The sequence below is a fragment of the Acomys russatus genome, chromosome 16 (genome assembly GCF_903995435.1).
Source record: "Acomys russatus chromosome 16, mAcoRus1.1, whole genome shotgun sequence".
NCBI lineage: Eukaryota > Metazoa > Chordata > Mammalia > Rodentia > Muridae > Acomys > Acomys russatus.
This window is the reverse complement of record NC_067152.1, coordinates 27,374,263-27,429,129: the sequence shown is the minus strand read 5'-3', so window position 1 is coordinate 27,429,129 and position 54,867 is coordinate 27,374,263. Positions and strand designations below refer to the sequence as shown.

General features: G+C 47.2%; 1 protein-coding gene across 5 annotated transcripts; it reads right to left on the bottom strand.

The window, feature by feature from the left end:
• Positions 1-1,276: 1,276 nt before the first annotated feature.
• On the bottom strand, positions 1,277-54,275 carry Atp6v0a1 (ATPase H+ transporting V0 subunit a1). 5 transcript variants are annotated; one of them, XM_051158649.1, is made up of 23 exons: positions 54,135-54,275; positions 51,428-51,587; positions 45,303-45,381; positions 43,047-43,144; positions 42,038-42,166; positions 35,871-35,974; positions 35,215-35,341; positions 33,309-33,391; positions 31,916-32,009; positions 28,190-28,402; positions 24,904-25,054; positions 23,417-23,556; positions 22,906-23,063; positions 22,068-22,158; positions 21,151-21,269; positions 19,783-19,999; positions 19,127-19,234; positions 18,247-18,321; positions 14,921-15,028; positions 14,003-14,020; positions 8,865-8,982; positions 8,413-8,584; positions 1,277-1,592 (listed from the first exon to the last, which is right to left on the bottom strand). In XM_051158649.1, exons 2-23 carry the CDS (start codon positions 51,542-51,544, stop codon positions 1,499-1,501), a joined length of 2,613 nt encoding a protein of 870 aa, XP_051014606.1. In that variant the 5' UTR covers positions 51,545-51,587; positions 54,135-54,275; the 3' UTR covers positions 1,277-1,498. The 5 variants fall into 5 exon arrangements, with proteins under 5 accessions (XP_051014606.1, XP_051014601.1, XP_051014603.1 ...); XM_051158644.1 differs by lacking the exon at positions 18,247-18,321; XM_051158646.1 differs by lacking the exon at positions 18,247-18,321 and having other exon boundaries at positions 35,871-35,953.
• Between the last annotated feature and the right edge of the window lie 592 nt (positions 54,276-54,867).

The window sequence follows — 54,867 nt, the reverse complement described above, 5'->3', positions numbered from 1 at the left end:
TTCACAGACTGCCCAGCCAGGGCCATGGCAACTGTGGCCATGGCAACTGTGGCCTCAGATCAGGAAGAAAAGCAGAAATGCTGGCAGGAGGAAGAGGGTGTGGGTACCAGATGGGCTCAAGAGGGCTGAGCTAGAGTGACAGGGGCTGTGCACTCAGGGACAGGCAGCTTTTGTGAGAGTCAAACACGCTTTATTCAGCACAAGAATGTCTGGACAGAAGGCCTTGAGTAGCGCCTCACTGTAAACACAGCGAAATCATCACGTAACGTGGGCACAAGGGGGGGGGGGTTGGAACAGGGGCACAGTGGGCTAGCTCTGCCTGGGCGATGGTGTGAGCAGCTTTCATGGGTGCCAGGGTGGGGCGTGGGGTGGGTCTTGCTGATTTAGTGTTACTTCCCCAGGGAAGGCAGTGAGTGAATTGAGTGGGAGCAGCTGGGGCTGCTGGTCAGCACATGATTAGAAGGGTCTGGGATCCATAGCCAGGAGCACACGAAATGGCTGACAAGGGCTTGGCAGGCCTGTGCAGCGCTCACCACACCTGCATTGGCAGCCTACCAGTCACCTCCAATTAGCCAACTGTCAATGCCACTGGTCTTCCCTGCCCAGGACACCACTCCTGAGGCCTGGGGTGAGTGTGGGAGTTGGGGGAGGGCACATCAGATGGGCAGATCAGGGCAGGCCTGCCAGCAGAACCAACCGTACTGACCTCAGCCTAGGACATCATGATCAGGATGTGGGCGGGCTTAGGGATGCACCAGGAAGGTGGCAATTTTAACTTCTGCTTTGGGGTGTAGTGTTGGGCAAGGCCCATTCGTGCACAGAAGATAACCTAAGGTCGGGAAGCCTTTGCTGGACGTCAGTTAGACCCTCCCATTCCTAGGGATGCTATGCTGTGCCAACAGGGCTGGGGGAGAACGGTGTTTGGGAGGGCGGTGCTGGTTATCCTGAGACCTTTGGGACAACAAGGAGAAGCCACTTGTCACGGCCCAGATGAAGCCAGCTGAATTCCCTATTAATACTACTGGAGAGGGTGGGCAGAGGATGACAACAACGTCCTCCTGACTGTCCTTGCTAGCTGGAGTGGGATATGCTCCATAAACAATGTCCTCTGCTAGCAGAGAACCTATTGGGATCCTCCTCCTTCCATTCTGGGGACTCTGAGCTGCCATATGGCTGTGCAGGTTGGCTTACCAGCAGGGGGCGCAATAGGGCTGTCTGTCTGGAGGCCCCGAGGCCAAGGCTGGTGCCCTGGGAATGGATGGGTATTAGACACAGCCATGCAACTCTAACTAGGAAGTCTGTATGTGGACGAGGCTTGGGGTGGACAGACCCAGGGAAGGCCAGCATTACCTAAATGACTCACAGCTGGAGCAGGGGTGGCAGGGGTGACACAAACGCCCTGGTATCTAGGGACCACAACCAACAGGCAGGAGGGGCACTGGGAATCACCATGGAGGCAAGCAGGGAAGCTGCTCTGGGCATGCGCCCTGCTGAGGACTCACTCCTCAAACTTCCCCTCTCGAATATGCTCGAAGGAGAAGGGGAGGAACTTGAAACCGGCCCCGGCGTAGAATTTATTCTGGAATTCCACCCTGGAAAGAAGAGGAGAAAAGCTGTCATTTCACAGGGAAAATAAGATAGGGTTGAGTGTGGTGGGCCACACTTCAACTCTGGGACACAGAGACAGGAGGAGCTATGGTCATCCAGGGACATAGAGAAGCTGTCAAAAAAAAAAAAAAAAAAAAAAAAAAAGTTAAGAGGCTCAGTGGTTAAGTCTTTGCTGCTCCTCGTGCAGAGGGCCTGAATTTGGTTCCCAGCACCCACACGGCTGCTCACGACTGCCTGCGACTCCAGCTCCCGCAGATCTGACACCCTGCTCTAGCCTCCACCATCCCTGCTGGCCTCCCGGGCAGCCCAGGAGCTGCTTTTACTTAATGCATTTTAATTTATGGTGTATGTGCATGCTATGCACACTATGTATGTGGGCATGTATGTGCCGCAGCATGTGTGTGGGCATTAGCAGACAACTCCGTGGAGACAGTTGTCACTTCTACCTTGTTCTGGATAGTTTGTCAACCTGAGCCAGGCTAGAGTCACTTGAGAGATGAGAATCTTGGCGGGAAGATGCCTCCATGAGACCTGGCTATAGGCAAGGCCGGAAGGGCATTCTCTTAATTAGTGATTGATGGGAGGGCCCAGCCCACGGTGGGCAGTGCCACCCCTGGGCTGGTGGTCCTGGGTTCTATAAGAAAGCAGGCTGAGCAAGGCATGAGGAGAAAGCCAATGAGCAGCACCCCTCATGGCCTCTCATCGTCGCCATTCTCCACCCTGTTTGTGTTCCTGTCCTGACGTCCTTCAGGGATGGACAGTGCTGTGAGGTGTGAGCTAAGTGACCCTCCTCTCCTCAGGCTGTTGTGGTCACAGGGTTCATCACGGCAGGACCAACCCTAGGACACACCTTTGCAAGGGGTCTGGGAACTGAACTCAGGTCACTGGACTTTCGAGGTAAGCACTGTCATCCACTGAGCCATCTCACTGACCTGGTCTATTTTTTTTTTTTTTTTTTTTTTTTTTTTTTGGTTTTTCAAGACAGGGCCTCTCTGTGTAGCCTTGGCCATCCTAGACTCACTTTGTAGACCAGGCTGGCCTCGAACTCACAGAGATCTGCCTGCCTCTGCCTCCCGAGTGCTGGGATTAAAGGCGTGCGCCACCACGCCTGGCTCACTGACCTGTTTTTATTTACCTTTTAAACTAAAAATACCATTTAAAGTTTATTATGGGGGAGGTCAGAGGTCAACTTTGTGGAGTCTGTTCCCCGTTTCCACCTTTCCATGTGTTCCAGGGGCCAAACTCAGGTCACCAGGCTTGAGTGGGAAGACCTTTACCACAGGACCACTTTGCCATCTCCTCAGGAGCTGCTGTCAGAGTCCAGGCCCACCCTCAGCGAGACTGCGTAAAGGAGACCAGGCTAGCTCGGCCAGCCCTCAGTTGGTTCTCACTTTCTCCTACTGTGTTTGTGCTCAATGCTGTGGCAGCACAGAAAACACGGCAGGCCAGCAGAAAGGTAAGGAGGAAAAATCCTCCACACCCCTCGCTGGGCCACCCCTAAGGGAAGCCTCCTGGAGAAACTCTGGTTCTGGGTAAACATGACAACCCCTCCCCCCAAAACCACCAAGAAGGGGAGACTTGGGAGCAACTGCTAAAGGCATTCAGTTCAGATAAAGCTCTGAGGAAGGAGGGGGCCTGGGGCGGGGTATTCTTCTCAAAGCAAAAATATTCTCCAGCCACAGAAACATCTGAGAAAGAATTCTTCTCTAGAGACTAAAAGGAAAAGCAAGGAAGGCCTTCACTCCCTTCCCAGGCATCGGCAGCCATCCCTACTAGTCTCCTGGGAGCTTTTTCTACTCAGAGGGGCAGGAAAAATCAGGAGCAAGGCTGCCTGTTTCCTCCCGCACACTCCCCTGGCTGGCAGCCCGGCAGCCAGGCCACCACCAAATATGGACAGAAACACACATGATTCAGAGAAAAAAAGCCAAGCTGTGCAGCAGCATAGTTTCCACTGGGCATCCTGCAACTCTAGCAAGGACAGACAGGGACGGGGCTATGGTGGGCTCTAGGGACAGGTGACTAAGGCTTTAAGAAGCTTCAAGGCAGCACTTGGGAGGCAGAGGCAGGGGCCAATCTGGTCTACAGAGTGAGTTCCAGTGTAGCCACAGGCAAGGCTACACAGAGAAACCCTGTCTGGAAAAGCTACACACACACACACACACACACACACACACACACACACACACGCGCGCGCGCGCGCGCGCGCGCTTCAAGGCCTGGAAACTAATCTAGCTCTATTGTTCACTCGTCAGCTTTAGTCATTTAGCTAAAGAAGAGTGGCTAGGAGGCGGCCAGTGGTATATCGGAGTCCCAGAGGCCCCTTCAGTTCTGGGGTGCCTGCTTGAGGACACAGTGGGAGAGCTATGGGATGTACCTGTTGGGAGAAGTGAGGAGAATGTTCTGTGCAGACTGGTTGTATGGCGCTTTCTCCTTCCACCCTCGAGGTGTGCAACAGGGACAGAGAGAGCCCAGGCCCCATGGCCTCCCAGGGAAAATGGGACCCAGCAATGGCACTCTGAGCTAACATCAGCTGCAGGATTCCAAGGCCAAGATTAACCCTACACCGCAGTGCTGGCTTCTAAGAAGCTCTTCTGTAAGTCCCAGCCCCGGGGCTGGTTGTGGAGAGGTGTGGCTAGGCCCCTGCTTCTTTCTTACCTTCCCTGTGCTTGGAGGCTTCATGTCAGGTAGGCCGCACTCCTGTCTATCATGGGTATTTCCAACAACTGAGCAAAAGATGCGCGCCACTCCTCTTTATAGCACAAGAGCGCCGCCACAGGGTCCCAATCACGCCTCCAGTTCTAGGGACACATTCAGAACTCTGCCTCCCTGGCTGGCCAATCACACAGACAGACAGACAATTCTAATTTCCAAGCAAGGCAAATGGAGTCTAAGTTTTGTTATAGGGTCGCCAGGCTGCTTAGCAAGCCCCTGCTTGCCTTACATGTCTGGGTTGAGAGCAGGGTGTGGTGGCGACGCCTTTAATCCCAGTACTCAGGAGGCAGAGGCAGGCGGAGCGCTGTGAGTTCGAGGCCAGCCTGGTCTACAGAGTGAGATCCTGTCTCCAAAAACTAAACCAAACCAAAACCCATGTCTGGGTTGAGGCACAAAAGTTCTGGGCTGATAGACAAGGTGCTCTGATGCTAGTCTCCCCATCAAAAAGAGCTCAGGGCGGTCCTAACCAAGGACATCTTGGTCTTTTAAAATATTTGTTGTTTCCACAGTGTTTACCATTATAAGCAAGCCAGGGGCACAAAGACACACACCTTCACGTACAAATGCCCAGCATCTTGGGGTTATCTAGAGGTCAACCTGACTTTACTTCCCACCCGGAGAGTCCTCATCTCAAGCTCTACATACGGAGATGGAAAACAACTTCTCTCTGGCTGCCCCAACCAGGGAAGCGTGTGCTTCCGGAGAAAGTACAGACCAAAAGTTGCCTTGTGAGGTGAGAGGTGCCCACTTCTGTAAGTTCTCCTGTGGTTCAGCTCAGCTCAGGGGGACTGGCATGCCCAGCCACTGACTGACATGTTCCTAGAACACAGAGTCTCAGGAGGGCAGGTGGGCTTCTCTGTCACCCGTTCCAGCTTCAGCACTTGGCAAAGGCCACCCTATAAGCCAGGGATGCTGAGAGAGCAAACATGAGTGCTCCCGCCATGGTCCCAGGGAGCTCTTTGCAGGGCCAGGTGAAGGAGGAAGGGGTTGTGGGGCCTCTTCCCTGCCTGGGAGGGTGGGGGTGGGGGTGATGGAGGGAGGCAGTCTTGGAAGAGGGCCAGAGCAGCTGCCTCTCTTGCTCTGCCTCCATTCTTTACGTCTCTGTCTGATGGCTCAGATGTCAGGCAACGCTGTCAACCTAGGACTATTTTCCTGGTTTTTTTTCACAGCGTTACACCACTTCTCACGCCTGCTCCCAGCTCTGTTTCATCAACCACCAATCCAACTGGGAGCACACAGACATGAGCGTGGACACAGAAGGCCCTGTCTCACGGCAACAGTCCCTACGCATCCTCTGATGGCTTGTTACAGTCAGGTCCCTGCTTCCGGTCTATTTATGGTAGGCACGAGTACCAAGAACACTTTACATGGTAGGTGAGAAGAGACACAACCCAGGAGAAAGAAACTACATTCTCAAATGTCACCCGCCTTCTGACCTACACATATCTCAGACTAGTGGCTTATGCTATCAAATCAAATCAAAATCAAATTAAATGTTTTTCTTCTCAATTCCATCCAAGACACTCTGAGCATGTGTGTCAGGAAAATACCAAGGAGGAAGTGAGAGGCATGAAGATGGCTGGGTCTGGTGCCAGAAGTCAGCAGCACTATCCCAGGGCCTTTTGGCAAGGATCACCCACCCCTTACCAAAGGGCCACAGAGCTCAGCTCCCTGCAGCCCTTCATAGACTTCTGCACTTGGCCAGTAGAGGGCACCCACGCACCAATTAAACTTTTAAGTGGTGGTGCCTTGCTCAAGGGCCACCCATCCCTCCAAAGCCAGGGTTCTCAAAGTTGCAGGAGGAAGTTTCCTCTTTCTCCTCTTCTATTCAATACTTACACTACCATACAGACAAATAGACAAAGCAACACATGGCATTTCCAGCCTGTCCTTGCAGACTATGCATAACGGGCACTGAGATGGCAGCACATGCCCCCTGTAGGGTCTCCCCATTCTCTAACCAGCCTAAAAAGTTTGTGTATGGGGCATGCCAGCCAAGTCTCTCCGTATAGGACAACTTACTTCTCAGCCATTGTCTATTATGGTATGTCAGGGCACTTGGTGTGTACATTATTTTCCATTTTCTCTCTTTGCCACGTGGCTGCTGTCTTCTCTCTCCACACAAGACAAAGCCATGTTCAGAGAGCTCAGGAGCAGCTCCCAGTGAGGTCAGTTTGTCTCAGAAGCCTGCCTTCCATCACCCACCACTTCTCTATACGCCTTAGGAGAACGGACGACACCAAGACACTGTCACTTAAAGGCCATAGATGAGCCTGAAATCATAGGTGATCTGGCAATAAAACATGGCATCCCAGGCTGCCTTAGCTCCTGAGGGAGGTGAGACCCAAGTCCAGTCAACCTTGCTGATCTGCTGCTGACTGCTCCTCACCCTCCCCAGTGTGGGTGGCAACCGGACTTTACCACAGGCTGGAATCAAGGAGGGGCAGCCATCTTCCTGCAAATTCAGAGCGCAGGAGACACAGATGTGAACAGGAAAGCAAGGAGGTTAAGAGGGCAAGAAAAAGTGAGTCACCAGTTGGGTGGTTACACAGACATTCCCTCGGTGGAGTGGCTGAGGAAATGTGCTGGGGAGAGCTGGCTGATAAACTGGAGGGAGGGTGCCAAGCCAGCGGCTGAAAGCACGCAGCACTCCCCACCTCCCAGGCTGACAGTAAACAAGCCACTGGGTGCAGAGAGGAGGAGCCAGGAGGGAGAGGGAGAGGGCTGCTCAGAGATAGGCCAGGCCTTCTAGAGCAGCTTTGGAGGGAGGCCTATTTCAGCCACTGCCCACCCCCAACGGTCTCAATCCTCCCCAGAGCTTGGCACAGCCGGCTGCAGAATGTTAAAGAAGCTTGTGAGGCAGCCAGGAGAGAAAGGTGAGGGCCATGGACGAGAGGCTTCCCCTCCAGTTAGGGCTGGGCAAGCTCTCCTGGAGCTCCCAGACCACCCAGACCACCCATCACCTCAGCCAGGGGTTTCTGAGTTTGTGACCCCCTCATAGTGTGGGATCCACTAGCTTCTCAGGATGCTGAGATTAACCCTTCCCTGAAAGGGAGAATCCTAACAAAAAGGAGTAAATGGAGCCCCAAAGAGGTGGAGCCTGAGGCAGGGCTGCCAGTGAAACCCAGGCTGCCTGGCGTTCAACATAATTACATTTCAGGCATATTTGAGAAATATTCATTTAAAAAGTTATTCACTGTTTATCTGAAACTCAACCAAACTGAGCACCTTGGGCAACTTGCAAAAGTTGGCTCTCTCTTCCACCATGTGGTTCCCAGGGACTGAACACAAGTCGCCAGGTTTGGTGGCCATGTCACTAGACTTCTCTGTATTCTTATTTGCTAAACCTGGCAACCCTCATTTGAGGTCATAGTCCCAGCCCAGCCTCTACCTTACCTATCCTGAGCCATTTCTTCATATAGAGTCACTAAGGGTCACACAGTGAATTAAGGAGAACACACATCATGCCCCTCCCGACCTCTCGCCACCTTTGGAAAAGCTGCTCGGTGTACCTAGCATCCTACCAAATGCAGCACTGGCACCATGGGAAGGGGACAAACTCAGGACTGAGTGCTCTAGAGTTCCTGGATGGGGTCCAGGCCAGCGCTTAAAAGACAGGAGCCAAACAAAACAAAACAAATAGGCCAGAACAAAACAAAAACACCCTCACACAAATCAAACCCCTGCCTGTGCATGACAGTTCATGCCTGTAACCCTGACACTTGACAAGTTGAAGAAGAATTCTGAGTTCAAGGCGAGCCTAGCTACCTAGTGAGAGGAAACAGACAAACACACAACAACAACAACAACACAAGGCCTACAATTCCCACAGCCCCCCTCAACTCTATAAGCACAACCAAAGCACTGCGGAATACTAAAGCAAGGACGCAGGAGAAGATGAGCTGGGCTTTCCTGTGGCCTTTCCTCAAGGTTCTGTGCCAGGGAAGGTGTGTGTGTGGTCCTGCAGTAAGAGCTGGGCAAGGGACAGCTCCTATTCCCTATAGGACAGACTTCTGGTGCCAAGCGAGGGGACTGTCCAATCCCTGTGACCAAGGGAGTGACCTGCTCAACCCATTGCCCCAGGCCACTCACCAGTGTAACCGCAGGGCATGGAGGAAGGCTGAGAGGCCCTCCATGATCAGCAAGATGGCCACAGTCAGCGTGGCAAAGGCGGTGAAGATGAAAAACAGCGCAAACCCTCCGGCCAGACTCCGGACGTGCAGGCCGATGTGGATCACCATGGTCCAAAGGACTTCTGAGAGCTCTGGGGGCGAGGGGGAGACACAAGGTGCAGTTGAGTTTAGCAGAGAGGGCCGTGTGAGTCTTGCCGCTTGCTCTGCTGCCATTTACCCAGAGTTCCTTGAGCCCTCTCCCTGAAGTTTGGGCAGGATCGCCACTAGCAGCTAACTCGAGTAGAGGCTCGTGTACCTTATCTGCACTCATTCTTGGATTCCAGAACCTTCCTGCATTAGCCATGCTGGGGAAGCCCCCACCTCTCTAAGGGAGTTCCCAGAGAAGTTGAGGGCCTGAGAGAGCACACTCACGTGCATGAGCCAGGCTGAGGGCCCAGAGCCGCAGGTAGGACGCGGTGTTGGAGATGCAGCCCAGGCAGTACTCAATGGTGTGGATGGCCTGGTGGACCATGGTATCGGCAAAGTCAAACTGGCATGGGAGGAAACCACAGAGGGGATATCAGGCTAGGAAGGGGAGTATGCAGAGTTGAGGCCCCTGGAGCCCATGCCAGGCCAGGGCATTACATTTCTCATAGCTGACGTCTCACCTGTGGAGGGGCTGGGGATACCAGTGTTGACGTTGAGTGATGATTTCAGGAATGACCTCCCCTGGCCTGACTTCCAGCTGGAGCATCCTAATAGCCATCAGCACATTACACTCTATCTTTTTTCCCCCCCCGAGACAGGGTTTCTCTGTGTAGCCTTGGCTGTCCTGGACTAACTTAGTTTCAGGCTGATCTTGAAGCTGGAACCCTACCTCCTTGGCCTCCCTTATGCTGGCTTTGCCACCATGTCAAGAAATCCCTATTTTTTAAAAAAACACATGTTTATTTTATGTGTAAGACTGTTCACCTGCATGGGGTCTAGAAGAGGGCACTGCATTTCCTAGAACTGGACTTATAGGTGGGTGTGGACCACCATGTAGGTGTTGGAAATGAACCAGATCGCCTGTAAGAGGGCAGCCACCTCTCTAGCCCCAGTGTGTATCTTTTTTGTCAGACAGGGTCTGACTATATAATTCTGGCTGGACTGGAACTCACCATGTGGGTCTGGCTGGCTTCAAGCTGCCTCAGACTGCTGAGTGCTGTCTTTTTTTTTTTTTTTTTTTTTTTTTAAGATTTATTTATTATGTATACAGTATGCATCAGATCACATTATAGATGGTTGTGAGCCCCCATGTGGTTACTGGGAATTGAACTCAGGACCTCTGGAAGAGCAGTCAGTGCTCTTAACCGCTGAGCCATCTCTCCAGCCCCCTGAGTGTTGTCTTTACAGGTGCCTGCCACCATGCCTTTCACATGGTGTATCTTTTTTAAAAAAAAGACTGAAGTTTATTTTATGTGTATTGGTCTCTTCCCTGCACACATGTCTGCGCACCATGTGCATGCAGTACCTACAGAGACCAGCAGAATAGAAGAGACTGTGCACCTTCATGTGGGTGCTGGGAATTGAACCAAGGGCCTCTGGAAGAGCAGTCAGTGCTCTTGGCTCTTGAGCATTGAACTCTCTCTCTCCAGCTCCACATTGTGGGTTTTTTGTTTTGTTTTGTTTTTATGTTTGCTTTTTGAGGCAAGGTTTCTGTGTAGCCCTGGCTGTCCAGGAACTCACTCTGTAGACCAGGCTGGCCTCGAACTCACAGAGATTTGCTGTCCTCTAAAGGTGTGAGCCACCATCTCAAGCCACACTGTGTATTCTTTCTTTCTTTCTTTCTTTTTCGAGACAGGGTCTCTCTGTGTAGCCTTGGCTATCCTGGACTCGCTTCGTAGACCAGGCTGGCCTCAAACTCACAGCGATCCACCTGCCTCTGCCTCTGGAGTGCTAGGATTAAAGGCATGCACTACCACGCCTGGCTCACACTGTGTATTTTAATGAGACTTCTTTCTTTTTAAAGATTTATTTATTTATTTTATGTACATGAGTGCCCACCAGAAGAGGGCATTAGATCACATTACAGATGGTTGTGAGCAACCATGTGGTTGCTGGGAATTGAACTCAGGACCTCTGGAAGACCAGTCAGTGCTCTTAGCCTCTGAGCCATGTCTCCAGCTCAATGAGACTCTGTTTACCAACCCTTTGTCTCCCTGATGGGCTCTGATTTCCTCAGTAGGGTACAGGGAGTCGAGAACACTGTCTTACTACTGCTCTCTCCTGTTGCTGTGATTAAGGACCCTGACAAGAGCAACTGAGGGGAGAAAGGTTTATTGGGCTCACATTTTCAGGTGCGCTGGTCATGGTGGGCAAGTCGAGGCAGCAGGCACTTGAAGCCACTGGTCACATCACAGCCACAGGCAAGGAGCAGAGAGTGATGTGTGCCTGTGCTGCTTGCTCTCAGCCTTTTATTCAGTGCAGGGCTCCAAGCCCAGGGAGCGGCAGCACCTACTCCTAAGCTGGGTCTTCCCCCCTCAGTTGACAGAACAGTCCTAACCCACTCACAGGCATGGCCAGAGGCCTGCCTCACAGGTGACTCCAGGTTCTGTCAGGTTGATGGTTAATGCATTAACATACAGACTGAGAGAGAGAGCTGCTCTGCCCGCACCGGAGACCATAAGGACCTGCCAGTGGGCCTGGCCCAGCTGATCCCTGCCTTACATTGGAGGGCCTCTGCTCAGAGCATGGCAGAGACAGGCAGGGAGCTCCTTGTACACTGAGCTCCACAGCGTCCTTCCTTACTCCTCCCAGCCTTCGGAGATCTAGATAACTTACTTTAGAAATTTAGCTAAAAGTCCACAAATTACCACATGAGAGCTAACTGGGAAATACTGTCGGTGTGGCTGGCATGGTGGCTCGCTCCTGTGGTGACTCACGCTGTAATCCTAGCACTGAGGAGGCTCAGGTGGGAGGACCATGAGCTTGAAGACAGCCTGGACAACACAGTGGGACCCTGGCTCCAAAAACCTGAAACAAGTGTGCCAGGGAGCTGGGGGTAGAGCAGCACAGCTGGAACACCTGGCTAGCGTGCCCTGAGTTCAGTCTTTCTGTGCTGCATAAAAGGGGAGGGGGCGGGTAGAGCTCATGTCTGGAAGAAGTTCTTTAGAGTCCACTTTTAGGAGCAGTTCTCTGGACTTCTAGAAGGCTCAGGAGAAACCAAGAAGTCCACCCTAGACCAGGTCATGGTTTTCTTTCTGATATTGTTTCTCAGAGCCCAGCCTGGGACTGCGATGAGCTTTTAGGCTCCCGAGGCTCTGTCAGCCTCCCCTTGTCCTTGTGCCCTGGCCTGTCTTAGGCTAGAGTTTCTATACTGTATTAAGAGGTTGCTAATCCTGTGGATTTCTGGGCTTTTCACTCTTCAAGCCTCTTACTCTGAAAATAAGGAGCCCTTGTTACCCTGAGCTACCTCAGTCCAGCAACACCGGAAGAGCTCTTCCCAAGCTCGGCTGAGTGGGCTGACATGGAAGAAGCCGACCTGGTCTTTAGTCCTGAGCTCCTTGAAAGTATGGCCCAGCACACTACAGTGCCCTTGTCTCCTGCCTCTCTCTCATCCAATGTGCTCTACAAGACTACCCCTTGGGGTTTCAGCAGCTCATCCACCTCAGCTTTCCTGCACTCTTTCCAACATCACCCCAGTGCCTGTCAGGTGCCCTTCGGGGCTCCCACAGTGTCCTGAACACATGCCCATCACAGTGTCTGTCACCAGACCATCTCCCTACCTTGTTTGGAGGATCCTTTTTTTTTTTTTTGGTTTTTTTTTTGAGACAGGGTTTCTCTGTGTAGCCTTGGCCATCCTGGACTCACTTTGTAGACCAGGCTGGCCTCGAACTCACAGCGATCCGCCTGCCTCTGCCTCCCGAGTGCTGGGATTAAAGGCGTGCGCCACCACGCCCGGCATTTGGAGGATCCTTAAAGGCAAGAACTATTTTTCTTCTCTCCGTTTCTATAGCACTGAACACAGTGCTTGCCACTGAGGGTGCGTGACTGGGCAGCTGGTGAGAAGACACAGCGAGAGAGGGGCCACTGACTCTTGCTGAATGCTTACAGCTTTCAAGGATTTCCCAGCATTCAAGGAGCCTGGGTCTAGTCTGGACCTGGACTGAATGCCTCCTAGAGCGGGGGCATAGCTGCCCTGCCTGGGATAAGCATGTGATTACATCCCAGCAATGTATGGAATTGCAGAAGTAAGCTGCACTGCTTTTTAAGAATCTGCTTTGTTTGAAATCATTATGTACTATCAGTTATCTAAATTTGGCTGTGGAGAATCAATGCCGGACAAAGATGAAGTTATAACTATGGCAGAAGCCAGGGAGAGCTAATTCCCTGAGTATGCTTGTGGACGGGGACTGCGCCACAGCCCACCTTCTTGACTGTCCTCTCCCAGGGACATGGCTACAAAGGAGGACACTGGCACTAGAACACCTGCTGCTGCTGCAGGTACTGGTACGTAATGAGGTAGACATTTGGAAAGCAGTTTTGCTGGAGGTGGGGATTCTGGGAGAGGGACGGGCTCCTCGGCAACATGGAATCTCATCCACTCCCCGTCAACCACGCCAGGCCGCTCAGCCAGCAGCTACGCACAGACAGCTGGTGCAGGAGGCAAGGTTGTTGCTGACACAGGCAAGGGAGTCTGTCCAGCCCTCAGGGAGACCAGAGCTGACTGTTTGGACACAGACCAGCAAAGGTTTTCCCACAGCCATGCAGGGTCCCTTGGAGAGACCAGGAGAGGGAAGGGAACGGTTCATAGGTACAGGTATGTTAGAGAGAAGTTTGGGAGAAAGGTGCAAACAGTGCAGCAAGGCCCTCTTAAAAACCTTTCTCAGAACTTGAGTGTTGGTAACTGAGTTACGGCCGAGCTATAGGGCCAGGGACTCTAAACATGGCCTGAGCATTTAGCTTTCCTTCCCCTCTATTCTTGATGTACTTTCATGCAGATGGACTTCCTTTCCCTGGGTTTTCCTGAGAGGCCAAGCTTGTTTTTTGAAAGCCAGTTACTTCTCAACCAGGTCATGCAGAGCTAGGACCGTGTCCAAGCAAGGGTCTTGTGGCCCTACTGGAGCACCATCAAGCTGATGGGGGCAGCGGGAGAGGCTGCATCTCAGACAGGAGGAAGGGTGAGCTTAGCTTGCAAACACTCAGAGGGGCAAGGTGGGGACCACTACCCCCGGTGGCAGAGCAACCAACACATCACAGGAGAGGAAGGTGGAGGCCCGTGGGACTTAATCCTGGGGGCAATGACTTCAAGAATGCCAGTACAGACATTGCTTGCAGCTTCTTCAAAGCCAGTTTCAGACATATTAGATCAGCAGTCAACAACACAAGGACAGAGGTGACCGACAGGAGATGCAGTGAATGGAGGTGAGCTGTTTCAGAATGCAGGCTCACAAATCGGTTAGAGATGGCCAGTGAGATGCAGGATGCACGGCGTTATGTGATGGCCCCAGGGTGCAGTAGGGTTGGCAGAGTGAGCACAAGGATGGGAAAAGAGAAGCCCCAGATAGACACGAAGGCTCTGGTCTTACCACTTCGTCCTCGGTAGGCTTGAAAACACAAATTCACACTTAGTGGGAAGCTGTGCCACACACCAGGTCACAAGCTATGAACACGCATTACTGACTGTTTGTGGGGGGAGGCTGGTTCATGGGGAGGCACTCTTCGTTAGCATAGACATAAAAGGAAATTTAAGATACGTATTTTTAAAGGCACCCCAACACTTGCAACTAAAAAACAAAAAACAAAATCAAAAAGCATAGTCAAAGTGGCCAGACTGAAAAACCCAACCTAGGTCCTTGTTGCTATTTTATTTGCTTAAAAAAAAAAAAAAAATCAGGTGAGAGTTAGTAGCTCAGCTTGGAGGCACTGTGCCATGAATGCTCGGGCAAGGAGAATATATTTTAAATAGCTGACATTGGGAGTAGAGTCAAAAGCAAAGGCCTGATTCCTTCCCACTCTCACTCGAAAACAAAGACAGATAAGCAATTTTTAAAAAGCTCTTTAAAAACAAACACAACCCCTGGGACGAAGAACACATCGATGGGGTTGGCCTTAAAAAGAAGCACTGGTATAGCGGGGAAGCAGTGTGCGGAAGGACTCTTAGGAGGAAGAAGAAGCTAGCCTGAAGGCTCTCAGGGTTCTGGTTAACAAGAGGTGAGATGCTGGGTGCCGCCTGTGTGGAGGAGAAGTTAGTAGCTAAGGCCACATGCAGTGCGCCTCAGACCTGAGGAGTTCAAGAAGAGCAGAGCAAAGCTGCGTGGGCTCTGTGGCCGCACCTGGAGATTAGAGCAGGCCACCACAGGGCAAGCTGTGGTGTCCTAAGCAGGCCTGACAGTGGCCCATCATTAGTAGTTTGATTTTTCAAAGAGTTGATTGAGTAAGCCTCTTAGGAAACAAGAGTGGAGCTGCCCGAGGTAGGAGAGGGAGTCCACAGCGCTGGCTCTTACCTCTTCTGCGTCCTCTGAATGGGTGGAGAGCTGGTCATGCTGAATAATCTCAGCATCCTCCTCTGTCGGTCCGTTGCCCACCCTGATCCCACCAAAGTTGAGAGTTCCCTACACAGATGAACAGAAAGAGCAGTATTTGCCTGGGCTTTAATGTGGCACTCTGTGAGGTGGGGAAGGGTGATGGTTAGTACACACAATCCTCAAAAAGGCATACATCCTATCAACAAAAGCAACAGCCACTGATGGGACAGGCTAGGTAAAAACAAGGCACTGTCCCACCCCAGCTACCACCGTTCTGGACCCCAAGAGTGGCAGCCTGCTTTAGCACCTCATCCAGCGACACCAAGATGAAGCAACCTTGCCTTGGTCAATGCTAACAGAGCTCTCTGTGAGTGAGAAGCTGAGCATGGACACCAACAGGCTCAAGCTGTGAGGGCCTGAGTGTGGCTGGAACTGAAGATGAGGTGGGGTGTGAGGGGACAGATGGCAGCGGATGACATGATGGCTATACCCTGGTCTGATGTGTTCATAATAGGAGCCCAAGAGAGAGTTCCAGCAACCTCTACCAGCAATGCACAGGGCTGTCTAGGAAGAAAGGACTCCCTAGGTCTGGGAAGACAAAATAAAACAACATCCTAACAGATGCTCATTTGTGGCTAAAGAATGCTGAGTTTTAACAATGGAAAGTAGAGCAGAGACCCCTTTCCATCAGAGTGAAAGGGGCTTAGGAAGTGGCCCTGGGCCATTTACTGTGGGTTTTAGCAACCCAAAGCTGAAGGACTACCTGCCTGCAACCTGGGCCTCTCCAGGAAGCTTGACCAATGTGTAAACAGAGCTGGGAACTTCCCTGTGGTCCCCCTCCTCAGCTTCACTTTTTGGGGTACCTCTTTTCTACAGCTCACTGGCCAGTGCAGACCCCAGTGTTTTTATAGGTAGACTGCCTTTTTCTTATAGCAGTTTTCCTACAAGGCTGGTCACAGAAGCTGCCACAGGAGATCACTTTGGATGCTACCCTTCCCCCTATGTAGCCCTGGCTGTCCTGAAACTCACTTTGTAGACCAGTCTATCCTCAAACTCAGAGATCTGCCTGCCTCTGCCTCCTGAGTACTGGGACTAAAGGCACGAGCTACTATGCCCAGGTGAAAGCTATGTTTTCAGTAGATTCTCAAATGCTATCCCCAGAAATACATACTTATTAGGTCTGGGGTAGGGTACAGGAAAGCATTGTTCAAAAATGGTATAATCGTTGTGAAGGGTACATCAAAATAAAAAACCACATTGTACCCTTGAAGATTTAACAGTCACATTGCTAGGACACCTATGCCTACAAAATCCAGGAAGACACATATATGCATCAGGGTATTCTATGCAACACTGTTTAAAACAGCAAACAACTGGAGCAATCACCACAATTACTGACAACACATCATCGACAGTGATTATGTAATTTGAGCAGATCCAATGGCTTCTAGGCAATGCTAGGTACCATAAAAAGACTGGCACCTACTATGGAAACAACCTCTAGAAACCACTGAGAGGCAAGAGGGATTCAGTTTAAAGCAGTTCCGGATACATCACTCTCCTTCTAGGTATACATACATGTCTGCATGTGTATCAGCAGATGACTGACATGAGCTGAAGCAAAGCCTCTACCTGGCAGCTACGCCCTGCAGGAGGAGCATGGTGGGGACTGAGGCGTCTTGGTTAGAAGCCCATGGTTTCTCAAAAAAGTGTGCCCACTGTTGTCTGCTTGCTCTTCTTCCTCTCCCTTCCCTTCTTTAGCTCAGTGGGGGTCACTGAATTCTGGGCCACCTTACTTTTTCTTCTGCTCTTCTGGTTTAATGCCCAGATAGTTTACCAGGTGATTCTGATATGCAGTTTGATTTGGGAACCCCTGCCACCTAAGCTCTTCCAGGTTGGGCACAGATGACAGTGAGCTATCAAAAGGAGGACAAAGGGCTCACGGGAGACCCCACTGTTTCTTGGCCTGGGTCATACAGGGCAGAGGAAGAAAGGTTCAGAACTCAAAATGCCCCAGAGGCCATGCCTGAAGGTTTTCCTAGTCAGCAGAAGAAATGAGAGCAGACAAGTCAGACTCTAATGACACCCTGCAGCGCACAGGGAACAAGTTACAGGATGGAGAAGAGACACACATTGGCAAAGACAAGAAAGGGGAGGCTGAGTGTTGACAACTGAGAAGACAGCCAAGGCAGAAGCAGACCTGTGCTCACAGCCTCAGCTCTGTGTCAAAGGCTCCTTCCTGGAAGGTGGGCATTCTGACATTGTTGGGGTGCCCTTCAGAAAGAGATGCAGCTACAGAACCAGTGGCTAAGCAGAGCCTGAGAATGGGAACGCTTCCAGACAAGGAGGGGTTCACTGGAGCTTATTATAGAAGATGGCGCCATGCTTATAGGCCTTGAGAACTCAGATGACCCTTATAATGCCGAGACAGCAGCAAGAAAACTATGTGGAAAGAAAATTAATGCTGAGCAGTGTGTGCCCTTACTTGAAAACTAAAGTTTTATCTGGCATAAATATGCATTTTCCTTAAAGCAGTATGTGCTAGTAGCGCAATCGTAACCACAAAGACTGAAAATCTGGAATCGTGGACTGGATAGACACTGGTGCATTCTAAGATTCTGGTAGGAAGATGGTTTTTTGAGGACAAATGCTCAAATGCCTGACATTCAAAGTACTGTCACTGAATGACAAGTTAGTATCAGAAGAGGGGTGGTCCAGACCGATGGCTCTGATTGCTATGACAGATGTGCAGCATGCAGAAGACACATGAGAAGGGAGGGCTCAGGAAAGCAGTGACTCCTGCATCCCAATAAGGGAAAGAGATACAGGCTTTCTCTAAAGAGGGCAAGTCAAGCTGAAGACTCGCCAATCACAGGGCAAAGGAGCCTTTGAAGAAGGGCTTGCGAGGACAAAGACATTCATGGAGGCTCTGAGCCCCTCTTGCCTCTGAGCCAAAAACTCACTTCAGATACGGCCACAAAATACAGACGCAAAAGGGATGAGTCCAAAAGTCACTGTCTTGGAGTAAGACAATGGGGCTTGATACAGAGAAACAGCAGCCACTTGGCTCCCAAGGGTAGGATTGTACTTACACATCTGGACAGAAACTTAGTATGCCAGTAAAGATGACACTTGAATCTATTCCTAAGAGGTGGACGGCTCCTCAGTCATCGTCTCAGTGAGCAACAAGGGTACCCTTCTTGAGAGCACACGTCCCACGCTCTTGACAGTGTTAAAAAAGAATTCAGCTGCACTGTTTGTCACCTCTTTAGACATTTGTGCTTTGCTGGGGTTAAGTGACTCACTGTTGCAGCCGACGCTGCCTCTAGTCCCTGCTGGCTCGGGGTTGGGCTGACTGGGGCCTCCACGGGTTGCCCTTCCTGATAGTGAACGGGAGAAAAGAAGAAGGGGGAGAGAACGAAAGAGGGAGGGGAGAGAGGGGGAGGGGGACGAATGGGGGGCACATGAAAGGATGAAGATGGTCAGAGAAGGGAGAAGGAGGGTCTTGTAACTCGGCTGCTCCCCCACGGGAGGGATCGGCTCGCAGCCGCGGGAATCATGCAGCCACATCTCTTGGGTTTCCCAGGCAGTGCAGTAAGTAAGCGTTATCGGACAGCCAGAAATCACACGCGGCATCGAACATTTGGCAAGCTTAGCTTTGTGTGTACGTGTAGAGCTGGGACACACACAGACGTTAGGTAAACACCTGTGTGTGCATACACTGCTCTTTAAAAGAAGAAGACGGAAGAGTCGGTGTGCTGTCAATCAGACCCTTTCCCAGGTGCTCTGGTCAGTCATAGTCTCATTTTAAAAGAACAATGACTTCGTGCCAGTCCTGTGGCTGCCCAGGCAAACCCCGTGAGTGGCTTCTCCGTCTGCAGCTCCTCTAACCTTGTTCTGGCTGCATCTAGACAGGCCCAGGCCTGGCCTGAGCCGAGGGGAGCACGAGCAGGAAATCCCGACCAGGAAAGGTAAGAACACGACTCGTTCTCTCCAATGCAGGGGTCTGAGCAGTAAGTACGGAGTTCTCTGACACTGGCAGGCCTGGGGTTCATGCTCATATCTAACACAGATGCATTCTAAGAACACATGCATGTGTGCACAATTAATTACATCCTCTGAGGAACTGGCTCAGTCTTAGACAACCAAAACTCTGGTAGCCTTCAGCCATGGAAGCATACTCACCAAATGCTTCTTCCTCAGATACTGATGGCGGAGGATCAGTGGCTTAAACAGCAGCATCCAAGGGACACAGAGCATCGCGACTACTATGAGGAAGCACTGGATGCCTTTCTGCCGAGGGAGAGATAATGGACAACACAAAGTCTATTAGTCAAACGACAGCACAAATTTCATCCCCAAACAATACTTTCTTATTGGTCTATGAACAGTATCTAGTTTCTCTAAATAATGATCAGGTGCTATGAAACAGCCAGCAATTGTCCCATAAAATGGTAGTTTTAAATTCTGTCCCCTCTCACTCATCTAATTGTTGGAGACAGGGTCTCACTATGTAGCTCGCCCTGGCTTGGAATTCACTAGGTAGCACAGGCTTGCCTGGATCCCTGGCCCCTCCCACCTCAGCCTTCTGAGTCCTAGGATTACAGGCCTGTGGCACTCAGCCCTACAAATTCCATCTTTTATAGAATCATAAGAGCTAAGAGGGATGGGGGGTGGGGGAGTTGACTATCTGGTGCTATAATATGGTTCATACTTATGACAGTGCTAATGAGAGCCATGAATTACAGATCAGTGTTTTCAGGCTTTCTTCAGGTCAGAGTTACCCAGGGCTTTGTGGACTGGGTAGCCACCTACAACACCCCTGCTGTGGGCTGACATACCTGTCCAGAGTACAGCATTGCATTACCAGACTCTGGGTAGGAGAAGAGGAACATGTTGATGAAATGGATCAGGAGGCTTGGCGCATCCTTAGAGGAGTGGGCGTTGTAGGCTGTCCACTTGTAAAAGATAAGAATGACCAGGTAGCCAAACAAAGAGGACAGGAAGATTATCTCAGGAATAAAGCCAAAGTAAATGTTCAAAGGCTTCTTGAAATAGCTAGGAAGGAAAAGAGAAAAAGGATATTAAGAGTGAACAGCCTGGGGCTGGAGAGATGGCTCAGTGGTTAAGAGCACTGCCTGCTCTTCCAAAGGACCACGTTCAATTCCCAGCACCCACATGGCAGCTCACAACTGTCTGTAACTCCAAGATCTGACACTTTCACACTAATGCACATAGATTAAAATTAAAAAAAAAAAAAAGAGTGAACAGGCTGCCAGGCGGTGGTGGCGCACGCCTTTAATCCCAGCACTCGGGAGGCAGAGGCAGGCAGATCGCTGTGAGTTCGAGGCCAGCCTGGTCTACAAAGTGAGTCCAGGACAGCCAAGGCTACACAGAGAAACCCTGTCTCGGGGGAAAAAAAAAAAAAGGAGTGAACAGGCCTATGGCACCCCTTCACTGGTGGGAATGCTCACCAGATTTTTCTACACTGCTCATCTGTCCTTACCATATGAAGCGGCAGCCAGAAGCACTGGGGACAACAGAGACTACACTTCCAAACTTCTGGGGCATGAATGGCTCTAGAACCACCACTGTCTGAGAAAGTGCTGGGAAATCTAATACATGGACACAGTTTATAACTTTGTATGAATTACACATCAAGGGAGGAGAAATGGGGATGGAGAGAGGGCTTATCAGTTACGAGCACTTCCTACTCTTGCAGAAGACCCAAGTACAAATTCCCAGCACCCATGCCAGGCAGCTCACAACTATAACAGCAGCTCCAGAAGACCTGATGCCTCTGGCCACTGTGGGCACCTACACATCTATACATATCCCTCATATACACACACAACATTCAAGATAAGAAATATTTATATTTTAAAAATAGAATCCACTTAGGCTTGGGGCCTAGGTCCATGGTAGTGTCTGCCTGGCTGGTACAGGGCCTAAGTCAGTCATCAGAAACAACAACAAATCTCTAAATCGCAAGAAAAAAAGATATTTTACCAAAGACCTTTTTTGTACCTATAAACGGATATGGGACTATGATGAGGCCTCATTTAAGATTGAGAGGTTTGTGTAATATAGATCACTTCTACAACATGTACTGGGGTCCTGGTTACTGATTCCTCCCCAAAGGTGTGATGGTTTCTTTAGGAGCGTGTTTCTGCCTCTGGTGGTTGTCTGATGTGGGCAGAGGAACTCACATGTGGTTGAAAAGGCTCAGGCTGACTCCAAACAGCATGTGGATGATCCCAAGGATAACAGACATCTTCATCTTGAAGGAGTTGAGGAAGGTCAGCTTGTTGGTTGCAATGTTCCAAATCTGTTACAACAAAAGAAAAGTAGATACCACACAAAGAATTCTCAAGTGGGAAAGCATGGTCCATCTGCCTAAAACAATTTCGAGGGACAGGGTTTCTCTGTGTAACAGCCCTGGCTGTCCTGGAACTCACAGAGATTTGCCTGTGTCTGCCTCCTGAGTGCTGGGATTAAAGGCATGCATCACCACTGCCCGGCTCATATAAGAATTCTTGCCAGGCGTGGTGGTGCACACCTTTAATCCCAGCACTCGGGAGGCAGAGGCAGGCAGATCGCTGTGAGTTCAAGGCTAGCCTGGTCTACAAAGTGAGTCCAGGACAGCCAAGGCTACACAGAGAAACCCTGTCTCAAAAAAACAAACAAAAAAAACAAACAAACAAAAAAAAACAAAAAAAAAACAACAACACACACACACACAAAAAAAGAATTCTTGCTACACTGTTGAGTTCTTTTTTTCTGCCCTTATGGAGCCATCAGGACACACTGTCTAAATGAAGGTTCTGAGGCACCATGTGGTTGCTAGGAATTGAACTCAGGCCCTTTGGAAGAAAAGCCAGTGCTCTTAACCTCTGAGCTATCTTTCTATCCCCCCTTTGGTTCAATTCTTAGTACTTTTGTCTTATTTTGATGAGACAGGGTTTCTCTGTGTGGCCTTGGCTGTCCTGGACTCGCTTTGTAGACCAGGCTGGCCTCCAACTCACCAGTGATCCACCTGCCTTTGCCTCTTGAGTGCCTTAGTATTTATAAGAAACAAGCATCAATTTTGGGGGAAAAGCTGCATGTAGGAAAGAGGCACACTTACCGGATCAATGCCAAATGGGTACGGGCCCCCAAAAACTCCAGGGATAGCTGGGTTCAGCTGGAGAACAGAGCTCCCCAGAAGCGTCTCCTCCCTAGTGGGTTAGGGAAAGTCGCATTTATTTTTGATTGAGAAAAGGAAGCTACTAGGTCTAAAAACTAAGCACAAAAGGAACTACTATGCTCATCTTGATTCCTCAATAGAAACGAAGAAACTAGGGGCTGGGGAGGATGGCTCAGTGGGGAGTGCCCTTGCCTAACAAGTGTGAAGACTGGAGCTCAGATTCCCAGAAGCTGCATAAAAGCCAGGCAGGTGTAGTAGTCCTGACGGGAGGTGGAGACAAACAAAGCCAGCCGACCAGCCTCGCTGATTGGCAAGCTCTGGGTTCAGGAGGAGACCCTGAAGCCTCGATGTGTAAGGAGATCAGTGTCAACTGTGGGCCTCCGCAAACACACACATGCATCTTCACACAAGTGAACACACGCACACGCATATGCAAAAAGAAGAAAGCAGGGACTAGTAGCCAAGAACAAGAGGGAATCAAACACAAAGAAAAATTAAGTATTGATACATAACTAAGTAGGGAATTTAGGTAACTTGTTTTCAACTTACAAACCAATAAGTAGATATATTACATTAATTTTTGGCTCAGATCCCTGTTATCTGCTGAACAAATCATACAGCCCTTCACAGACTGGGGCTTAAATGAGAGGAGCTGACACATCCTTCTGAGAGAGACATTTTCAACTACTTCCTGAGGGGTATTAGTTTACTGTGTGCCCGAGAAGTCAGAGCTGAATGTACAAGGAATTAGCTTTGGCTTTTGGCTTCTGCAACTTACGTCCAGTTCCCTATAGTGAACATCGGCCGTACACTCCATGATGAGCCAAAGATATTGAGAGACTTGGAAAAGCAGTCATTGTAGATGAGTCCAGTGTAGATGGAGAACAGTCCCATCAGAAGTATAATGTATCGCCCACTGAACACAGTGCTAAACATCTGGGAGCCAGAGGAGAGGAGTTACAAGAATGAAGCGTGGCAGCTTCTGTTTGGGCAAGGTTAGTTATAACAACCACACAGCCACCCTCGACCCTGGCTCTGAAAGCTTGAACTAACCATCAAAATATAAGGCTAAGACGGCTGGGGAGTCTGAGTCCCAAGGGTCAGCCCCAGAACCACAAATGAAATATGAAGAATGTTATAATAAATTCATTTGTACAGCACATGGCTGCTTCAATATTCAAACAACTTTCTATTCCCTCTTTCTAAATTCATGGACTTTTAGATCATCACTTTGATCACAGGTGCCTGAGAGATCACGGCACCCGGTACAGGTGCCATGGAAACCGTACCTCATTCTCGTTCTTCTGGGAGAGGATCCGGCTCTCCCTCAACACCATCCACACAGCAAAAAGGGTCATCAAAATGCCGTGCCCAAAATCTCCAAACATTACGGCAAACAGAAAAGGGAACGTGATGATGGTGTACGGAGCTGGAAAAAGGCCAGGGAGAAAAGCACGGAGTAAGAGAAGCACGAATCCCCACACACCTCTCTCCTGGCTGGACTCTGACGTCAGCACCGAAGGCTTAGTCCTCTGTTCTGCGTGAGTAGATCCTCACTCAGGGAAATATGCTACAGCGAGATCCATGGCCTCACAGAGCTGCTGCCGGGCTGCATGCTACAGCTAACATTTTACACGAAGAGGATGACAGGGACAACACTAGCTTGCTCTTCTCCTGCCTAGGGACTCTGCTGTCTGTCTGGGCTGCAGCCACTGGCTCTGAGCCGATAAGGCCCTCGGGCAGTAGGGTAAAGCCTGAAACCAGAGCAAAGCAGGTCCTACCAAAGGCTGCCAGCTACAAAAGAATGCTTGGACTCTTCAACTAATAATTAACCGAAAGCCGGAAATGGTTGCGCAGGCCTTTAATCCCAGCACTCGGGAGGCAGAGGCAGGTGGATCACTGTGAGTTTGAGGCCAGCCTGGTCTACAAAGTTAGTCCAGGACAGCCAAGCTTCACAGGGAAACCAAAAAATATTAAGCTGAGCGTGGTGGTGCATGCCTTTAATCCCAGCACTCAGGGGAGGCAGGTGGATTGCTATGAGTTTGAGGCCACCCTGGTCTACAAAGAAAGTTCCAGGACAGCCAGCCCTATTACACAGAGAAACCCTATCTCGAAAAACAAACAAACAAACAAATAAAAAAGCACAAAATAGACAAGAGTGAGATATTAGCCAAGTGTGGTCATACACGCCTTTAATCCCAGCACTGGGAAGCAGAGGCAGGTGGGTCTCTGTGAGTGGAAGCCAACCAGGTCTACAGAACAAGTACCAGGTCAGCCAGGAATAAATGATGAAACCTTGCCTAAAAACAAAATAGAACAACAACAAAAAAGGAGTTTAAAATATTAAAAGAATCAAAGAAAGTGATAGACATGTTTACTCTTTTGACCCTGTCATTTACAGAGTTTGCACTAGAGAACGGCACAATTAAGTTAAAAAACAAAAACAAAAACAGACAAAACCCCTCAGAGCCAGATGGTGGTAGCACATAGGTATCTTTAATCACAGCACTAGGGAGGCGGAGGCAGGTAAATCTCTGAGTTCAAAGCCAGTCTGGTCTTCAGATTGAGTTCCAGGACAGCCAAGGCTACACAGGGAGATCCTATCTCAAACAAAACAAAAGCAACAAACAAACGACATTCCCCCAAAAGAAACAATGACAACACAACAACAAACAAACAAAAAGAACCTACCCTCAAACCTAAGTGAACCTGTGGTTTTGTGCTGGGCTGCACTCACAGCTAGCCTAGGGCCTGTAGGCTGGGGGGAGAGGCTCACCTGGGTTTATCTCTCGGTAGGTTCCGATCCCATAGGCATCCACTATGTTCTGGAAGCCATGTGTGAACTTGTTGGTTTTGTTATATGTCGGGGGAGTCTGGTTTGTCTGCATCCTGTTCAGAATGGAGGGGACAGTGGAACCGCTGTGTTCCTAGGACACATCAGCAACACGTCAAAATAGGGTTATCTTTCTGGCTATGCAGACGCACATGTATGTGTCACAATTCAAACTGCGCACCTAGAACATGTTATCTTCTTTTATACAGTTACACTTCAACTAAACTAACAAAACCAAGACTATGCTGTATCTTTCTCGGGCTCTGGGAAAACCCAGGCTAGATCTAAAATTGACAACAGGCAATTTCTTTTCTTTTCTTTCTTTCTTTCTCTCTCTCTTTTTTTTTTTTTTTCTTTGTCTTGTCTTCTGAGACAAACAAAAAGTGAGCTTTAGCTGGGTGTGGTGGCCCATGCCTTTAATCCCAGCACTCAGGAGGCAGAGGCAGGCGGATCGCTGTGAGTTTGAGGCCAGCCTGGTCTACAAAGTGAGTCCAGGACAGCCAAGGCTACACAGAGAGACCCTGTCTTGAAAAAACAAAACAAAACAAAAAAACCAGTGAGCTTTAATTATTTCTTAGGAAGAACACCATTATGGTGGTAAAGTGTTAAGCCAGGCACACTCAGGAGGCCAAGGAGGAAGGAAGCAACACTTGAATTCAAGAGGTCAAGAGGAGAGAAAGCCAAACACACTCTCTGCTCGTCCCCACCCACTCTCCCTTTCCTAAGGCCTGAGGTTCAGGCCTTAGGAAGTGACTGGCCAGGCACCAGCTCTCCTTTTGAGGAGATTGCAGTGGTAGCAAGAGCGGAGGCACGGCCGGGCGTGGTGGCGCACGCCTTTAATCCCAGCACTCGGGAGGCAGAGGCAGGCGGATCACTGTGAGTTTGAGGCCAGCCTGGTCTACAAAGTGAGTCCAGGACAGCCAAGACTACACAGAGAAACCCTGTCTCAAAAAACCAAAAAAAAAAAAAAAAAAGAGTGGAGGCACGGAGACCTCAGCGACGAACCTAGAGAGAGAGAGAGAGAGAGAGAGAGAGAGAGAGAGAGAGAGAGAGATAAAAGAATCCCTCGTAGCCCTGCGGTGTCTCTGGGCGGGCAGAGGAAGAGCTGGTGTGACTGCAGATCAGCCTGCCACACTTCCTCCAGCTGGGCTCAGACTTCCATGAACTTTAATCCTCTGGGACACACAGCTTTGGTGCCTCAGGACCATTTTTTAATTCTTGTTCCTGGACTTTACTAAAAAATGAGGGTATCTACTCATTTCCCTTCAGAATGTCTCACAAATCCATCATGTTTGTCAAGTGCCACCTGTAGGCCTCGTCAATGACAAGTCTACGTTCACAGTGGCCGCATGACTAGGCACCTACCCTCAGGATCTCTCCATTCCTCACGATCTGCTGATCATGCTTTCAAATCTGCTTTGATCACAGCTGCTTAACCCACTGCCCCTCTAACCTCCCAGAGTGAGTTTTAACCCCTGTAACCTTGGGAAAGTCCCTCCTAACCGGGCTTCCTTCCATCTGTGACTTTTGGCTGCTACTCTCTCAGCTAAACCGGTACAAACCCTCACCATGCACTACTACACTGTGCTTCCAGGCTTTCTCTGTACTAATTTTCTTTTTGTTTTGTGAGGTTTTGTTCGTTGGGACAAGGTCTTGTGTAGCCCAAGCTAGCCTCAAACTTACTAGATAGTCAAGAATGGCCTTGAACTCCTGATGCTCTTGCTGTTACTTCCCAAGTGCTGGATTTACCAGGCTATGGCATCATAGCTGCTTATGCAGCTCTGGAGCTTAAACTATGGCTTCATATAGCAAGGACTAGCGCACGCCTTAATTCCCAGCACTCAAGAGGCAGAGGCAGGTGGATCTCTGAGTTCAAGGCCAGCCTGGTCTACAGTTTTAAGACAGCAAGGGCTATACAAGGAAACCCTGTCTGAAAAAAATAAAACAAATAAAACCACCAGGGCTTTGTATACACAAGATGTGTAATCTCCCAGCTCAGTTGCCTCCCCAGGCCTGTCCATATGGTTTTCTGCTTACGTAACCACTGGGCCCATTCAAGCTCCGGATCATATGTCACTTTTTCATTATTTGCTTATTTGTTTTCAGCTCTGGGGACTGAACCTAGGGTCTTACATAACGCTCTGCTGTTGAGTAATACACTTTATTCCTCCAAAGTCCACCTTTTCTTTGAAGCTTTTTCTAGTCACACTAGTTACAAAAGCTCTACCCTTCCTCTATACCAGTAGTTCTCAACCTATGGGCTGAAGCGCCTTCTGGGGGTCAAACAACGCATATCAGATACACCGCATCTCAGATATTTATTTATTTATTTTGGTTTTTCGAGACAGGATTTCTCTGTGTAGCCTTGGCTGTCCTGGACCCACTTTGTAGACCAGGCTGGCCTCGAACTCACAACGATCCACCTGCCTCTGCCTCCCGAGTGCTGGGATTATAGGCGTGCGCCACCACGCCCGGCTATCTCAGATATTTATATTGGGACTCATAACACTAGCAGGATTAGAGTTATGAAGTAGCAATGAAACTAGTTGTATGCTTGAGGGTCATCACAACATAAGAAACTGTATGAAAGGGCTGCAGCATTAGGAAGGTTGAGAATTGCTATTCTACACTGACTGTATCTCCCAGTCAGATCAGACTGTCTTGTATGCCTGCTTATCCTAATGAACTCCAAATACTTCAGGCGTAGCTTGTATACCTCTGCATATATGTATATATGTATGTATCCTCCCTGGTCTAGGTCAGTCTCTTAGAAAAAGGCTGTTCTGCTGCTGGGTGGTGGTAGCGCATGCCTCTAATCCTAGCACTCAGGAGGCAGAACAGGAGGATCACTGTGAGTTTGAGGCCAGCCTGGTCTACAAAATGAGTCTAGGATAGCCAAGGCTACACAGAAAAGCCCTGTCTCTAACAAAACAAAACAACAACAGAAAGCAGCTGTTCTAACTACCAAGCAAAAGTGGTCACTCAGAGAGCCAGGGAACTGATACTCCTGCACTATCTGCCCTGAAGAATCTCGGCCATGGCTAAATCCCTTCACACTACTGAGCTGCAGTTTCCATTGGGTAAAACAAGGCCAGTCCTCCAGGCAACAGACAGCGCGCCCTCCCAGAATAAAGAACTCTGAAAGCCAACATGTGACAGATACGAACTTGACCAACAGGAGGCTCTCCTCCTGCCCACCAGACTCCCTGCTGGCCGGAAGGAGACTCACCGTGCCTCTTCGAAGTGCAAACTGGATGGAGTCCAGGTCAGTGACAGGGCACCAGACTTCTGCAATCAGACACTTCTGAGTGACGTCGATGTTGCACAGGTTCAGGGTATGGTAGATTGCCTTCATCTTCCGCACCTTGATGAACCACACCCGGATGTTCTTAGCAGCTGCCTGCAGAACCCTCTGGCGGTGGTCCTCCGTTTGATTCAGAACCTGTTGGGGGAGGAAGGAGTAAGGGAAGGGAGCGTTCCAACAGAAGTCTTCCATCACAGGACAGGATGGCAAAGCTGCACTGCTTGCTAACAAGGGTTGCCAGGGAATAGTCTTATTTGCCCCCTAGCAAGATGTATTATTCGGGTTCTGTGGGTTTGGGGTGATGTGGGTTGTGCAGTGCTAGGGATGACAGTGGGGCCCCGTACATGCTATACAAGCATGCTACCTCTGAATTATGTCTCTAGCTCAAGAAATGTGTTCTGGGGTGAGAACATAGCTCAATAGTAAAGGAACTTGTCTAGTATGCATGAGACCCTAGGTTCAATTCTTAGCACTATCACCACAAAAAAAAAAAAAAAAAGGTTAGGAAGGAAAATGAGCTCTGATTATAAATATCTTCATTTACCTTCAGGCTGACAACAAACTGAAAAATAAATTTTAGCTTTTTCTCTCGATAGTCAATCTTGCCACTAACCCAAGGAAAAACACAGCTGGACCCCAGGCTTTGCTTGCATTGTTTAAAGTCAGTGACTCTCTGGAAAGCTCACAGCTAAGAGCCCTTGTTGCTGCTCCTCTTCCAGGGTACCTGAGTTCAGTTCCCAGCATCCACACCAGGGGACTCCGAAGCACCTGCTCCAGCTCCAGGGGCGCCTAATGCAACGTCTCCAGTCTCAGAAGGCACATGCACTCACAGGCACATTAACACACACACACACACACACACACACAGACACATAATTACAAATAAAAAAATAATCTTTAAAAAGTGGTCATCAACTTTCTATACAGAAACTGAACTTGAAGAAGTGGACAGTGGGCAGCAACAGGCCCAGACGCTTACAAACGAACAGGTCCACACTGGAGAATGACAAGCTGACATAAGAGATAACATTTCTGTGTTGGTCCTTTGGAAACTGAGATGCCCCTTTGAGAAAGGGACAGGACAGTCTCCAGTCCTGTGTCTTGTTTATCATCAAATATGTAAGACTTTAGCAGCTACAGGAGGGTAAGGCGCTGGTGAGATGGACAGCTCAGCAGGTAAAGGTGCTTGCACTAAGCCTGGTCACGAGTCTCATTCCCAGATCCACATGGTGGAAAGAGAGGACAGTTCTCACAAGTTGTCCTCTGACCCCCACATGTGTGCCATGGTGCACAAACGCACATATATACAATAAAAACAATGAAATAAAAATATAATTAAAAAAAACGAAGCTAAGCGCACTGCTCCCAGTTGGAAGGAAATGTGCAACCACCGACCCTCACACTGTGTCTAAGGGTAATCTTAGCCTCTGTGTTCTTTGAAGAGGAAAAAACTTCAAATTAACCATGTAAAGGAAAAGCCTCTCTCATGGGGCAGCAGCTACTCTCTGAGTAACTGTCCTGCACAAAGGAGGTGTCCTCTGTGAGTTGGAAAAAAAAAAATGCTATGCTTGGGAAACCATGTCATTTTAGGAGTGTGTTACACTAATTTCTTCCTCCTGGCTGTAACTGTTTTGCAATCCTTTACAACTTCTTCTGGAGAAACAGGGAGAGAGTAAGGCTCCGAACCTGGAATGTATAGGACAGTCATAATTAAAACACTAAGGTTTCTTCTAAAAAAACTAAAAACAAAAAACAAAAAAAAAACCAAAAACCCAAAAAATAAACCCCACTAAAATTTTTTAATATTCAATCTGAATGTTTAAATTTGCAACCAATATTTTATTTTACTTTCTTTTTCTCCATGCTACTCTTTGATATTTGATCCCTTTGAAAAGTTTCCTATAGCTGGCCTTTTTTTTTTTTAACTTTTCAAAAATGTGTGTGTGTGTGTGTGTGTGTGTGTGTGTGTGTGTAGACACCCATACTGTGTCACAGTATATGATGTGGAGATCAGAGGACAACTTTCCAGAGTTATCCCTCTCTGCTATATGGGTCCCCGGGGTCAAACTCAGGTTGTTAAGCTTGGTGGCAAATGCCTTTATCTGCTAAGTCTTCAGGTCGGCTGGCCCCTAGCCAGACTTTTTTTGTTTTGTTTGTTTGTTTTTGCTGATTTGTTTTTTCAAGACAGGGTTTCTCTGTGTAGACTTGGCTGTCTTGGTCTTACTTTATAGACCAGACTGGCCTTGAACTCACAGCGATCCATCCGGCTGCCTCTGCCTCCTCAAGTTCTGGGATTACAAGTGTGCGCCACCAAGCCCAGCCCTGGCTGGATTTTAAAAATCAAATTCTAGTCATTTATACTGGCTTCTGCACATGCTCTTTAAATCTACCCAGAAGCCTAGAAGGGGGTATAGTGGCTTAGATCCCAGAATGTGTTTAATGGGCTCTACTACCACCAACTGTTGTTGTTGTTGTTAATCACCTTCCTGTCTTCCCATGGATAAATAGGTAAGTACCTCAAAGGTGGCAGCAGCAGGTCGAGCTGGTGGGTCATATACAGTGGGGCTGGAGTTGAAATTGGAGCTAACATATGTCTGTGGCTGCTACAGAGAGCTGCCTTTTGATGAGGTGTGCTTATAAATCTCTTAAGAAAAGTAAACAACTATCACACTCTTTCAAAAAGTAACAAGCCTCCCCAGTCACTTCTTCCTTCCAAATATGCATCAATCACAACTCTTCCCTTAGGACTCTATTAGGACCACGGTGTGCATGACTTTTGCATTGTAAATTGATAAAAATCTAACCGTCTCTTATTGGGTTCAAAAGTCAACTCTGGGCTCTTTGGCTGGACCGTGTGGTTAAGATCAAAGGTAGCCATTAGGTCCATCATGCTGCTAAAAGAGGTTGCTGGAGACCATGTGCACAGAACTGACTTTACGTGTACTTCTGGGTTGTTTGACTTTTCTATTTCTTTTTTCTTTTTTGGTTTTTCAAGACAGGGTTTCTCTGTGTGTAGCCTTCCTGTCCTGGACTCGCTTTGTAGACCAGGCTGGCCTTGAACTCACAGAGATCCGCCTGCCTCTGCATCCCAGAGTGCTGGGATTAAAGGCATGCGCCACCAGATTTGACTACTTTTCTTTTTCTTAATGCAATACATTTAAGAAAAAAAAATATTAAGGTTAGGCATGGTGGCTCATGCCTTTAATCCCAGCCCTTGGAAAGTAGAGGCGGGCAGATCTCTGTAAGTTTAAGGCTTGCCCAGTCTACAAAGCAAGTCCAGGACACAGAGAAACCCTGTCTCAAGCCCCTCCCCACACCCAAAATAAATAAATAAATAAATGGAAAAGAAAAAAAGAAGGACATATTATTGTACAAAACCTCTCCGATTCATGAAACGGAGGGAATGGACTGTTCTTAAGCAATTCTAGATGCATAGCATTCCTTTCTTGTTGGAGGATGACTAATGCTAATTTTAACAGTCCTATCCTGAGACTTTTGGCCTTTCCCAGGGGGGACTTACTACCCACACACATTTCTTTTTTTGGTATCAATTGCTGCAGGTGCCTTAACTCGCTGTCAAGGGTTCAAGGGAGGAGAATGACTCACTACTGTAGCACTTCACAAAGTCAACTTCCCACGATCCCTGCATACCATTTGCAGATCATCGATCCTGGTATTGACTCCAGAAGCCATCTCTTTCCTCTCCTGTGGAGTCTCCGGACAGGGATAGAGGGAGGCTCGGAACCTGGAAGGTACAGGAACAGCCTTAGGAACGCTGAAGTTTCTTAGTGCGTTCAATTTAAATCCTCTTGTAAAGTAATCCTAACTTACTAGTAGATAAACACAACTAGACTGGGTTGTTGTGACAATCGACATTGATTCCTCATGGGAAGGGGCCTGCAGACAGCAGTAACACTCAACAGTCTTGACACTCTCTGTAACTATGAAATCATTTTGAGATTATAAAAAAAAATAGTAAGGGGCTGGAAATATTGCTTAGCAGTTATGAGCACTTCCTTCTCTCTCGGAGGACCTAGGTTCCATTCCCAGCATCTGTGTGGTGGGTCACACCTGCCTCTAATTCCATGTCTAGGGCATCCGACACTCTCTTCTAGTCTTTTAGGGCACCAAGCATGCACGTGGACCACACATACAGGCAGGCTAAACACTTATAAACACAAAATAAATCTTTACCAAAGAATGTTGAAAAAATAATTTAAAAATAATTTTTATCATAAGCTTTTACAGAAAAATGGCATGGCAAAATTTCTGACCATAACACAGAATTCCAGAAAGTGTATACAGTGCCTACGGCACTATGCAGGCATGCAAACCCACCGTCTCTGAATAAAGGAATTGTGAGTTTGCTGGGGGTTTTGGGTAGGGACACGAGTATGTGTTTGTAGTGTGTCTGTGTATATATATGTGGGTAGGCAGAGGGATGTGCATGTGTGTATGCATGTCTTGGAGACCCACGGTTGACACCAGGAGTCTTCCTGGATTGTGCTCCATGTTAGTCATTTAGGTGGGGTCTCTCAATCAATCCTGGACTTCTAGCCTAATCAGCCTGAGTGCTCGGCTTCTCGAATGCTGGGCTCACGGGTGGCTGCCATGCCCATGTGGCATTTTCGGGGATCTAAACTCCGTGTGCAATAAGCACTTTATGCACTGAGCAGCTCAGTCCTCCAGCTGTGCTTCTGACACTTGAAAAGCAAACAAAAAAGTAAGACCTGAGCTACCTCTGATGGTTTAAAATATTCCTAACAAAGCACATCCCTGTCATCCCAGCACTCGGGGAGGCAGAGGCAGGTGGATCGCTATGAGTTTGAGGCCAGCCCGGTCTACAAAGTGAGTCTAGGACAGCCAAGGCAACACAGAGAAACCCTGTCTCGAAAAACCCAAACAAACAAACAAACAAATAAATAAATAATCCTAACATCATTCACTGCATAAAATAGAATAGCAAGGATCTTCGCTTTACTTTTCTGAGCCTTAACCAGGCAACATAGCTGTGCCTCTTGGTTGGAGGCACGTTGTCTCTTACCCTTCACAGATTTTCTTGACCCTGTTTTTCAGTTGATCACCTTGGAAAAAAATAATGAACACAGACTTGTGCACGTAGTCTCCCTACGGCCCAGAAAGAGAGGGGAAAAAAAAAAAAAGAGTTCAGAACTTTCAATATGGATGAAGACTTCCTTTGAGATGGTCTTACACTGCAGCTCAGGCTAGCCTGGTATTCACTGTGTAGTCTAAACTGGCCTTGAACTCACAGTGGTCTTAGCCTCAGGCTCCTGAGTGCTTAGCTTATAGGTCTAGCTAAAAAGTTCTAGAACAGCTAAACCTGGGTGGCATCAGGATGGATCCTTTAAAGACACGGCTTTCTGTGGTTTCCCTTACTGCATCTCTTAAGCTTCATCTCAAGGACAGCTGTCCTATAGCCCCAGATTCACAAACGTCTTCCTGTCTCCAGATAAAGGCAGGAGCCTGACAGAGAGGCTGAGGGGATGCTCAGCACAGTGGAGCTCGTGTCTCTGGTTCTACTTGAACTCTCGTGTTTCCAGGATGACAAAAGCTTAGAGGAGAGGAGACGGAAGGAAGCCTGTCTGTTCCTAGTTTAGAAGGAGCAGGTAAAGGTCACTGGCAGCACAGTGGTGTGGAATCACAAGAACTGTACTAGCTTAGATTTCATGGAACAGGAAGGCAGACAGCCCCAAATGCCAAACTCACACCTCTAGTCCAAGGATGGCAAGGGAAAATCAGAAAGAAAAAAAAAAAAATGTGTATAAGCAATTACCCAAGATTCCTCAGGTTGCCTATAATGCCTCACATACAGTGTGTACTGCTTTTATAAAAGAAAGCAACAGGCTCAGATGGCTACCACAAGATAGAGAGGGAAGGGTATAAGATTCTAGACACCCAGTCCCTGACTAAACGGCTACACTGGGGCCGTTCTCGGCACGGCTGCTCGCTAGAGATATCATGCCTGCTGTCCTGGATCTGTTGATAAAGCAACCTTCCTGCTGTGGAGAGGAGACCTGACTGCACAGCCCTCAAAAGGGCTCCATGTCAGGCAAGGTTACAGACTACAGTGCTTCCACAACCCAAGGCAGCCTCAAAACTGCACCCCAAGGTTAAAACGTTCACAGCGTCACTACTCAGCGGAGTAAAAGCCACAGAGGGCTACCCAGCAAAGCTGAGAAAGTTCCAAGTTAAATTTCTCTCAGAATGGAAAATGCTACCTTAAGAGTTTCATAAGGAAAGCTGACTGCAGGCTTCTAATACTAAGGCAAGGATGGTATGCAGTAGCCGTGGTGCATCTCTGACCTTTGCTGAGATCCCTGAGATCAGGACCCCATGCCATGTAGATGTCACTATGTACTCTGTCCTGCTGTGTCAAATGCCAAGACATTAGACAATTCCTACTTTCCAAGAGCTGTGTGGGCAAGGCTGCCCTTGTATGTATCACCTTACATGTATCTATGCTTAAATCAAGTTTCTGGTTCTCCCAAGAAACAAGCAGATAATAAAATCTTGAGAGTAAAGTTTTCATCTGTTTATAAAGATCAAGGTTTAGGAAATCTATCTTTTTATACATGATATTACCAAATCTGAAATAAGGTTTCTTGACTTCATGTTAATGTTCATAAAAAGGCATTTTTCTTTCAGCCTAGATTAGTAACAAGAAATATATAAAGCTAAGGTTCAGAATATTTGAGGAAAATATGCAAAAAAAATCTATACAGGTAAAGTTTGAAAAATACATGTATGTCATGTCAGGTATACATAGATGCCATGTATACATGGAAGGAGCTAGGTGAGAGAGAGTGGGGTGAGGCTTCAAGTGTCGGTCAAGTGGGGCTCCTTTGATGAAGGGCAGATGGAGGTGGTACCAGGCCGTGCTACTGCTCGGGGCTAGACCTACTCCACAGGACACAGTTTCCCTGTCTTACAGTCACAGGGTCCTCCAGTGGGTTCTCAATTTCAGCCTGTCTCAGGAACACGTTCCCTCTGCACACTCGCCAGAGCATGCGCTCAAAGGTAGGGATCCGCTCCCGGTTAATCACGCCGGCCACAAAGCTGTGGGGAAAAGAGTCAGGCAGGTCGGGAACTCCAGGATGGGAGACATAAGACAGAGCAGCAACAGAGTGAGAGGGAAAGGGGAAAGATTATAAATGCACAGAACGCTACGTGCTGTGGGGTCAAGAGGGCTGGCTGCCACTCTCTTCTTCCCGACTCCTCCCTGCACCCAACAGAAGAGGGTTGCCAGAAAACCCAGGAGCTAAACCCAGACAAATCTAGGAAAAGTTCTCAATGGCTCAGAACAAAGTGGCTCCTACAGCAAATCAGTCCCCAGCTTCATGATCCCCTCAACCCTCACCTAAGATTAGACCCAGGGCCTTGACATGTAGGCAAGTGTTCCACCACTGACCTATGTCACCAGCCTGTGCTTTACAATGGGACTTCACTAGGGCCCAGGCTGGCCTCAGACGTATGGTCTTCCTGCTTCTGCCTTCTGAGGGGTGGGTGGGGTTACATGCATGCACCACTCACTGCTCTTCAAACAGCAAAGAGGAACACAAAGCCACCAAGGCTCAGTGCTCCTTACCCAAGTCGTAAAGGCGCGCCTCTTCCCATCTCATTAGGCTCCAGGAGGGACGAGGACTCTTCCAACAGGTCTGGATCCGCCATCTGCTGATGATGCAATTCAGCCTGAATCCACAAATCAATTAATATCTAATGAAAATAGTTAGTGGCATGCAGGGAACGAGGAGGAACCAGGAGATGGGTTCAGAAAATAAAGAGGAAAAACAAAAACAAAAACAAAAAAGAAAAACCCAAGAAAACACCAAAAGATAGAACATACTCATAGAAAGAAAAAAGGAGTAAAAACAAAGGACAACAAAATACGCACACGCTAAAGAAAGCAAAACTTCCCAGAAAAGCATCTGGGGACATGGGTTAGAAACGGGGAACAAAAGAAAAACATGAAGTGATGGTGACATGTATAAATCTGTTACTAGGTGGAAGTCACTTGTTTTGTTCTTTAATGCTTTCCTGAATAAACCTGGGCAGGAAGCTGGAACGTTCTCCTTCTTGAAAGAAAAACGAACAAGCAAATGAACAAAAGGCAGAAGCCTCTGCAGATACCATGACTACGTTATTTCTACCCAGGCCCCGCGTAGTCCAGTTCTGTGCAAGCACGCAGGAGGTGGATCACTTTTAAGTGAGCAGTGGCTGAGAGCACTGACCTCCAGCCCTTGGTAACCACGGACCCTGAGGATGGCCAGCACGGGCCACACACGGAATGCCCCAGACGTAGGGTTTAAAGAGAGCTTCTTCAGGAGATAGGAAACAGCGGCGGGACAGGCCCGGGCCTCTGTTGCGCTCATGAAGGCAAGAAAAAGAGAAAGTATCCAAAAGGCTGTGTTTTCTGACTAGAAATGTAGACTTTACAGCAGAGAACCACCACTAAGCACAGTAAGTAAAGGGCCCCAGGAAACAATCCAGAGCTCCTGGCCTGGCTGACTTGGTTAGATTTAAAATGACTTCCACTAGGACAGTTTATACAGTGAAGTGAAGGCAAAGGATTTCCCACAGAGGCCTGCTGCTTCCTCACCTCTCTCCCTTTAACACCCCTAGTCTCATCAGAATGGAGAAGCAGCCCTAAAACACGTCTCCATCAGCCTCTCTGCTGCCTAATCTAGCCAGCTGTAATGTCCACACACTATGTGTCTGACCAAAGACTAGAAGAAGCCGGAACAATCTTCCTCTTCATTTTCATTTCAACCTTCAATTTCACCTTAGTCCTGTCAAGTAACCCAGGAGGGAGAAGTAAGGCACATGCTTGCCTTACACGGGAAAGTCACGGAGCATACATATAACAAACAAGGGAAAACAGTGTAAACCAAGAAACTCTGAAGGGCAAACAAGTAAAAGTAACTGTTTTGGGAAGTTGAGATCAGGGCTGATTTTTTTTTTTTAACTTTTTATTTTTTTAAAGATTTATTTACTTATCATGTATACAGTGCTTTGCCAGGCCAGAAGATGATTGTGAGTCACCATTTGGTTGCTGGGAATTGAACTCAGGACCTCTGGAAGAGCAGTCAGTGCCCTTAACCTCTGAGCCATCTCTTGAGCTCCAGGGCTGATTTTTTTTTTTTTTTTTTTTAAGCACCCAGGAATATTGTCACATAATTAGAAACATTTAGGATGAGCTAATGGGGACACTGGCACTGCTTGCCGTCATATAGGTAAAGATTCTTTTTTACAACCTAGAAACAAATCAGCCAACGGAAAGTTATCCAAATAGTCAAACCACTACACCCCGCACTCTTGGGGTGCCCACTGGCAAAATGAGTAAGATCAATTGTTCCCCATAGGAGCCTCCTACTGGCTTATGTGGTTCTCAGAACCTGGCTCTTACTTAAGCCATAAACACCAGGGTCGGGGCAGCATGTGTGCTTTTAAAGGGTACAGCTGACGAGAACAGACTGTACTTAGATTCTACTGTTCCAAAGATGATATCTGGGGCTGAGCCTTAAAAAACAAAACTTAGGGCTGGAGAGATGGCTCAGTGGTTAAGAGCACCGCCTGCTCTTCCAGTAGGTCCCGAGTTCAATTCCCAGCAACCACATGGTGGCTCAAAACCATCTTATAATGTGATCTGATGCCCTCTTCTGCAGATGAAGCACTCATATACAATTAAACAAAACAAAACAAAACAAAAAAACTATAGCAGAGTTGAAATGAAGCAGAAAGATCAAATTCTAAATACTAGTTTCACCACTTCATACTTAAGAACACCAAGTCTATTAGATAGGAAAGTCAAAAAATTATAAATAAAATTGTGCCTGTTGGGAATCTACAGTGACCAGAACTAAGAGCTTTTATAAAAAAGATCTAAAACCAGAACACAATCACAGAAACCAAGGCTCTCTCTCTTTTTTTTTTTTTTTTGGTTTTTCGAGACAGGGTTTCTCTGTGTAGTCTTGGCCATCCTGGACTCACTTTGTAGACCAGGCTGGCCTCGAACTCACAGCGATCCGCCTGCCTCTGCCTCCCGAGTGCTGGGATTAAAGGCGTGCGCCACCACGCCCGGCTGCGGCTCTCTCTCTTTTTAAAGATTGATTTATTTCATGTGCATTGGTGTCTTGCCTGCATGAGGGTGTTGGATCCCTTAGAACTGGAGTTACAGACAGTTGTGAGCTGCCTGGGTGTGGGTGCTGGGAATTGAACCCAGATCCTCTAGAAGAGCAATCAGTGCTCTTAACCACTGATCCATCTCTCCAGCCCAAGACCATAGCTCTCAAATAACAATAACACTGTCAAGTTCTCTAAATCACCTGTTATTTTCTGCGAGTTGCCCCTTCCCCACTGAGAACACTGAACACCATGAGTTACAGAAAAGCAAGTTGCTGGATGGAACTTCAGCTCTGTAGCACTTCAATACAAGCAGCATACCAGGTCAAGCTACGTCAGCTACTGAGAACACTTTAACTGTCTAGCTACAGGGAGAGAGAAAGAAAATCTCACTTCTTGAAGTATTCACCCAGAGGAGATGGCAGATGGAAAAGAAAAATAAAGAAAGCAGATGGGTGGAAAACGCAGAAGGAGAGGGAGGCGGGGATCTGCATGCCATTAACCATTACTTTCCCAGTCTTCTTTACGTTCTCATATGTTATGGTGCTTATGGTAAAAGATGCAGAGAAACCTCTCCAGCTCTTACAGTTCTTCATAAGCAAGAAGACTAGAAAAGGATAATCATTAATAAATCATCTTAAATGCTCTGGGTAAGAAATGGCTACGTTGAATTAACAATCATCTTAAATCATAAATATATCCAATATATGTTTACTTTTCCCTTTCTACACACCCTGCCAATTATTATCACCAATAGGAAAAATATCGTTTTTTGATTTAGCCATTTTGGGCTGATTACTATGAGTTATTGATTGAATTCACCAAATTATAAGAAAAGAGGAGAGGTTTATAGTTGGCAGTGCTTGGTGCCATTTGCACACATTACAATTTCAAACATGAAATGAAATCTCATTACGAGCTGAATTTCCGACACCTGAGGTCCCAGGTTTGCTCACCTTTCTGTGTTGTTTAAATGTGCACCTGCATGCACAGTGTGGTCACTCAGGGAGGCTTTGTCTCTGATAGGGGCAGCAGCATCTGCAACTGTTATTTGGCAGCAGGGCAAGGTCTATGGAAAGGGACCTGGCTGAGACTATGGAATAGTGGCAAGAATGGGCCAGATGTCGACTGTAGGTGGTGAGAAAAAGCACAGTGATTCTGGCCAGAAGACTTTCTGCACTGCTGTGTCGTGCTTGAAATGAAGGGGGATTGATGGAAAAAAGCAGTGGAGAAGCTCTCACAGCCAAGGCCTTTTGCTCAAAGCGTCTGCAAGATTGGAGCTTAGGGTAGTTTTGCATAAGAAAGAGAGAGCGACCCACCATGGACAGGGCATGAAGGCCAAAAAGACGTGGAATCTCTTTTTAAAACTGGCACTTATGTTTAGATTTAAAAATCATAAAACAAAAACAAAATCCCATGTGCGTTCTTTTCCTTCTGCCTGCTTTTTCCTTTTGTTTTTGGACGCGGCTGTTACTCACTCAGTCTGGAATCAAAATCTCTGTGAACCCAACGCTTGCCTTGAGTCCTGGTCCTCCTGCCTCTGTCTCTCGAAACTCTAGGATTACAGGCACGCACCACCACACCCAGCTCCTAACTACAATTTTGAAGCAGCAAATCATTTTTCTAAATGGTTCATCTTATATTTACTAAATTCTTTTGGGGGCATGGGAGGGGGTGGGAGAAAGTTTCACTGTGTAGCTTAGGCTGGCCTTGAGTTGACAATCAGGAGGATCTCAAATTCAAGGCCAGCCTGGGCTATAGAAGGAGATCCTGTCCCCTGTAGAAAGGCAGTATGAATGTAAAAAGAAGCCCCAAATGGGCCAAAAAGCTAAGACAGGCATGGTGGTGTACGTCTGTAACCCCAGCACTCAGAAGGCAGAGGCACAAAGATTGCTGCGAGTTCGAGACCAGCTTGGTCTGCAAAGAGAGTCTAGGACAGCCCAGGCTACACAGAGAAACCCTGTCTTGAAAAAACAAAAAAAAAAAAAAGTAGCTGAGCTTTGAATATGACACCAGGTAGGATATGTGAGGGGGGCTTGGACACATTTAAAAAAGTACAGATCGTGGGCAAATGCAGTGCTATGCTCAGGGGCCTCCTGATAGAACCAAATGACATATCCTTTGAATGACAGGACTGGATTTATCTCACAAAGAGTAAGTGCTCATTAGCCGCTCAAGGAATTAACAGATAAGAATACATCTACACACAGGCAGTGAGCATCCTAGATTCCATACTTAGTGGAACCATAGGGCATAAGTGGCTTCGCCTGTGGCAAAGATGCTAAGCACTTACAGATCTCATTGTCTCCCATCTTCTAAAGTGATCAGGCTCACTTTAGATTCTCAACTTGGGGGGCAAACAAGTATTCATAGGATGTTTCTCTTACTTTATAACCAGATTCTTACTCTTGGGAAGACGAAGTAGTTATATTCATATGAACTTTCTCATTCCCTTGTCTCCACAGATTCTTTGAATTCACGTGGCTTGTCTGAGTCAAATCCTTAGTTACTAAAGAATGTATCACATCCTCAGCAGATTTTTCTCTAGTGGTTTTCAAAGTAGCATGCCTGCATTAAAACATGTTTAAACAGCTAGCTGGGCCCCGGCCCCACCTCAGTTTCTAACTCAGTAGGTCTGCGGTGGGGACTGATAATTTGTGTTTTTCACAAGGTTCCAGACGAGGCTGTTGCTGCTGGTTGGAGACCCTGAGAACTGTGGAGGGCTGGTCTCTTCTCAAGCAAAGCCAAATTTAAAGTAGAACTGAGAAATATCAGATACTAACTAAAATGGGTCCTTATATCTAAGATCTTTGTCAAGGTTTTTTTGGTCAAGAAAATAACAGAAATTAGGGTGATGTCTAAACTGTCTAATGTTTGGCAAAGACACCTGTAAAAAGGAGTGCTGTCAAATTTTAGACCATCAGAAAAACCACAGCCAGGTTGGAAGCTGAGGCCCCTTCCCAGGATTAATTAGAAGAAAGATGCCTTCCAGAAATCTGAGATGACGCTTTTCAAGGGGGTCTCCCTAGCAGGCCGGCACAAGGCGACTCAGTCCCTTCATACGTAGCCAGGGAATTTAGTAAGTTTTCCTCATAACTAATAAACTGTGTCTGAGGGAAAATCCAAACCAGTATCATGCCAATATTTCCATAGGACACCATGAAAACTCAGGAAAAACAGTGTGACGTGAGCTCGACAGTGCTGAAAATAATTGCTAAAGGCTGGTGAGCAAAATAATTAGATAGCTAAAGGTCTGGGGATCGAAACTTCACTGTAATTTTGTGCATAACCAGACCCTGGCTTCTCCAGCTTCATAGACAATATACTTACCTCCTAACATAACTACAGGTTTCACACAGACACTTCAGCTGACTCTACTTATACTCAACTCTAGGGTTCCTTCCCCCCCCCACCTTGGGATGAAAGTTTGCAGAAAATGTGAAAATATATAAAACCATGGCTGGCTGTGTACTACATGGAAAATGGAACACACTCTCACCTCCTTTAACTTAACAGGGTGCAAAATGGCATTGCTTCCAAACTCACAAATTAAAATAACTATTGGAATAAAAATATGGCCCACTTGTGCAGGTATACCAGCTGCTCAAGTACTAGAAGAAACAATAGTCTGACCTCATCAAAAAACTGCTGAGTTTTGCGAAGTATAAATTTTAATTCAGTCAGTTCCAGGAAGTTTCTCTTCAGGGCTTCCTGGTTTGTGTTGATTTCCTTCAGTTCATTTTCAATCTTCTCGAAATTGGCCTGGGGTGGGGTGGGGGGAGCGGGGAGAGAGGGTGGGGAGAGAGAGAAGTTAACACAAATTTAGCTCACTGTGCTTGCTCTAAAAGACATTAACTGCGTGGGCATGGTGGCACATGCCTTTAATCCCAGCACTCAGGAGGCAGAGGCAGTCGGATCGCTGTGAGGCCAGCCTGGTTTACAAAGAGAGTCTAGGGTAGCCAAGGCTACACAGAGAAATCCTGTCTCAAAAAAACAAAACAAAACAAAAGACATTAACTGAATTTGTGCCCCAGAACTGTTACCACAGTAACAGATTAGCTACAGCTACCAAGTAAATGCTGTGATTTTTTTTGAGAGCAACTTTAAGCAAAACATTTCACTTAAATGAGCTTTTATTTGTGTACAGATTCCATTGTACGTGCAGTGGGTTTGTTGAGAGAATTCAGAACACTGAAATATATCAAAAGGCCATATACTATGTGAGGGTCACCAGCTAACAAGCGCTCAGCAAGCCAATAAGCATTCATTTGGCCGTATATTATGTTACTTCTGTGTGAGATATGGTTTGACATTATAAAAGAGGGAAGTCACTTCAGTCCTACTTAGAAAAAGCTTACAATAAAAGACAATGCTTAGCCAAGCAAGGTGGCGCACGCCTTTAATCCCAGCACTCTGGAGGCAGAGGCAGGTGGATCTCTGTGAGTTCGAGGACAGCCTGGTCTACAAAGGGAGTCTAGGACAGCCAAGTCTACACACAAAGAAATCCTGTGGGAGGGTGAGGTGGGGGATGGGAGGGGAGGGGGGAAGACAATGTTTATAAGTTTGGCAAGAACTCCTCTGTACCAGCACTCAGGAAGGCAATACATGCATGTAAGTAGAAAGTTATATAAGAATTATTTACCTCTAAGTCGATCATGTCCCGGGGGAAGGGCACCTCTGGGTTTTCACCAGTGTCCATAATTGGGATGTTAGCTTTCCTTATCTCTTTCTCAACAAATCCTAAAATGATAGAGCATCCATGTAGCAGGCACGTCTGGAATTCTCCTCAGTTGAGAAAACGCACACACAAAGATCTAACCTCTAGCTAGAAAGAGCTTCATCCTAAGAAAGAACTGACAAGCAAAGAAGCAGCTTTTTTTCCCCCACATTTTTTTCTTGTGCTTTACGCACTAAGGCTATTCCAAGGAGAGAGGCCAAGGTCATGGCTGTCTCTTCTCTCTCTCCTGGTCTTTGCTGTTGTTTTGAGAATGGCCTTGAACTACCGATCCTCAGCCTGTTTCTACCTGGGACTGTAGGTGTGCAGATTTGGGTACGGCTTTCCTTCAGCTTACAACTGGCCTGCAGCCACTTCACCTCTCCACCTTACGTGGCTCCTCAGGGATGACAAGCTCTCTTTGCAAGTATTGATTTGTCAATCAAACCTCTGAAGAACACAGCAAATTAACAGAGCATTTGACACGTGAGATACTTCTAGGTCAGGTCAAAAAGAGTCATTTAATTGAAAAGCAATTGGATTGTTTTTCAAGCATCAAAAGCCAAAAAGTAAGCATAAAAGGACCCAAAATACTAAAAGAGAAAAGTATTTTCATGACAACTACTGACTATTTTTTTTAATGGGGGCCAATTTACCTATCATCTGGGTAGACTAGCAAGATTGTGCGTTTGGAGTCAGACAGACTGGCCTAGTTTCAAATGATGATTCCATTATGACTGCTTATGTTCTTGGGTATGCCAGGGAAATCACAGGCTCCTTAGTCTTTACATGAGGGTTACAGCTTTTTTTTTTTTTTTTTTTGAGACACTGTCTATGTACACCAAGCTGCTGTGGAACTAACAGGAATCACAGGTCTCTGAGTAATCCTAGCACTTGGGAGGCAGAGGCAGGCGGATCTCTATGCATTTGAGGCCAGTCTAGTCTACAAAGCAGTGCAGGACAGCCAAGGCTACACAGAGAAACCCTGTCTGGGAAAACCAAAAAGAAAAGAAAAAGAGATGTGTGCCACCACACCTTAAAGGCATGTTGTGGGGGAATGAATGAAATTCTCACTCACTCTTTAGCACCCCAGCCCGCAAAGCCTTAGTGAATGTTGCACTTTTGATAAACTGCTCAGATGAAAAGGTGGCTCAGTTGATGTCTAAATGTGAAAGTATTAGAGTCCTGTTTTTGGTGGTTTTGTTTTTCACTTTTTCCCGAGATAGGGTTTCTCTGTGCAGCCTTGGCTGTCCTGAATTCAACTGGCCTTAAGCCAGGTTGGCCTTGAGCTCACAAAGATCTGCCTGCCTCTGTGTCCTGAGTGTTGGGATTACAGGTGTGTGCCACCGTGCCTGCCTTTTTAGAGCTCTGTAACACAGTTCTGCTGTTAAAATCCCATGAGAATCTGCTGGGCTGTGGTGGCACTCGCCTTTAATCCCAGCACTTGGGAGGCAGAGGCAGGCCAACGGCCGGTTCAGTGCCACCCTAGTCTACAGAGTTCCAGGCTAGCTGGAGCTGCACAGTGTCAACGAGTTTAAAAAAGAAAGAAAAAGAAAAACCCACAATATTTTCAGATTGTTGTTTGAACACACCACCGAGCTCAAACTCATAAAATCTATTTATATACAAGAAGTCCATCTTAATATCATGGCTGCGGATTTTTTCACTCTCCTTTTTAAATCTTTTAACAGATTTATTTTGTATATGTGTGCATGTGTGTGTACATGCATGTGTGCGTGTGGGCGCTCACGTGGCGGTCAGAAGACAACTCTGGGGAGTCGCTCTCTGCTTCCAGCCTGCTCCTTGTTTCTGCCGCATGGTGTGCTCCAGGCTAGCTGGCCTGCGAGTCTCTCCCTCCCACCTCACTGTGGGAGAGCTGATGTTTCAGGTGCGCACCACCACGTCTGACTCTTAGTTATTTATTGGTGCTTACTGAATACACAGCAAAGGAACGACAGGATGGATCGTAACTAGACCCTTTACTGGCAGCCATATCTGGCTTTCCGCTCAGGTTCCGGGGACGGCGCTCACAGGCTTGCAGGGCAAGTGCTTTTACCTGTTGAGCCGTCTCCCTGGTCCTCTCTCCTTTTTCTAGGTAGAGTTCTGTTCCTTTGCTGAGAGGACTAACAACTCTAATTTAAGACTCATTATAGGAATGTCAACAAGACCAAAGGCCGCACATACGAAGCTTTCGGTCCATTTCTTCACATCTTCTCACTTCATTCACGAATTTCCTCTGGAAAACATTCACATCTGGATTCAGCTGAAAAACAAGAACAGAATAGCAAAGCTCAAACGCTGAGTCTACGTCCTGCTCCATCAGCAACACATCCCATACGTGGAAATTTCACTTTGTGCCAGTGAATAATCAACTCCAATCAAAACTGTCTGCCGACCTACATAAAGGGCTTTGTGCAGTCATGCAACCTAATGTCAAAAATCCTCCCTGCGTTGAATATCTGGACTGGAGACACATTAGCCAAGGCCGTGGGCGCCTTTCTTCCCGCCACCTGGAACTTAGGACGCCATGTCATAAGCTGTCTGCCTGGCTCTCCTCTCTCTTTCTTCCCAAGCAAAAAAGACAGAAGGCAAATGTCTGTTCTTCTGCCCCAGGTTGTTACCTTCTGGTGACAGTCTGATTTTATTCATGCACTAAAGCCATAAGGCATATCACCCCACATCTGTTTGAATGGCTTTCACAAAAAAAGATGGGGGAGTCAGACATGGTGGTACATGCTGTGATCTCAACTCTGTAGAAGCAGGGGGGGATTGGGAGTTCAAGGCCAGCCTGAAGAGCAAAGCAAGTTCCAGGCCAGCCTAGGCTACTTACCAAGACCCTGTCTGAAAGATGAGAGCTTTGAATCGATGATGATGTTGGCCAAAGGGAACTAACTCTAGTGTATTGTTTATAGGGATATAAACTAGTATTGTTTATAGGGATATAAACTAGTACAGTCAATGGAAAGCAGGATAGTTCCTCACAAAAAACAAAACCAAAAAAAAATTTTTTTTTTAATTTTATTTTATTAATTTATTCTTGTTACATCTCATTGGTTATCCCATACCTTGTATCCTCCCGTTCCTCCCTCCCTCCCGTTTTCCCCTTACTCCCCTCCTCTATGACTGTGACTGAGGGGGACTTCCTCCCCCTTTATATGCTCATAGGGTATCAAGTCTCTTCTTGGTAACCTGCTATCCTTCCTCTGAGTGCCACCAGGTCTCCCCCTCCAGGGGACATGGTCAAATATGAGGCACCAGAGTATGTGTGAAAGTCATACCCGACTCTCCATTCAACTGTGAAGAATGTCCTGTCCATTGGCTAGATCTGGGTAGGGGTTTGAAGTTTACCGCCTGTATTGTCCTTGGCTGGTGCCATAGTTTGAGTGGGACCCCTGGGCCCAAATCTGCCTATCATAATGTTCTTCTTGTAGGTTTCTAGGATCCTCTGGATCCTTCAACTTTGCCATTCTCCCATGCTTCTCTCATGTAGAGTCCCAATAGGATGTCCTCCCCTCTGTCCCACTTTCCTGGTAAGTGAAGACTTTCATGGGACATGCCCCTTGGGCTAGTGTCCAGTTATAAGTGAGTATATACCATTTGAGTCTCTCTGCTTCTGGGTTAACTCACTCATTATGATCATTTCTAGCTCAATCCATTTGTCCACACATTTCGGGAATTCCTTGTTTTTAATAGCTGAGTAGTACAGTCACATGGAAAGCAGGATAGTTCCTCACAAAAAACAAAACCAAAAAAAAAAAAATTTTTTTTTAAAACCAAAAATCTTCAAGGCTATTCCCAGTAACTAGTATATAGAATCAACCTACCAAGAGATGCATGGGCAAAGAAAACACGGGCATTATACTAAGTGAAATACATGAGGCACTTTACATCTTATCTACACGTGCAATTTTATTTTATTATTTATTAATTTTTTCCTTAAAAATTTTATGCATATATGGGTGGTGTGTCTACATGTATGTCTGTGTACCATGTGCATACAAGGTGCCCTCACAGGCCAGAAGAGGATGCCAGGTTCTCTGGCACTGGAATTAGAGATGGTTGTGAGCTGCCATGTGGGTGCTGAGTCAACCCTGGGCCCTCTGAAGAGTAGCCAGTGCTCTAAACCTCAGGTCTGTCTCTCCAGCCCTCTACATGAAGAATCTTAGACAGCTGATTTCACAGAAGTACTGAGATTGGCTGCCAGAGAGGGAGACAGAGAGGAGGTGTGGTGGGCAGAGGAAGGTGTAGGTCAAAGATCACAAATTTTCAGATCGACAGAAGAGGGTAGGGAGGAAATGACAAATAGCTGACCAGAGGGTTAGAACGCTTGAGCTAGTAGGGATACTTAAAAAAAAAAAAACATAGCCGGGCGCGGTGGCGCATGCCTTTAATCCCAGCACTCGGGAGGCAGAGGCAGGCGGATTGCTGTGAGTTCGAGGCCAGCCTGGTCTACAAAGTGAGTCCAGGGTGGCCAAGGCTACACAGAGAAACCCTGTCTCGAAAAACCAAAATAAATAAATAAATAAATAAAAACATTTATTTATTATGCTTTATGTGTATATGAATGTGTATGCATGTGGGTGTGTGTTTGCCACAGTGCACACATGGAGTGGAGAGGGTAAGTTACAGCAGTTCACTTGCTCCTTCCACTATGTGGGTTCCAGGAACTTCAGGTTGTCAGGCTTGACAAGAAGCACCATTACCTGCTGAGCCATCTTGCTGACTCCAGGAGTGTATTTTATTTATTTAATTTGTGTGTGTGTGTGTGTGTGTGTGTGTGTGTGTGTGTGTGTGTGTGCCTGTGTGCGTGCATATGAGAGTGTTTGCATGTATGTGTAGGTACTCGTAGTGAGGAGAACATCCGATTACCTTTAACTGGAGTGATGTGAAACTAGGAACCAAACTTGGTTCCTCTGGAAGAGCAGCAAGTGCTTTAACCACTGAGCCATCTCTCCAGCCCAGGAATAAGATTTTTAGCTATTGCAAGGCGGGCAAGATAGTTCAAGACATTGTCAGCTTGATGAGCTGAGTTCAGTCCTTGGAACCTACATACAGCTAGAAGGACATCATCAATTTTTAAAAACTGTCCTGACCGCTACATGTGTGCATGTGTGTCGCACACACATACACACACCACCACCGCCGCCACCAATAATAATAAAAAACGAAAGTTCAAACAAAAACTAATGTAAACCCAGGTTCTTGACTGTAAGCCTAGCCCTTAGGAGGGTTAGTTTAACACTATCCTCAGCCCCGTCAGAGGTTAGAGATCAAGCCTTGGCTACAGGGGACTGTCTCAAACACCAAACTAAAAACAATCCCAGTTATTCAGGAGGCCAAAACAGGATTCTAAGTTCAAAGCTGCCCAGGGCTGCAGAGCAAATTTAGGGCCAGCCTAAATAATTCAGTAAGCCCTTATCTGAAAATAAAAAGGGCTGGGAATAGGTCATAGGCAGAGCGCTTGCCCCATACATGAGAACCTTGATTCAATTCCCAGCACCAAGAATAAATAAATACACAAATGAACACACACACATGAGTGAATAAATCAATAAATGGCACGATAGCACATTTCTCAAAAGCAATATTAACAGGAGCTAGAGAGCCTGATGCTGGTGCTGGAAATTGAACTCAGGTCCCCTCAAAAAGCAGCAAGTACTATTAACCTTTCTCCAGCTCCTCCGTTTGAATTTTTAAGATCTAATATACAGCCAAGATAGCTTTGAACTCAGTATGTAGCTGAGGATGACCCTGAACTCCTGATTCTCCTGCCAACACTTCTCAAATGCTAGGATTATAGGAGTGCACCACCTGCCCCACTTAGTCACAGCAGTTAAAAGAGGCAACAATACAATGCACTATAGCCCAGGATAGCCCTGAGCTGGCTAGCGTTCTGTTTTGTCCCCAACTACTGAAAGATTAAAAAAGTAAGAAGCATACCAAAAGAAAGAAAGAAAGAAAATACAAGCTATAAAGGAAAGAAAAAAATTTTTCACTACATTGAAACTTAGGCTGAGCAGCTATGAATACTTATGCTCTTTCAGAGGACCACAGTGCAATCGCAGCACCCACGGATATGATAGCTCACAGCTGTCTGTAACTCCAGGTCCAAAGGGAATCTGGCCTGCCCAGGCACCTGCACTCACATGTGCATACCCACATGCAACACATATAGGTACAGATAGTCAAAAATAATTATGAAATATTTTTAAGGGGCTGGAGAGATGGCTCAGTGGTTAAGAGCACTGTCTGCTTTTTCAGAGGTCCTGAGTTTAATTCCCAGCAATGACATGGTGGCTCACAACCATCTATAATGAGATCTGATGCCCTCTTCGGGCATGCAGGTGTACATGCAGATAGAACACTCATATATATAAAAATAAATAATATTAAACAAATTATAATAATAAATAGGCTGGGTATACTGTTGCACATCTTTAATCCTGATACTCAGAAGGTAGAGACAGATGGATCTCTATGAATTCAAGGCCAGCCTGGTCTACATATGGCATTCCATGACAGCCAGGGCTACACAGTGAGACCCTGTCTCAAAAACAAAAACCAAAACCAAAAAACCAAATTAATTCACTTAACCCTCAAATAATAATAATAACAACAACAACAATAACAATAAATATTTTAAAAAGCTATTGGGTAAAGTAGTTCCCGGAAACTGGCTCATCACACAGCTTTCAGAAGTACCAGCCCAGATTACTTATTAACTACACAGGGGACAAGATACTTTTACATTGGTGAAATCTAAGAAATAATACCTTAATTGAGTGATCAAATTTATCTTTAATAATAGAACAGTGCCGAGACACGGCCCAGTCAGTAAAGTACCTGCCATGGAAACATGAAACACAGAGAAACCCTGTCAAAAAAACAAAAACCACCAACACCAACACCAACGTAACTGAGGAATATATCTGATATTGACCTCTGGCTTCTACATGCATGTGTACACATATGCACATGCATGTGTATACAAACAAGCACACATAGAAACACACAGAACATACACCATACAAATAAATAATAGAACAAGACCATTATAGTAGGCACACCTGAAATCCCAGAAGGCCGAAGAAGAAGGGACTGCTATGAGTGCTATGAGTTCAAGGCCAGTATGACTACCTAGTGAGTTCCAGGACAGTCTGTGCTACAAAGCAAGACCTTATCACAAAAAGAAGCAAGCGGGGATGGGGGGTGTTGGCAGGAGGAGGAAGGTGGGGAGGAGGGAGGGGTGAGGGAGGGAGACAGAGAGAGAAAGAGAGAGAGAGCGAGAGAGCACACACCTAGGATACATGGGGAAATTTTTACAAACCTCACAATAAACAAAAGTCAAGGAACCCCGGACACATAGTTCACAGAGTAGGAAAGCTCCCGTCCACAAACAGACAAAAGGATGTGCAGCCCAAGAAATGCAGATTAAAACAAGATCTCATCTCGCCGGGCGTGGTGGCGCATGCCTTTAATCCCAGCACTCCGGAGGCAGAGGCAGGCGGATCACTGTGAGTTCGAGGCCAGCCTGGTCTACAAAGTGAGTCCAGGATGGCCAAGGCTACATAGAGAAACCCTGTCACCAAAAAAAAAAAAAAAAAAAAAAAAAAACCAAGATCTCATCTCACACCTGTAAGGTTATTATATTTCACTACACTAATAGGGCCCAGACCTATTGATACCTTTGTGACGTGACAGAACCAAGGGGCGCATAGCACATAGGTACTTCCATTGTGACCATACACTATGCCAACATCTCAAATGTTAAAGATGTCCGTGATACTTGGCAGTGACTCTGTGACGTGTGTGTATGTTTGTGTGTGTATGTGTCTGAGCACACTCACATACACGGATGCCAGAACTCAAAACTTGTAAGTCCTGCCTCAGGAGCAACCTACCATGGTTTGTTTTGGTTTTGCTTTTTGAGATGGGATCTCTCGGTAGGTCCTGAGGCTTACTAATGAGGCTGGGCTGTCTGCCTAGACAGCTCCAGGGACTCGCCTGTCTCAGCTTCCCGTGTGCTACCTACCATAGCCACCTTTTTAGAGCTAGGGACTCAAGGAAGGTTGCCATGGGGCAAGCACTTCATCACCTAAGCTGCCTCTCCAACCTGCAATAACCTCTTAGTTACAACAGCTATGTAGCAGTGGCTGGCCTAGAACTCACTGTTGGCCTCAAATTCATGGTCATTCTCCTGGGATTTGAGATGTTATTTATTATGCCTGGTTTTGTTTTTTGTTTGTTTATTTGTTTGATTTTTTTGTTTTTTTTGTTTTCAAGACAGGGTAGAATTCACTCCCACTTACATCACGAAACTGGACCTTTCCAAGTTCCCCTAATTCACTGACGCAACAATAAGCAGCCTCTGACTGTAGAAACAGCTGGGCCAGGGTCATCTCCTCGCTCCGGAAAAGCTCCCCCATGGTGGCGGAGAGTTGTCGCTAATGATACGCGGTTCACTCCAATCTGAGGCAAGAGAGAAGAAGACATGGCTTGAGACTTAACATATAGGACCAAGAGCAAACAATACCCTAGGTGAGGCTCTGTAGTTCTTGCTTGCCCTGTAAGAAGTCTTTTTTTTTTTTTTTTTTCCTAAGACAGGGTTTCTCTGTGTAGCCTTGGCCATCCTGGACTCACTTTGTAGACCAGGCTGGCCTCGAACTCACAGCGATCTGCCTGCCTCTGCCTCCCGAGTGCCTCCCGTGGTGGCGCGTGCCGTTAATCCCTGTAAGAAGTCTTAACAAATCTCTTGCTATCTGGCTTAGAAAGGTCCAAAAGAGAAATTGCAAAAAAACAGTTACTAAACCTCAGACTGTGGTGTCTAGACGGAAGAGTCACTTCCTTCGTCGTCGTCAACATCAGGATTGATTGACAGTAATTTGGGGCAACACAATACAAATGAATATATGCAGATTAACGACAGGAACTGGGAACTCCAAAAAGCTCTCTACTGTGGCATAGTGGGGGGGTGGGGTTTGGGGGCAGAGCGGGTTGGTTTTATTTTGAGACAGCAACTTATTTAACCCACACCAGCCACATAGTGGGGGTTGGCCTTGAACTCCTGACCCTCCTTGCCTCCACCTCTTTACTGCTGGGATTACAGGAATGCACCAACATGCCCAGAGCTTTTTGTTGTTACTGTTTTGCTTTTTCACAGTTGACACAATGTTCTTATTTAAAAAACGTCCTCTTTGTTGTTTCAGTTTGGAGTTGTTTTGTTTTGTGAGCAGGAAACAACAAAGGGGACTTTATTTATTTATTTGTTTAAAATATTTTTATTTAATTTTTTTTTTTTTTTTAATTTATGTGCATTGGTGTGAGGGTGTCAGATCTTGGAGTTACAGACAGCTGTGAGCTGCCATGTGGGTGCTAGGAATTGAACCCAGGACCTTTGGAAGAGCAGACGGTGCTCTTAACCACTGAGTCAACTCTCCAGCCCCTATTTATTTTTTTAAAGATGTATTTATTTATACAATATTCTGCCTGCACCAGATCTCATTATAGATGGTTGTGAGCCACCATGTGGTTGTTGGGAATTGAACTCAGGACCTTTGGAAAAGCAGCCAGTGCTCTTAACCTCTGAGCCACCCCAAAAGGGACTTTAATTTCCCTCTTATATAAAAGATGTGGCTGGCTTCCTTCTCCTCAACTGGCAATACCCACTTCCAACATCTAAAATTCCCAGCTCTATCTCAAAGGTTTGGTTTAAAAGGATTAAGCTTCCAAACTCCTGGGAAACAACATTCCTCTTCTAAGGAATCGCAACATATAAACAATATTTTGAAAAGACAAAGGATCCCGCAGAGTCAGGTCAATTTCAGATGAGGCATGACAGGAACACATTAGTAATGACAAAGCACTTTTAACGAGCTGGAGGAAGAGCCTTCCATCCCCATCCTCAGGACAACTGCCTTCTTCCACCTGTCACGTCTCTCCTCGTTGCCGGGAAGGTTTTCCTTCAGGTCGGCAACTGTCGCTATCAGTGGTACTGAAATTGCAATTATTTATTCTCGATAAGCTCCCGTTCGCCTCGCTGTGCAGCACGCTCTGCAATATCTAACCTCAGCAGATCATACACTTTTAATGCCATAAGGTTATGCATAGCCCATGTTAACTGACGGATGAAAATGGCATTCAGAGAAGATTTGCTCTTGGGGAGGCAGGAAGACATTTTGAGGAAACTGAACAAGTCCTTTCTGCGTTTGACGTTCAAGGAAAGAAAAACAACACACTCGACTAAAGCAAGCATTTCTCAAGAGATTATGTGGGTTGACTTAATCTGAATCACCCACCTCAGCTCTTACCAGTCCTCCCCACCTTAAACAAGGACAGACGCCACAGCCTCAAATTATATGAACTCATGTCTCGTCACCGGCATAGACCAGGGGCTGAAAGGGATGGCAGTCTCTAATGAGTTACCACCTTCCTCCTGTTCCTTATGATTACAGGCCTCTCTAAGACTTATCTTTATCCTCAATGAAGCCAAACACAAAATGAATTTGGAAAAGGGGTTTCCGGGGGTCGCGAAATGAAACACGAAGAAAGAGTAATCCTGCAAAAAGGAGGGGAGGGATCCAAACCCAACGTCCTCCCTGGAGGACTCTGGCTCAGGTTTTCTAATCCTCCCTTCTCAGCAGGGAGCATCTGTCTCCTCATTCCTGTGCTGCACAATGAGAGGGCAGAAATTCTCTGGGCCAGGCACAACCTGTCTCCCGGGTAAGGGAGAAATCCCCAAATTATAAGACTCTTTTAAGAAATCCCCTCAGATCCCTCTGCCTATCCAATCTCCTCTGTCCTGTCGCTTCCCCCCCTCCCGGGTCCTCCCCGGGCAGTGGCCCTCCAGTTCCTCTGCCCACAGGAAGGGGTGTCCGAAGAGGGGGCTGAGCCCCTCATATTTCTCTCAGAGACCTAAGATCCCAGCTAATTCTTCTGACAAGCGGCCGAGATATCGGAGTGTGCCCCAGGTCCCCTCGAAGGCCGCTCCGGGGGGGACCTTCTACAACCCTCGCTCACCTCTCGCCCGCACCGCCGCTGCGACCGCAGCCGCCGCAGCAAAGCCCCCAGCTCTGGCAGGAGCAGAGTTCCGACCAGCGTACGCAAGCAAGGCTCCGCCCCCACGCCACCGGCGAGTCCCGCCCCCAAGATGACTTCATCTCAGCGGACCAATGGGATGCTGCCTCTGCCCGGCTACCGCAGTGCAGAGTCTACCGGGCTCGGGCGAGTCTCGGTGTAGAATCGCCATCTTTGTTCCGGCGTTGTGATTTCTAACCTGGAGCGTTCGGAAGTCATCAGGGTTGGGCGTGTGGTTTTTGTAGTGTTTCGCTTTTGAGTCCATCAGAATTTTTTCTGTTATTCTCCGAGCAAGGTTACCTGTCATCTCTATTTTCCAGAGAACCAATTCACAACCTTTTCTTGGAGAAAGCAGCATGAAAGAAATGGAACACACACACGTTGGAGAAAGCAGCATGAAAGAAATGGAACACACACGCACACGCACGCACACACACACACACACACACACACGCACGCATCCTTTGCCGTTCTTAGACCCCTGAAAATATTTGAGCCCCAGGTTGGAGACACTTAGACTAATCTCTTACAAAGTACGGGATTCATTCTTCCAGCAGCAACTTAGGGTTTACACTTAAAATGATAAGATCCAGAAAACCATATGTTGAGAGAGTAATTATTTTTATCTTGCTTAGAAGATTCCTCTGAACCCATCTGACCACGTAGGAGTTTTCAG

Coding starts and splice junctions, on each gene's coding strand:
- Atp6v0a1 (XM_051158649.1), bottom strand. CDS start 51,544: ATGGGGGAGCTTTTCCGGAGCGAGGAGATGACCCTGGCCCAGCTGTTT. Junction 35,975..42,037: donor CTCAGCAGTTTTTTGATGAG/GTCAGACTATTG, acceptor TTGTGGATTCAG/GCTGAATTGCATCATCAGCA. Junction 1,593..8,412: donor CATGCCCTGCGGTTACACTG/GTGAGTGGCCTG, acceptor TCTTCTTTCCAG/GGTGGAATTCCAGAATAAAT.